Source organism: Pseudopodoces humilis, chromosome 28 (assembly GCF_049639895.1).
Source record: "Pseudopodoces humilis isolate 2021_Gansu_Grassland_sample_001 chromosome 28, ASM4963989v1, whole genome shotgun sequence".
NCBI classification, from domain to species: domain Eukaryota; kingdom Metazoa; phylum Chordata; class Aves; order Passeriformes; family Paridae; genus Pseudopodoces; species Pseudopodoces humilis.
Window position 1 is genome coordinate 3,174,677 of NC_142227.1, and position 64,340 is coordinate 3,239,016.

Sequence of the window (64,340 nt, forward strand, 5' to 3'; positions counted from 1 at the left end):
GGCTGCCAGAGCTCCAGGAGCGTTTGGACAGCGCTCTCAGGGATGCTCAGGGTGGGCTTGTTGGGGGGTCTGGGCAGGGCCAGGGGCTGCACTGATCATCCCTGAGGGTCCCTCCCAGCTCTGGATTTGTGTCCTGCCAGGCAGTGACTTTTTGCAGCCTGGGGTTCCTTCCTAGCAGCACCTTTGCCAGAGGTGAGGCACAGCCCAGGCCTGGCCCTGAGAATCCCACCCTGAACACAACCAGGGCTCGAGAGAAGAGGCTGATTCCAGTTCCCAACCCCACAAGCACATCTGCTACAGGTTAAAACAACACAACTGCAACCATGAAAATAACCCTCCACCCGCCTTTTCCTCAGCCTCCCCAAATTCCTGGGTAATAACATGTTTAACTGTGTTCCCTGTGAGCTCTGCACGACAAATGAATGAGTGGATTTTGCAAATTAAGCCGTAGTGATGTGACCCAGAGCTGATAGGAGTTTCCTTTACATCATCCCCAACACTTCCGTTGCCATAACAAAAGGCAGCTCTGCTCTCTGTGCAGCCCCGTGTTCGCTCACAGGGAAACAAACTGTTGTTCTCCCGGTAAAAATCCTCTGGTGCATCGATTGCGTGGAATAATTTGATTAAAATGGTGGTGGTGGGGTCTCAGAGGACACAGCCCACTTTGCACAAGTCTTGGCCCCTCTCACAAAGGGGATGTTCCCTGCACTTGAGGGGAGGGACAGCCAGATGTGACATGAGAGCACTTGGAGATCTCAGCCTGTGGACAACTCCGGCAACAGCAAACAGCTTAGAAACATCCTTCGGGTCTGCAGCATGGAATAGGTACAAATGGTTTGCACAATTAAACTCAGAGTCACTAAAGGGAGTACCTGAGTTCAGCATTTAACATTCCAGGACTTTTTTTAATGTATTTCCACATCACAGGGATGCACTGGGAGGCTCAGGGCTGTGAACCTGTGAGAGAATCTCGAACTATGTGTGCAAACATAAATTGAAGTTTTCTTCATGTTTTAGCCATTGCTCTGGATTAGAACTAATTCAATTTAAAGACTAAATTAATGTCTAGAAACTCCTAACCTGTGCTAAAGAATAAATCCAAAGATTTGGATTGTGCTGAAAAGGAATGACGATGATGATGATGATGATGATGATGATGATGGCTGTGTCAGACCAGGTAGCCCCCATCCCAGTGTCACTATCTTGCTGAGAAGGGCCTCCAAAGCTACCCCAGAACACTGAGTTGTAGGGGTGTTAATAAGCTCCAAACATTCTTGGAAAATGTCTTCACATGGACTTTTACGGTGTGAAGTGAAAACTGCCAGCAAGCAGAAGAGCAGCTCTGAAAAACCTCCCTAAGGAGTTCTGCAGCAGCGTGAGGCTGAGGAGAACCATGGGATCACCCAGGGCAGGTTGGGTGGGATCCCAGAGGAACAGGAGAGCTGTGGGACCAGCAGGAGGGAGAGGAGGGGACCTGAGAGTGCCTGAGGTTTAAGGGCACTTTATTCGTGCAGAGCCTGCAGAGGCAGCTCCGAGCTGCTGCTCAGGAACCCTCTGGAGCCGCTGGAATGGAGCAGCAGCGGTGAATCCCATCCTTTACCCACACTTTGCTCTTCCAAGCCTCCAAGATGTTTGGGGCAGGCCAGGTGGTGTCCGTCCCCTCCCTCTGAGCTCTGAAATCCCAGCCCGATTTCCAGCATTACATCGTTTGGGTTCAGAGCCCTGCTCCCAGGACATGATCTATTGCACAATGAATTACTTTAAAACCAAATTGTTACCCCACAGGGCAGGGATCACACGACTTAAAGAGATGTTAACAAGCCGTGACAAACCTCTGGCGTTAGAATTTTCAGGCAAGCTGTTCTGCATCTAAGGCAGTCACTAATGATCACACAGCATCTGAAAAATGAAGGATACAGCGATGAGTAACTCCTCTGCTCCACTCCAGAGACCTGCCCATAGGAAGCAGGGCTGTGATTTGCACACTATCTGAACCTGATTATGGCTAATTTTTTGCATACAGAGCATGGAAAGGATCCTGGCCGAGGCATGGAAAATATGTGGCCACATGAGTCATTCTGTAATGGTTCATAAATCCTGAGAGAATCGCAAAAACAAAACATCTAACATTGCATCTTCCCTCTCACTGCCAGTGGAACTCCACCTCTTGACATGCTCGGCACAAGGATGTGGGAATATGGCGAAAGCAAAGGAAATAGGATCATTTTCTCCTTGGAATAGAAGAATCTCATCAAACAGCAGCCAGGCTCAGATTTGCAACCTTGACAGAAGAAGCCATTCATGAGGCGAGGAGAAAGAAACGAGCTGCTCCTCAGGTTGCCAAACCAAATTTACAGTTCCTACTGCCTGGGCTCCAGCTCCTGTCCTTCCTTCCCTGCAGAGCCAGGCACGGACTGTGGAGAACAGCCCAAAGCCCAGCACCTTCTCCAGCCATGACCTCCTGTCCCACTGGCCTGTGCACGAGATGGCCAGGGCCACTCTGGGGCTCTGACACGGGAGGTGGGAGAGGATTTGGGAGCTTCCCAGAGCACAGAAGGGACCTGCTCTGGGGGTTAGAGCACAGGGACCCAGCAGCAAAGGATCTTAAGCTCAGTTAACCTCTGCCAGTCCCTGTTACAGCATTATCTGGGCTGTCCTCTGAGCACAACCAGCAGCTCCATGTGCTGCTCCAAGTTCTTATCCCAGAGTGGGGCTTTTGCAGGGTGGGACTGCTCAGCTCTGGGAAAAGGCAGCATTTTATGGGGCAGGGGTGGCTGGAATTTCCCATTATCTCCTCCAACAGTAGGGACTTCCTGCGTGCCCTTTTCAGGCCCCTTTCCTGCTGCAGGGAGCTGCTCTCCCGTTCCAGGGGTTTATCAGCGGAAGCAAAAGCGTCTCCCTCTCTTTGCCACTCGCCCTTGGTGCTCATGGTGCTCCTGCTGCTGCTTTCAAGTGCAAAGATCTCCAACCCATCCTCTGCAGTAAAATCACAAAGTGCAGGAGCCAGGAAACAGGAGAAGGAATAGACAGGAACTCTGAAGGGCCTGATGTGGAGGCTGCAAGGCTGACACTAAAAGCCTTCCACTGCCAGAACACGAATCCACAGGAGCCCTGTGCAATCACCAGAGATCTGTGTGGTCTGCAGCTCTGGTAGCTGGGAGAGCTCCCTGTTTGTAGTACCAGAAAATGCTCAGGCTTTAGGAAAAGACCTCAGCTCACCCACAGAACCACTCAGGTCTCTGCCGTGGGAGGATGCTCAGCATTTCCATGGGCAAAGGCGCACGGGCTCCGTTTACGTGCAGACTGCACCAAACACGACCACATTTGTTATTTCCAGGAATATTCCGGAAGGAGACCCAGATGAGTCATTTGAGCCATCATCTCACGCTGAGGCTGAAGTGCAGCCCTGAAACACTTTGGGCCTGGATAAACAAGCCCCTCCCAGCCCCAGCTCTGACGCTGGGGTTGTCCAGCCTGAGCTTGGGCAGCCCACGCTCGTGCCGGTGGTAACAGCCCCTCCATTCCCTCATCCTGCCGGGATCGGCCCCATTGCTTCCGAGAGTTAAGGACCAGCAGGAGGAAATGCGTGAGCAGGGTCCCTGATGCTGCTGCTCCCACGCAGCTCCAGCACTGTGGTGTGGCTGCAGACCCTGAGCTGCCATGGGGACCCTCGGGGACAGGCGGCTCCTGTTCTGCTGTGCCTTCTGGGGACTCTGCCTGGCCTCGGACTACGATGGTGAGTGCGTGCCTTTGGGTGCAAAGCTGCTGCCTGTTAAAGTGCTGGGTATTTGGGACCTTTGTAAGATCCCTGCAAATTCATTTTTTGATGAGTTCACATGGGAGGATGCTCTGATAGAGCTCTGTGTGGGCTCTTGTTGAAGCAGGAGGTTGACAGAGGTGATACAGCAGAGAAAGAAACTGGGCTGGAAGAAACTAGAAAGAGAAAGGAAAAATAGAGGAGCAGTAAAACAGAAAGGACTAAAAGCTAAATCTTTAGCTAATTATACTCCCAGAGACACAACTTTACACTGGAGCGGCTCCAGACCTTTGGATTTTTGTGAAAGCCCGGCAGAGGAATTGTTCTCTGGATTCCCAGGCCTGTTCATGGCTGTGCAGAGGAATTTCTCTCTGGATTCCCAGGCCTGTTCATGGCTGTGCAGAGGAATTTCTCTCTGGATTCCCAGGCCTGTTCATGGCTGTGCAGAGGAATTTCTCTCTGGATTCCCAGGCCTGTTCATGGCTGTGCAGAGGAATTTCTCTCTGGATTCCCAGGCCTGTTCATGGCTGTGCAGAGGAATTTCTCTCTGGATTCCCAGGCCTGTTCATGGCTGTGCAGAGGAATTTCTCTCTGGATTCCCAGGCCTGTTCATGGCTGTAGAGCATCACAGTCCATTGTGAGCTGTGGGAAACCACAGGGCAAAGGAAGCAGGGATGTTCTCAGAAAGGTGGCTGTGGGTGGCTCCTGCACACCTCTGCCAGCCAGCTTTTTCTGCCCATCACACCACAGCCTTTCCAGAACACCCCCAGTTGCAGGGACCCCAAGAGAGAAGATAAAGAGCAGCTTTGGGGTGAGCTGTGTGTGCAGCCTGCCCTGCTGAGTGAGTAACAGCCTGCCTTCCTCTCACAGATTACTCTCAGGACAGCACCAGCGAGCAGGCCACCACATCAGAGGTCACCCCGTGTCCCCGAGCCATCCCGGGGGACCAGGCCACGGTCAACAACATCACGTACCTGCTGATCCCCGAGGCCACCCGTGCCCAGCTGGCCAGCACCGTCACCGTCCGGCTCATCCCCAGCCTCTACAGCCTGGTGTTCGTGCTGGGGCTGCCGGCCAACGCGCTGGCCCTGTGGGTGCTGGCCACCAGGGCCGAGCGCCTCGCCTCCACCGTGTTCCTGATGAACCTGGCCACCGCCGACCTGCTGCTCGTCTCCGTGCTGCCCTTCAAGATCTCCTACTATTTCCTGGGCAACCACTGGCCCTTTGGGGAAGGGCTGTGCCGCCTCAGCACGGCTCTCTTCTACGGGAACATGTACTGCTCCGTGCTGCTGCTCACCTGCATCAGTGTCGATCGCTACCTGGCCGTGGCTCACCCCTTCTCGTCCCGTGCTTTCCGCACGCCGGGCCTGGCTGTGGGTACCTGCGCTGCCGTGTGGCTCTGCTCCGCCGCCCTGACCCTGCCCCTGACCCTGCAGCAGCAATCCTACCCCCTGCTCGGGGCAGGCCTCACGCTGTGCCACGATGTCCTGCCCCGCCACGAGAACGACGGCTTCTACTTTTATTATTTCGTGGTGCTGATCGCCTGCGCCTTCCTGCTGCCGCTGCTGCTGCTGGTGCTGAGCTCGGCCGCGCTGCTGCGGGTCCTCCTGCGTGGGGGCAGCCGCTACTCGCACGCCGCCAAGCTCACGGCCCTCGTGGTCATCACCCTCGTGGTTTTCTATGCCCCCAGCAACATCCTCCTGCTGCTCCACTACTCCAGCCCCTGCTCCAGGCTGCACGGCCGGCTGTACCTCAGCTACATGGTCAGCCTGGCCCTCAGCACCTGCAACAGCTGCGCCGACCCCTTTGTCTACTACTACGTGTCTGAGGATTTCCGGGAGAAGGTGAAGAGGAGTCTTCAGGGGCAGCAAAAAAATCAGCACTTCCCTAAAGACCTCCAAGGAAACGCTGCCCCGTTCCAAACATTTTCTGCTGTGAGCCTCCAGCCCGGCTCGCTGCTCCCGGGGCACTCGTCGTGCACACAGCGGGGATAAGATGAATTCAACACCGGAATTCCACAAGTTTCACCCAGAGCAGCATTTCCCAGGAGCCAAGTGCTTCTCCCTGTGTGCACAGAGAGGGCTGGATAAACCCAGGCTGTGAGATTCTTTGCCCAGACAAGATGCTGAATGCTGGACACATCCAGCCTTTCCTGGGACGCTGCCTGCAGCTTCTCAGCTGGTCACAGACCACCAGGGATGTTCCTGCCCATACACCTGGGTCTGGTGCTCCTATCCTGACTGCTCTCTGCCTGCTGATCCTGCTCCTGGCTTGCTCACTGTCCTTAAATGCACATTCCCTTCCCCTAAATCTGAAAAAGAGCTATCGTTGCAAAACCAAACTTCTAAATGTTTCAAAAATACTCTCCTGAACGAAACCAGTCTGTCAAAAGAGTGCAGAGCACTGGCTTGTGTAGCAAAAACATTCTTGGCTTGATTTGTAAGCAGCCCCTTGGTAATGTCAGCCCACTGTTGGTAAAGGGTGCAAAAATCCCGTTCACTCATCCCTATTTTTGCAAATCACCCTTGGCAGCCATCATTTCTTTGAGGTAAAGGTTGTATTAATGGATTTTGTAAAAAAATGATGTCTCATGAAGGGAAATAGTAAAGCAGGAATGGAGCAAACCCTCTGGTACTCCACATTTCCTTCATGTAATGTCACCAAAAGCTGTCTCTGATCAAAGAGGTGCTCGGGTTTGCTGCTTAGTGGCACCTGCTGCAAATCTGACAAAATGTAGCCAGCTCATCTCTCAGACATAACTGGGGCACAGCTCTGTGAGCAGCCAGGTAGAAAATGAGAAATAAACTTCTTTAGAGTTCCTTAATTCTTTAGTTTTAGTTAAGCACAGGCTTGACAACCTAAATCGTGAATAAGAGGCAGAGAGCATTGTCTTAAAATCGGTTTTTAATAAAATATTTATCAGAATCTAAAACAAACACTTTTCTGGACTCAGACTTGCTAAGATGTGTGTGAACAAACCAACAACTGGTCAGAGAGCTGTTTGTGTGTACCTGTGTGGGGGAGGCAAAAGGCAGGGGAAACACAAAGCTGGGCTCTGGGCACTCAGAAACAGCAGCCACTAAAAAAACCCCAAACCCAGGGTGGTAGAGGTTTTCTAAATAGTTGCTCTATTCACAATAATGAAAACCAGGTTATTGTTCATTAAATGTCAACAGTCAGCTGAGCAAAGCAATTGCTGGTGTGTTGGAGATGTTCCTCAAGCAAGCTGAACATTCTTCTGGTATTTGCTTTCTACTGAGGCTGATTAAGAGGGAGGGGAAGAGGCAAGACCAAAACACAGGACAAAAAAGAACAAGGGGAACTATTGCTTTAAAATAAATACCATGGTAATGATTACTCTGCATAATGTACAGTTACAAATATATAAATATTCATTTCCTTGAAAGGATTGCAAGCATCAATCACTGATAACTAGCACTGCTGCAGCTATTCAGTCACAGAACTCGATGGAAGAAGCGATTTCTGTGTCTTAAAAACCCACTGGCACTTTTCTTCTTTTGCAGTGAGGGACCATCAGGAAAAGGAAAGGAGAAGCATCTCTCTGACAGAGGGAGGCAAATGTCTCTAAGCCAGAAACAACCCAAAGCAGCAGCAGCTGGCCTTGCTGGCTTTGGCTTTCCAGCACCCAGCTGGTCTTTTCCTTGGTGGAAAAAAACTGAAAACCAATCCTTCTTCCTAAACTGACATGCTGAGGTGCACAAAGTGGAAGCCTGAGATGTCCTTGTGCTCTCAGGGACAGGAGGGAGACTGATCAGCTTCAGAGCCAGAACGGGGCCAAAGCCTGTGAACAGCTTTGAGTCTGCACAGCTGTGCTGTGTCCAGTGCTGCTCAGGGATCCAGACCTAAAGTTTCTGTATTCCAAGCAGGATGTTGAAGAATGGAGGAAAAATAATCTATGATGTTTTTTTCCCTAGATAAGAATTAATGATGGTTACTAGAAACATGAACAGCAAATGTGGGATAGGGGAAAGCTCTGGAACCTCAGCTAGAGTGGAGAAGAGAGCAGAGACCTTTATTCCTGTGATAGGGGGAAAAGGCAACCACAGTGGTGTAACTGTAGGTTCCTTGATTCAATTCCTTAAATAAAATCACCTTTTTTCTTTTTAGCTACAAAGAGGAGCTGGTTTGGTGTAGCAAAAGTGGGGAGAGGCAGAGGCTGCCAAGAGCAGATGGACTGGAAGTGCCAAGGCTGGGAAGAAGCACTGGGAGTGAAGTCAGGATCCAGAAATCCTGTCCCATGCCCTCCCACACACTGCCCTGCTCTGTCTGGCTCTCAGGACATTAAGGCTGCTTTCCCTTTGCTTTCTGAGGGTCCAGGGCTCTCTGGTTTTACTTTGAATTGCAAAACAGAAGCCAGACTCCTCTGCCTCAAGCACTGGCACAGAGACCCCTCAGACAAGGCTCTGATTGATGGGCTGGCACCACCAGCAGGAATTATTTACCTGGCAGGACCAGGGGGATGTCTGCATCTGGAATTAGGACAGTACATGTCCCAGAGCCTGAAGAAAGTGAAGAAAGGCAGGTTTAATTCTTGTCTGGAACTCCCCAACCTCATCTCCTCATCCCAGGGGAAGGTCTGAGTGCCCAAGGATCTGTTAGAGGACCAAGCAATTTAAAACAAATTCAAATATCTCTCCAGCAGCATTCACTGGGTGTACAGCGGGTGAGAGAGACCAGGAAAGGAAAACCAGAAAGGGACTGAGGACAGGAGAATGAGGAATCCAGAACAAAGGTCCCATCCCCTGGATGAAGCCAGTCACAGACATTACCAGGGTGACCAAATGCCTCATTCTCCCAACTCACAGCACTAAACAGCTGCAGCCTGAACCAGCAAACAGCAGGGTTTGTATTGTGCACTTCTGAGTTTTAAAAAAGGGGAAAAAAAAATAAAAAATCTTGTTGCAGCTCACACTAGGCCTGTTATTTACCCAGGGATAAATATTGACTCAGTCCTGTGTATGTACACAATAGCCAGTGCCTGCCAGGACAGTTGCTTGCAGGAGGTGGAATTTAGTTTAAAGGCATTTATTTACCTGCCAGGCAGGAATGCAGCTGCCAGGGTGAGGGCAGGATCTGTCCCTGCACACCCCAGACATGGGGAAGAACCCTCAGCCCACAGCAGGATCCTGGGAGCAGCCACAAGGGAAGGCTGGCAAAGCTGCCAATGAGGCAGCTCTGAAATTTCTGGGAACTTCAAGACGCAGACCTTCATCACGTCAACTGCATTCTGCAAATGTCTGGCCCCAGACAAAAAGGGCTGGAAACTACACATGCCCAACCTCTGGGATTACCTCCTGGTTGTCCCCATGTGGACATTTTTCTGGAATAAACTTGTCTTTATTCTGGAATGGAATGTCTATACTGGGATATATTCTTGTCATGGTTCCTGTGTAAACAAGCCTTAAAAATGAATGGAGCTGGGCTTTTTTTTTTCTGTTTCCATTCACCAATAAACACTCTCAAAAGGAGTTTCCACCCTGCTCTGGGTCCTGGTAACAATAGAAGTGGGAAGATAAAATATTAACACTATTTTGCAAGAGGCAATTGCATGTAACTCCTCCAAAGAGAACAATGCTGCTCCAGGCAGGAAGGGAAACTCAAAAATCTTGGCTCCTACACTTTTGGAAACACAAAGCTTTTCTTTTTAAGTTTTGCCACGTTGCTTGGGGCAGGTCAGACCGAGGGAGTCCAGCCTGTGACACCAGGGATTGGTACTGCCAGCAGAGCCAGGGCCTGGGCAGGGAGTACCAGGACCAGAACATGCTGTGCTAGATGCCAGTGGGAGCAAAATAAAAGGGGTTGGTGAAGTCAGGCAAACATTTAAAAGGGCTGTGCCTCAGCCAGGTTAATTTTCAGGCCAGGCTTTGAGGAGGAAAGGGGCTGAGAAGGCTGCGAGCAGCCCCTGTCAGCACATAGTGCAACACAAAGAGGGCTCCCCCACCTCATCCCTGCCTCTGCTGAGGCTGCAAACGCCCACCTGAGGACTGCAGACAGCAGCAGACATGAAGCCTTTCAAGCCTGGCAGTGGATTTCAGTTTTCTCAGGTAGAATGTACCTCCCAAGAGTTTCTCTGAATTGTGGAGCCACAGGGAAGTGTTCCTTTCCTGGGGGCAGCAGACTGATGGGCTGGGGAAGATGAGTAGCCTCTTGCTATGTCATAATTGGCAAAACACACTGACTTTTATTATTATAATTTGAGCAAAAAACTTCTCAGCCATCTTTCCTCAAACAGCAGTTCAGCTAAGCACAAGGCCTGGACTTAGCTTCTAAGTGTAGCTAGGAAATGGCATTTGCAGAATATCCTGATAGCAAACACTTGGAAATGCTCTATAGGTTTGAATTCCAGCCCCTATTTTTCTCACCTAGAGGGCACAGCATATTGGTCTCTCATCACTGGAAGGGCTCCAAAGAGGATGCACAGAAGGCAGGAAAACGGACAGAAAAATAATGCTGAGTGTCCCCCTTAGAGTTCCAGATCTGCCCCAAGGGGCAGCAAAGCCTACAGTTCTGAGGGCATCAGGAAGTAGTCATCATTCAGATTCTGTTCTGCAGCAGGTCATCTGGAGGAACAAACTCATACAGGAGTTGATTCTGAGCCTCTTCTCTTTATTTAAATTACGTATTTCTGTCAGAAAGAGAACACAAGGAAGAATCACCTGTGATGCACCTTTGTGAGATATTACTGAGCCTGGGCAGGGGAAAGCTGAAAATGTCACAGAGCTGGGAGGGACCCACCAGGATCAAATCCTGCCCAGACCCCCCAACAAGCCCACCCTGAGCATCCCTGAGAGCGCTGTCCAAACGCTCCTGGAGCTCTGGCAGCCTTGGGGCCGGGCCCATTCCCTGGGGAGCCTGGGCAGTGCCAGCAGCCTCGGGGGGAAGAACCTTGCCCTGAGATCCATCCCAAGCCCTGGCACAGCTCCAGCCCTTCCTGGGCTCCTGTCCCTGTCCCAGAGCAGAGATCCGAGTCCATCCCTCCTCTCCCCATCACGAGACTGATGAGCCTCCCCTCAGTCTCCACTCCAGCTGAACACGCCAAGTGAGAGGCCACTTCACTCCGCTGGGGCTGAAGCCACTGAGCTCACAGAGCCTTTTACAGCTGCCCCAGCAAGATCCCATTCCCAGTGATCCCTAAAGAGTTATAAAAACATCCCTTTGTGGCGCACTGAGCCAGGAGGAGGATGCCTCAGGCTGCCTCAGAGCAGGCCCCGCTCAGGGCTCACCATTCCGCCGGCGCGGCCTCGCCCTGGCCGCCGTCCCCGTCCCGCGAGCTGCCGGCCGTGCTCAGCTCCGCCACCACCTCGAACACGTCGGATTCCACGGCGAAGGCGTCGGGGTCGTACTCGTAGGAGTAGTAGGACAGGTCTGTGTGCAGGGGGGACCCCTCCTCGGCTGCCTGGGCGAGCAGGGCCGCGGGAGCTGCGGCCCAGCGCGGGAGAAGGAAGGGGTTTAGTCAGGGAGGCTGCGGGGCCTGCAGGTGTTTGTGGGGCCCACAGGGGAGGGGAGAAGCTGCTGCAATGGCAGAAATTACAATTTCCCAGTTTGAGACCTGGGCACTGGAATAAAATGAAAGGAAAGAGGGGGAACAAAGAGAGGGGTGAAGGGGAAACAAGGAGGAAAAGGGAGAACAAGGGGGGAAGGCAAATAAGGGTGGGAAAAGGAGGAAACGAGGGGAAATGAGAAAAAAAGGGGGAAAGAGGAGGAAATAAGGAGGGGAAATGAGAAAACAAGGGGGGAGAGAGGAGGAAACAAGACAAGGGGTAAAGAGGAGGAAACAAGACAAGGGGGAAAAAGAGGAGGAAAGAAGGGCAGAAAGGGTGATGTAGTTTAAAAAACATCTCCACGCCTCCTTTTCCAGCATGGAATTAACTGAGGTGCTGAAGTTCAGATCCACCACCCTGAGGGCTACACACAGTGAGATGAAAGTGTCATGCAGAGGGCAGATGGCACAGGGAACCCACTCTGCACCCTGAAAATCTCTCCTCTGACCAGGCACCTCAGGTAAGGAGAGCCCCATCCATACAGGGACGTGTTCTGTGTGCCCTCAGCTGTGCATCATTTCATAAAACAAGTGACAAAGCTGGAGGGAGACCCTGAGGGAACAGCTCACTTGGTGACTGACCAGTGGAGGCAGACAGCTTTCTTTTCAGCAAATGTGAAGATTTCGAGGCCAGGAGTCCACAGCAGAGCCATTGACTCCAGCCTGAATGAGGAGCTGAGGTGCCTCTGCCCCAGCACAGTCACACAGCACAAACTTCCATCATTTCATGTAGGGACAGACTCAGCAAGGCAGGAGCAAGAATTTCTCCTCTTCCCACTCCCTCCAGTGTGTGCTGACACTGGCAGGTCCCTCTCACAGCACACACCCCACTCACACCAGGCTCTGTGCTGGGTGACTGCTCCCTGTCCAGAGGGTAAACTGCAAGATAAAACTTCTAGGAATAGCAGCACATCCGTGTTTCCTAAACTGCTCCTTGAGCCAGCTCAGCTGTCCATCCTTTCTGTTTGCTCTCTGTGTACACTGCTCTAATCCAAACCAAAGCAAGCACTGAAGCAGAATTATTGCAGGGAGGAAAAGTCCCCCGCCTGCACAAAGCTGGCTCTATTTAAAGAGAACACTCATCAGGGTCTTTGAAAATGTTTGTTCTCTAGAAATTAAATATCTGAAGGATCTTCCCTGTTGCCTCCCACATCCTCCCAGCACTGGGCAGGGGAGTCAGGCTCTGTTCACTCCTTCTTGGCCTCCTCCCTGTGAGAACCTGCCAGATCATGAGCTCCTTCTATGAATGGGTGATTGCTGTCCACTGGGGATGGGATGAACATCACAGGCCTGACTCTTCCCAGGAATTCAGCGCTGGAGTCCAAGCAAAGAGCACAGGCCGACGTTTCCTGCACACAAACCACTCTCCCCAGCCCCAAATGTTTGTGCTGAGGCCAATGTTTGCTGAGCAGTGATGGGGGAGAGGAAAAACAGCCCTGTGCCAGTTCACTCAATCCTGAAAGAGCTGCAGCTCTGTGGGGAACATGCCAGTCAGGGATTTTTGGGGATGACTCCACCTGGAAGCAGAGCTCAGGTGGATGTTCCAGGTAGGAGCTGGTGCAGGTGATGGTGTTTAATCAGGAAAAAACCAACAATGCACAAATAAAAGACCATCACCAAACAAAAGTGTCATGGTTCAACCCAGAATTTTCTTCCAGTTCCAGCCATTGGCCCTTCTGATTGCTGGAGCAAAACTGTGCAAAGGACACGGCTGTGGGGAGAAGGCAGGGGGCCAGAGATGGAATGAAACAATGTTCAAGTGTGTGGGGCAGCAGTGCTGGGGATGTCAGTGCTGCTGTGAGCAGGAACCCACCCAGCACTGCTGCCCCACACACTTGGACATTGTTTTCCACCAAATCCATGCAGAATCACAGCACTGTGATGTCAACATATTGTCCTCCAACATCAGAGGCTGTGCCATGGCTGCATCTTGAGTGTCTTTGGCAGAGGAGATTTAGGCAGTTTCAGAAGAGAGTTAATGATCTGTGGAAGCAATCAAAGCACCATTTCATCAGAGAGACACTATCAGAGCTACTGGGGATCCCTCAGGCCCCAAAGTCCACCCAGATCCTCGTGGTCAAGGAGTGACAAGGACGTCAGAAATTCAGTGAGATTCCAGTTTGTAACTCAGCTCCTGCTCCAGGGTTTTCTATCCAAACAAATATTGCAGCAGGCTGTGAAGGCACACCAGCACACCCACAGCTGGGTCCATGCTACTTATCAAAATCCTGTTCCACCCTTTTGAGACTTAGTAATTCACCTGTGAGAAGGAACAGCTGAGGAAGGGGATTCACACAGGAGTTAATTCAGCTGAGTCCTGTCACTCCACAATCAGAGGATCTACAGATGCAAAGAGGATCCCACCCATCTATCTACAAAAAAATGCTGCAGTTTTAAGGTCAAACCTCAGCCATTCTGCTTCGCTGCAGACTTTGGGAAGGCATTTTAAAATATTCTGACAACAGCAACAGCACTTTGCATCCTGAACTTTCAGGGCCATCTATGTTCAATTGCTCATCTTTGAACAGCTGGAATTTATTCCAACAAATCCACTGGCGTGTGTGTAACTTCACTGTGGGTCTGTGTGTGACAGAGGGAGCCCCAACACATCCTGCAATTCCCACTGATTGTTCCCACTGCTGGGTAACATGGACAAGACCTCAATTAAAGCATCCATCAGCCCAAGCTGAGCTGCACCAGTCTCATGGCAAACACAGGAGGCTTCCAGACAACACAAACACCGCGTGCCTCTCTGAGAACGCGGCATTTCCTGCAGATTAACACACCCAGTCGGTTTTACACCAACCTGCCCTGAGCTTGATTCGGCTCCTGGAGTTTTGCATCCTTTTAGGAAGTCACAGATTTAGGCACGGCTCAGCAGAGCCCTTGCTGGAGCACCTGAGCCGACTTAACCCCATCACATGCTCCAGCAGCACCGAGCCCAGGAGAGCGTGGGTGAGGAGGGGCTCATTCATCTGCTGCACTTTGATTCATGTCCCGTGTGCTTGACCTGAGAGGAGCCCGGAGGATTAATGAAAATCACATGCTGGGCCCTTTTCCTGGTGAAGGATTTAGTCAGTTTGATTCCTGAATGCTCACTCTGCCATGGCTGCTCCCAGCCCAGCATCTTCCTGCCAGGAAATTTGGGCACTCCCAGATCCCAGGACAAAGGCAGCTCCAAGTGCTTGTGCTTTATCAAACACCCTTATGGCACTCAAGTTTGTCCACCTAAAATCTGCATAACCATGCCATACAAAATAATCAGGTTTTCCCCTTTTGCTCCTTCTGAGGCAGCTCTGTTTCTGTCAATTCAGAACAGGAACCACAGAGGGATTTTTCTTTGAATTCAATGCAGATTATATCAGAAATTCTGTTCTGAACATTTTTTGGATTGTGGATTACCATCAAGTTCCATCTTTTTTTTCCCCCAGGTAATCATATCGAATTTTGATTTGAAAATAATGCAATGGTAGCCCCATTTTTGTAGAACTCAGAGCGGCCTCACATTCCAGCAGTGCCTAAATGGAACAGTTTGGGAATGATGCTTGAAAGGGTTCAGACTGCATCATTTCCATGCTGAGCACATAACACATGCATGGAAGAAAAGGCAACAGGATATATAGATATATATATCAGGAAAAAAAAGGCGGGGAGGAAAATAGTAGAGACATTAAATACTAAGACTAAATGACCATTAGAAACTGTCATAATGGAATATTCATCACGTTTTTGCACCTTAATAAGAAAACTGTCCATCAGTTGCTGTCCAGAAGGGAAAGAACAGGATAGTATCTCATGGTGAACATGTGTTAATCTTACTCTGGTGCACAAGGAGGACACGAGGAGGCACAGAGGCTTCTCCTGAAGAAAACGGGTTTTACCACCAATTTATCAGGAGAGTTGGAGGCCAGAGGAAAATTAATGAGTGGAAAGCAGCCAGGAAAGATCTAGTCCAGTTTATTTACTAGAAACAGCACAAAACAAGCTATTCTATTGACCTCCATTGCTTCTTGGTGAGATATACTGTGAGCCATGAGTGAGTTCGACACGAGTCTTGGAAAAAAGTGCATGAACATAAGCACCAAATAAAATGAGCAGCCAAATTCCTGGCTACTCCATCCACTGACCTTAACATTTTTGCTCACTAAGGCTCTTTATTCCAAACAGCAGCTCTGAGACAACCAAGACTGCCAGCTCTATTTTTGCACAGAACTGCAGGGACAAAGTTAATCCACCTGGATTGGAGTCCTTGCAGTGGTTTGGGCTGTTGTCACGTCCTGCTCAGCTGTTTGTTGGAACACATTACATCAGCCTGGCTTTAAATGGGATCTTTCCAGCTTAATAGTGGAAGAAAAGATCACAGAGAGTGTGTTGTTCAAACAGAGCAAGGCTGAGAAAATAGGAGGGTCGGTTGTCCACTCCTACAAACAATTATCCAAATCCTGCAGGTGCTGAACTGAGCAGGATTCCTGCATGATTTCCTGAAAGGAAAAGGACTAGGAGAGCTGTCTGCTACTGAATACCTCTCATCCTCAGTTTCCTTGATATCTTCATTTTTTCCTGATTTCTGAATATTCTGTCTTTTCTATGAGATGGAGGAATTCAGTATCTTTACTTAAAATGTGCTTGAGAGCCACCTGTACTTAATGCAGGGATAGGACAAGCTTTAACCTTACTAAAGAGAAAGCCTTTGGATAAATGCAAAGGTATTGCATTACCTGCTGGAGTCTGGGGAACACTGGGCTGCTCAGCTGTGTGGGAGTGTGTCTCCCTTTCTTCTGGCAAGTTCTTGGCTGCAAATACAAAGAAAAATAAACTCATCTGTCACATAATTCGTTAATGCATCTTTAGAAAACGTTTGCATTTCCAGAGATGGCATCATCAGTTCCCTGATACACTACACACCTTGAAAGCCCATGCAGAATCTCCAAAGCATGTTACATTTCATGGATTTAATTTTTATCCAGGGGTATTCACTTCAGATCAAACAGTATCACTAATTTTCTCTTCAATTCATTCTGACTGGTAAAACCTGTATTCATGTTTTATAATCAGTTATTTCAAGCTGAAAAGCAGCTGCCCTTATAATTTAATCAGCTGTACTATGAACAGCAAAATAACACAGAGCAAGTCTGGAATTCTCCTCCTTCCCCTACCACAGGTACGGAATATTAACTTACTCAAATGAGGATTTACAACATTCTGCAACTGGACCATGACAGAAAAGGGAAGTAAATGAAAACCTACAGGCAGAACACTGAGACATGGGCATCTGCTCTATCCTGGTGTTGTTCCTGCACGATGCCACCTCCATCTGGCAGTGGTTGGGGTAGATGTGTCCGTCGGAGCCGCAGACGGGCTCCCCGTCATAGCCGCAGTCCCGTGAGCACAGGCACTGCTCGAAGTACTCGTCCTCCAGGCAGCCAAAGATGTTGTTGCAAGGGCCAGAGTGGACAAATCCTGGGAATGAGACAAAGCCAGTCAGTTTTGTATAGCACGGGGAAGGTGGAATGGAAATATTTCAAGTATATCAGTTTTTGTGTTGAATTCTCTAAGATTTCTAACAGGAATTTACAAACTTGATGGAATTAAAAGCTCTGGGAACAAAGTTGCCTTTTTTCAAAGAACACTGTGGTGCAACAGCTTTCTGAAAGGGGACAAAGCAACTGTTTTTTGGTCACACAGCACAGAAGGGAGCACACAGTTTCTGGGGAAAGTTATTCCTTCCATGGATGTATGAAATTGTTCAATCTTCCTGCAGTTAATTGTGGGACTCCATTGCAAAATACTGGAGAGAAAGAAAACCAAATTGCATGGTAAAGATTTTTTTACCTCTTTGTTTACTGACACGTCTCCCCTTGTGCAGGTTCTTCCAGAATCAGACATTTTATCTTGCCTCTGAAGCAAGTCACAGTCACTTTATTGCCTGAACAGCACCACTGGTCTGTTTGTCATGACTTTAGCACTGCAACCCCTCAAACCTTTGTGAAATTTCCACTAACACAGAGAGCAAAACACAAACATTTGTCTGAATACAATTTTGAGTTCAGAACACCTGTGGGTACTGTTTTTCCAAAAGATCTGGGTGGTTTTGGGTTAACTCACTGTGGTTGGTTTAGCACTGGCTAAAATCACTAGTGCACTTACTTATTTTTCGTTGTGAGATATGGATTAGGAGAAGGGTAAAACAGGCTTAAAATTTAAAAGGTATGAAGAAAATTTTATTAACAGGACTAAAAGAATAAGAAGTATTAGAATAAAATTTTTACAACTTTTTTCCTTCTCCTTGCTTGACTTTTTTTTTTCTTAACGGACAACATAGAGACAAAACTTGGGATTAGGCACTGAAGAAGCTCTTAACAGCTTTTCTCAGAAGAATAATTTTCATTGTATGGCTTTTTTTTTCTTACTAAATATTAATTAACGTGAAACCAGCACACTCACCAACCCACTGGCTGGCTGAGCTCTCCACCTCGTTGCAGGTTGGGCCATCGCAGAGCTCCCGGGCCAGGGGGCTGTTCTCACTCACGTTGTAGAAACGAGTGGCTTCAAAAGCTGCAGCAGGGAGGAGAAATCACAGCTGAGCCTCCTGCCTGGAGATGCGGTGTCAGCAGGGATCAAAGGGAAACAGGCACAAACCTGGCTCGTAGTAATCGTACACTTTGATAGGAACCGGGGCTGTTTTCCCAACTATGTGCTCTCTGAAAGCTTGGACCTTCACACAGGTCATGCACTGGCTGGGAATCTGTGTGAAATGGTGTAAAAGACTCAAAAATTACACTTGAAGAGAGAGATGAACACAGCATGTGCCCCAAAGTAACACACCAAGCACAAAGACAAGAGTCCAAGTACAGGGACAGGGATAACGAATAAAAACCAACCAGGATGAACTAAACCAGGATGCTTTGTTGACCTTTAAAACACATATTTGCCACAGAGCAATGGCAGACACTCCAGCTGTGATCCCTGGCTTGCCCACAGCCACCAGACAATTTCCTGCTGCTGACCAAGCCAAGAGAGATCTCACCTTCCACTCTCATGTCTGTGCTGTGAAATCTAAATTATTCTGTGTTTAGCACTGCTAGTTGTACCTGAAAGTGAGGTTATTCCAAGGCAAAAATCTAAGTGATATCTACCCAAAACCACTTCATGAGCTGAAGTGAATCACCTGCCTCTGTTATACTTTTGTTTTCAAGAAAAAACACAACACCCACCTGCAGCAAAAGAGGCTCAAGCAAGAGGCCAGTTAAAGCTGCAGAGTGATCCTCACCCCTGAGGGACCCCAACACTCTGCCTGTGCCTCATCCCCTGGTCATTTGCCTTTCATCAAAATCCAACAGAATTATAAGAAAAAAAGCCATTACCTCATCAAAATAAAATAGGACTTTTCTTCCATCCACTTCATATCTTTTTAATCCAATTTGCTTGTTCATCAATAACTGGGGGTAAAAAAAAAAATAATTTAAAAAAATCATCGTGTTTAGTTTAATCTCATTTTATAGAAAACAGGTAGAAGTGAGAGAATAAGTTGTTGGGTTGCTTAGAAAACTGATCAGACACTAAACTCCAGGGATTTCTTCTGCTGGAAAAGGGTGCTTCCATAAGAGAGGGAAAATGCAGAGAGGTTGAAGTTGCTGTCACACGACTGAGGGGGAAAAGCCACCTGTGTCCTTCCCTGTGTCCTGCTGAGGAATTCTGGCAAGGTGCTTTTATCCCTCTGGGACTCTGCTGATGCCTCATCCATAATCTCATTGAGCAGCTCCCAGATTGTTTTCAGTACCAAGGCTCCAGCAAGACCTCAGAGACCCCAAACCACTCAATGAAATCTCTTATTTCCACCCCTCAGACCACCAGGGAATCTCCTGGACCGCACTGGGGATTGGCAGCCCCCTCCTCCCACCAGCTGAAAAATCCAAAACATTCTTCTGCCAGGAAAATTAATCCTCACATTTGAAAAGAGCAGCCATTTGAAAGAGCCTCAGGCACCCTCCCTTTTGACAAATGGGGTCAGGCCAGGCCTCTGCTCCTCATCTTCTCTCCCTTCAAGGCTCAGGGATTTGGAATTTGGGGTTTGCATTGTACCAGGCAGGCCTACAGACCCAGCTCTTCTGCTTTTTAGCTGCACATCTAAGGAACCTTTTCCCCAACTATGTGCTCTCTGAAAGTTTGGACCTTCACACAGGTCGTGCACTGGCTGGGAATCTGTGTGAAATGGTGTAAAAGATGCAAAAATTACACTTGAAGTGGAGAGAGAGACAAATGAACAAAGCATGTGCCCCATCTAAGGGCACTTCCCACATCTCCAAACCTTTCTTTTCAATTTTCCAAAAGTTCCTCCTATGATTTCTGCACTTGGAACATCTCAATACCATGACTGTCTTGCCTGAACAAAAACTACTATTTTGATAATTTGTACTTAGAATGCATCTGTCACGTGGAAAATATCTAATACTGAGCTGGGGAGGATGAGGATTTGTGGAAAAGGACTTTTGTGTTTTAATCAAAGTTTGGGGAGCCAAGATAGGGCCAGAGCACTCTATTCTATAACTCTATTCTCCAAACTGTCCCGTGACTTCAATTTCTGTCAGACAATCCCATTTGTAACAGGGATATTCTTGTGGGGTTTTTTTGGTTTTTAATGTTACTTTGAGATCACAGGCTAAAACCTCTGTGGAAAGTGGAACAAATCATTATTATTATCATAATAATTATTATAATAATTATTACTACGATTATATACTACCATATTATAATACCATTATTATTTAAAATGACATGGAACAAGCAGCATTCCCACATTGCCCAAACCTGCCACCAGCAGCTTTAGCTGTGACTCTCCTCAGCAGAGATTTGTAAAACCCTGCTCCCCAGCTTCCTGCTATTCCTGTAACAAGCAAAGCAACATGTGTTTAAGTCCCACACAATATGGAAAGGGCCAATTTAATTTGTCCTTATAATTTTAGGGGCCTGGTGGTGGCTGTTATTACTCAGCAGTCCATGGCTGCAGACAGTCCTTTTATGAGGGCACAGAGACGCCGGCGCCACCGGGAACTGCTCAGCTCAGCTAAAGCTGCATTTTTTCTGGTGAGGTTTGATAGATCCCAGCCCGGGGTGACCTCCCGACCCTGTCGACATCCAGCATTATTAGGAGGATTTGTGGCCGGGCTGCCCGGGTGTGCACAGAGCGCTCATTAAGCGGAGCTGCCCCGGGGCTGCACGTGGGGCTGCTCCCACCCTGGGACCAGGGAAAATCCTGATTTACAGCCCAGCCCCTCCACAGCAGGCCAGGGAATGGGGAAAAGGCAGCAGGGGCAAGGATGGGACTTGTCTCTGCTCGAGGTGGTGCCCAAAGTATACGGTGGAACTTCAGTGGGTGAATTTCATGTTGGGCCCATGTTTGGTAGCCATGAAGAAATCACAGGTTTGGGTGGGAAGGGACTTTAAAGCTGATCCCATTCCACCCCTGCCATGGCAGGGACACCTCCCACCATCCCAGGCTGCTCCAAGCGCCATCCAAGCTGACCTTGGACACTTCCAGAGATCCAGGGGCAGCCACAGCTGCTTTGGGCATCCTGTGTTCCCCACCCTCACAGGGAACAATTCCTTCCCAATATCCCATCCAGCCCTGCCCTCTGCAACTGGGAGCCATTCCCTGTGTCCTGTCCCTCCAGGCCTTGTCCCCAGTCCCTCTCCAGCTCTCCTGGAGCCCCTTTAGGCCCAGCAAGAGGCTCTGAGGTCCCCCCAGCAGAGGTGGATCTACAGGTGGGGTTGTAGCTGCACTTTCACTGCCTGTCTATAGATCTGCTTGAGTTTTGCCACCACATTTCATTTTTAGAAATGCAACAGGGTCTCTGCAAAAAAAACCCATGGAATTCAGCTCTTCAAGGGAAACAGTCCCTCTTGAAGATGCAAAATCCTCCCCAGTTTAGGAAAATCTCCCTCTTTCCAAATGAAGCAATTCTGATCTGGCTATGGGAACAGCAGAGCCTCCTGGGCTCACACACTTCTGACAGAAATTCTTGGCTGTGGCTGCCCCTGGATCCCTGGAAGTGTCCAAGGCCAGGCTGGACGGGGCTTGGAGCAGCCTGGGATGGTGGAAGGTGTCCCTGCCATGGCAGGGGTGGCACTGGATGGGCTTTGAGGTCCCTCCCAACCCAAACCATTCTGTGATCTACTGCAAACAGAAGTGTTTTGTGATATCACACAGCCACCACAGTGTGGTACCACAGCAGTGTCCCTTGACATGAATCCCCTCACATTAATAATTTATTCCCAGTTATTCTCGGTGTTCCTCTGCTCAGAACACGCCCAGCACTCCCTGAGCACAGGCAAACCATCACACAGAGCACAGGAGGAGCTTGTGAGCAGTAACTCCACACAAACTGAGCCTGTCTGGTTCCCAAGCCCTTGGCTGGGACAGCTGTGTGTCAGCAGCCCCAGGGCAGAGCACAGCTGCCCTGGGAAAGGGGAAAGTGCTCAGGAACAGTAACACAAGGGCATGTGGGACTTTTTCTGGTTCCTCAGCCTAGAAACCCTCAGCTCTGTCCCCTGCTGACATCAGGAAGGGAGACATTCACCCAAATTTGTTATTTCTTCTTTGCACACTGCAGAGCATTAAAAAAAAAAACAAAAAAAACAACAGTACAGGGATATGTTCCTTAAGATCTTTCCTGTTCTTCTGCAGTGAAATCCCCTTTATGCTCTTTCTTTCAACCCTTTTCCTCTGCTCACAGAACATTCCATAGGTTTAACACCATAAAGATATCCTGCTCTTCTCCTCCTGGGACATTTTGAGCTCTCTCTGGTTCTAAGCCAGGTTCTCATCCATATTTTTTCTACTATTATTTACATGAATGACTAAGAAAGAGAATGTATTTGACAGCACTACACATGACTCTCACTCCAGCACCTTCAGCAGAGGAGGGAAAGCAGGAACCAAACCCACTGCAGGCCCCCTCACCTAATTTTCCTCCTTTCTCTTCCCATGGGGATGCTGGAGAACTCCTGCTCCTGGCCTTGCCCCTACCTGAACAGCCATATTCAGTTTGTTGCATGAGAGAGAATATCAGACTCTCAAGCAAAAAAAAAAACCCAATCCATTTTACATGCTTGGATTTGAAAAGAGATTTCTCCATGTGCAGGTTGTGAAGGGATATAAATAACTTCAGCTTTTCTCTTTATAGGAATAATTTCATATCTGATCCCCTGAAAGGATGCAATTGCTTCTCAGGGATTAATACAAAAATTTCTGTGGCTTCAGGGACACCCCAGAAGACATCTGACAGCAGCTCCTGATGTGGATTGTAAACCTCTCCAGAGAGCTTTTTCCTCCAAGAAAATGCAATAGTGTTTCAATTATAAATCAACAAAATCCAGTGAAATCCAAGAGAAGATAAAGCAATGTGCACTCCTCCTTGAATTATGATATCAAACTGAACTTCACAACGGTTCTATTTTAAAATTCTTTCTTCAGATCCCTTCCCCTCCCAATATAATGAGATAAAGTTATTAACAGAAGAGGTCTTTTAGAAGCAAAATATTTTTCAGCTCTTTACTAGCTCTCAAGGATGCAAAACTTTTACACCTCTTCAGTTAAACAATCTTTAAAAAAATCTTTGCAGCATAAGAACCCCACCAGTGAATGCAATGTTCTACAAAATGTAATGAGTTGTAATGAATGTAATGCTCCCACAAATATAAAGCAAAGCTCAAGATTACAGTTCATCTGCCCTGAAGGGCTGGCTGGGCACGAGGCACATTCTGTCCACCTCAGCTTGGCTGCAAGAAACACGATGTTCTCCCAGAGAGAAGGGGGAAAAAAAAAAGGGCAAAAAATTCCAAGACACAGAGCCTCCAAAGAAATGGGATCCAGATGTTGGAGATAACACAGCCCACTAAGCAGCCATAAACAGCTCCTGTTAGAGCACATTTGCACCTCAGCTTTTCCAAAGGGGCTCTGTTAATTACTGTGCACTGGCTCAGGAAAACCTTGGCTTGGCCTGGATTGGGTTTGCTCAGAAAGGCTGTTCCCTCATTTCAGAGAGAGATTTTTTGACAAGTGAAATCTCTTCCTCCCCCTTCCCTATTTTAATTGCATCTTTTCAGCAGTGCTCTGACACTCAGTGGCCTCCTCTTGTCCCTCGAGGGGGACCCCAGCCCTGCTCTCCCATCGCAGCCCCTTACCTGCTCCAGGCTCTCAATATCTGCCCGAAACCCCGAGAACAAAGGCACTTCCAGCACAGCCATGTTTGAGGATCCAGAGTGCAGCCATCTTCCCATGGGAACAAAAAGAGAGAAAATGGGAACAAACTCAAGATCCAAGACAACAAATGGACAACTCAGAATGGAAAACCAACTCCAGAAGCAAAAAAGAACCCCAAAACACCATATTAAAAGGCTCTCCTCGTTGAAGTGCTTGTGGAAAGACAGTTTGAAAAAATCCTCTTTTCTGCTCTTATTTAACAAAATTATGCTCAGTTCACAGTGGGTAGGAGATGTTCTGGAGCAGAGAGGCAGAAAAACAGAGGGATGCAGTCACCTGTGGGGCTGCTTGCTTTCTTTTTCAATTAATCACTGAGAAAATGCACTTGGTAAAAGGAAATAAACGCTTGGAGTAGAAGAAACTTCTATTCCACTGTGACAGGAAGGCTGTAGATGGAGTGTGGTGGGAGAGGGATGCTAATTCTCAACACCAGGTAAGGTCATTCAATCCTGGGCTTTCATAAATGGCTATTTCACCCCTGACACTGAGAAAAGGGCTTTTGCTAATGAGTCAGCAAAGCCACTGCCTCATTGGTGTTAAAGAGTTCATTGCCTAGATCATCCTCTGGAGCATAACTGAAAACTCAGAAAACCCTCTGAAACTGAGTTGTTGCTGTGTGTACTAAGAACCCACACACAGGAAGGTGTGGAGACAAAGTCTATCGGGACTATTGCAAAAGTCTCAGTTTTTGCAGCATGGCAGAGGAGTCTCCATCCTAACACAGCTCCTGGAATCCCAGAACAAGGCTCCTTTTCTCTGCTCTGCCAGCAGCTCCCAGCCCTCCCTCCTTGGCAGCTCACCTGTTTGCTGTGCACCACCTGAGCCTGGGCCCAGCAGGGCTCATCAGCTCATGGCCAGCACTGAGAAAACACAGTTCCACAGCTTCCAGCACCAAATTTGCCAGCTCTGAGCTGGCTCCTGCAGGGCCCCTCTCTCTGGAGCCCCCTCAGCTCAGGGGGTGGTGAACTGGCTGAGGCTGGGGTGCCCCACCCCAGCCCAAGGCTCACAGTAGCATGAGGTGGCCTGGGGACAGGGCCAGCTGGCTCTGGGTGAGGCACTTCAGGGCTCCCAGAGTCATTAAACCTCGTTAATTCCCATCTAACTCCATGCTCAACACTCCCTAATAAATCGTACAGGATCCCTTTGCCTGCATTTCCCCAATCTCTGTTATATATCACAGCTTTCTGTTTTCCACCCTGTGTTCTCCCTAACCCTTCAGAAGTGCCCCAGGGACGTCACTGGGCATGACAACACTTCATTACATCCCGAGAACACCCCCAGCTCAAAATATCTCAGCTGTCATCCCTAGCTGCACTCCTCTCTTCTCACTGCCCAAGCAAGATGATGATGGAGCTGAGAGCATCATTACAGGAAGAAGGGGAGGAAAGGAAGATTTCATTTGCTTTTGTTTCCTTTCCAAGCAATCCATCTCCCTGCACTGGGCTTCCTCTCAAATTTCTGTCTTAGCTCCAGCAATTCCCAGGACAGAAGTTTCAGAACTATCAGCAGAGGTTGTGCTGATGCAGGGCAGCCTCCTCAGCATCTGACAAGACTGTAGAATTTTATCCTCTCCCCTGAACAGGATGAGGGCTTGGGCAGGGGGAGAAGAGGTTGGCACAGTGACACTGTGGCCCCTGGGACAGTGCCTGTGCCACAACACAGCCCCGTGGGCCAGGGGCAAATGTGGGACTGGCAAAATGAGATCCCATCTTCTCCTGGGGCTCTGCAGGAAGGGGGGGGCAGAGTTTCCCATTGAACTCTGATGCAGCCACAGTTCTCCATTTCCATCTGAGTCACTCACATTTCTTCATTGGAGGTCAGTGCAGCAGCAGCCCCCCCAGCTGCCATGCTCCTGGTCACAAACATGCAACTTAGTTGTGAATTTCTTGGGAATGGTTTCTCCTGTTGCACAGCAGGATGTGTGAGCCCTCTTTATTTACTCTGGTTGTGGCTTTATCTCTCTTGCGTCAAATTTCCAAAACCCTTCCTAAAAATCCAAGTGCCTTATAAGATCAGCAACTCCTGATGACTGCAGTAGTACAAAGGTGTTTAAGCAAAAGTTTAAGTGGATTTAATACTGGTCAGAAACTATTCTTGCTGATGTTTGTCTATAGCCAAGCTGTTTTCTTACAATAACTTGAGTTTTCCAATCTATAAAATGAGACATAACTGTTCAGGTCTCTGTAAAGTGCTTTGAGAGCTAGAAATGAAACTTCTGGGTCATGCCACTTTTAAAAGTTATTTTACATTTCCTTATATGGAGGAAGGCGATAAGGAATTTGAGAGCTTATTAACAAATATCTGCATGTGTTGTACCTTTACCATAGATTCCAAACTCATACAATGGCAGCAAGTGTCTTCCGTTAGGTTTCTGGTATCCAAAACTGAACCACTAAGGAGCTCAAATAATTAAGTCAAGTCAGTAATATTTATAAAACTATTGACACAATTAAGATATTAGTTAACCAGTTGAATTTACCTTGCTCTTTGAGGTTTTTAAGAAAATAATCCAGAACTTTTTCTTTTCATCCTCACACAAGCAAATCGCATCACATTTGTAATTTTCAGGGTTTGGATAATAATGAAACTCAGTGATAAAACCTCAAGGTGTTGTTCTTATTTCTCTACCTTTGACACACTCTTAGCACTGAAATGATTGAGAATGACCTTGGAATAACTCTGTCCTACAACCCACAGAGGTGCCTGAAAGTTCTGCCTCACCCTGCTCGAGATCCAGATGGTGCAGCAAGAGAGAGCTGGGTGCTTTCCTGGCACAGAGGGGTTGAGCAGCAAATGGAACATTCTGTGGGGAGCAGGATTGGTGTTTCCTACCTCGTGCAGGTCTCCAGGATGACTTTGTACTCGCGGTGGTCCTGGTCCGAGGCCGGGTCCTCGTCGTCCCCCAGGGCCCTGTCCCTGTGCAGGGCTCCGGGGCGGTTCTGGGCAGCAGAGCCCGAGCGCAGCAGGGCTGGGGCTTGCAGGTGCTGCTCTGCCTTGGGCTCCTTCAGGTTCACCAGGAGCTGGAAGGCTGGTTTGGCAATAGGATCAGGTACATTGTAAGTGACATCGATCTGCAGCAGGAAGAAGGAGAAGCAAAGCACATCAGGGTGGTTTATTACAGCTCCAGTGTTTCAAAATGTCTACAAATGTCCCATAAAGGCCAGCACAGAGACAAGATCTCTTCAGAAGGGGGGAATGGCAGGCACAGAGTCTTTTCCACACAGTTATAGCTCTATATAAACTCTGCCAGAGCTGATACAGTCACATTCACTTCCTAAATTGAAGTAGCACCATATTTTAGAACTATTTTTAGAGAAATTCCAAGTGTAAGTCCTGCCTTGAAGCAAAGTGGGATTACAAAAGCAGCAAACAGGCTGTGAGGATAGAGAACATCTACTCCCATGCTTTCTCCAGCCCCATGAGAACCTTACCTGCATCAGACAGCAGCCTTCACCTTTGGCACTCACAAACAGGCCTGTTGGAATACTGGGGATCTGGGGAGAACACACAGGTGAGACATAGACAAGACATGGCACACAGAACGGAAATTAATATTAAATTTAACCCTATTGTGTACAAAATAACTTTATAAAAGACACTGCAGAAGTGAGGTGAGCATGGCTTAGTCTCTTCACCGCCTGCACTTAAAATGGCAGAGACAAACAGCAGCACAAAATAAACATCAGGCACTGGTTATGGTGAAAGATGCCTTTAATTAGGAGTGCTGTCTCCTTCATAGCAGTATCCAGCCACAAACTCACAGAAAGTCCCACAGGTCTCAGTGCTTAACTTTTGTTTTTACCATCACTGATCCAAGTCCTCATTCAGAACCCAGCTCACGTGGATTGCTTTAAAAATCTGCCTGCACAAAACCACCTACCACCGCAGTCTGAAGGACTTTTTTATTCATCTTGTTAAGCTCAAAGGTCTCCTGGTAGTCCAGGTTAGTAGAAGCCAAGGAAATGGTCAGGTTGACTCCTCCAACATAAGAAAGGATGGCATATTCAGCCAGAGCCTGCAGGGCCACACAGGTGTCCTGGGGGCCAGAAGAGGGAGAAATCAGAATAGTGAAGAACACAGGAGCACAGCAAACTTCCAAACAGCTCTGCTCAGCTCCAGGTGGCACAATCTTCCTGATTAATTCATATGGCAAAAGAAACACCAGGTTTTGCTCACTTTTCCTATCAAAGGCACCTGCCTTTGCTTTGAGGACAAAGTCTGTATTCCTTTCAAATTACCAGTCCAAGGAGGAAGCAGTAAAGAGAGCTGGGAAGTTTTTCTTCTCACCAGAACACAAATTTTGTCAGGAAGATGGAAACTCTGCATTCCTGAATCAATTGACAGTGCATGCATCCCAGCTACCTGTTCCAGAGGCAGCCCACCTGGGTAGATGAGAATCCTCCCAGTGCATTCCTCTGCTGTGAGAGCCACTTGACCACAGGGAGTGCAGAGGCCACGTCTCCCAGGAGTGTGTAGGTCAGAAGGGCATAAGATGTCATTTCCACTTCTGCAGAAACAACTGAAAGGGGAGTGAATTAAACAAAAAAAAAAAAAAAATCAAAATACCACCTAAAGGGCAAGAATCCAGGCAGGTCTAGAGACAGTTCTATGAATATTTTTTAACTGAAAAATAATTCTAAAAAGTTAAGTCTTCAGAAGTAACTGCATGAAAATGGAAGTTAAAATGCCTGCACCCAAGGTGCTCCACCTCCTAAGATATCTCTGCTTTCAACATAAGCCTCCCTTCACACAATAGATAACCAATAATAAAGATATTCACACAAGAGATCAACTCCTTCTCCTTGACTGTAATTCCTCTCCCACTCCAGTTCTACTCTGCTGCTGCCCACACTGTTGTCCTGCCCTGGAGATTTTCATACAACATCCAGTCAGATCCCTCTTGAACATTGCTGCACCTGCATCATATCCAAAGAGTCAATGGCTTTCAAGTGGCTTGAAAATTACAGCATCACTCACTGTTTCTGTGGCTTTGACAGCCAAAGTCTAGAAAAATCAGCTGAAGTGTCAGTGACCAGTGATAAAATCCTTAGGTCCATTTGAAAACACAAAGATAAATAGCTCTAAAATTAAATATACTTGAATTCACACAGATTTCCATTTTGAATTATTACACCCTGACAGAACAGTGAGAGCCACATGGGATTCTGTCTTTATAAACCTAGAGTGAAAGCTGATGAGACAGCTGGGGCTGAAAAACCTATCCTGTCTGAACCACATCTTGCTCTGTCTCTCACTTATTCTTTCAGCATAATGTTACCTGCCTTTTCTGAGCTCTCTTGTCTCTGGACCCTGCCCTGACTGACAGTTTTAGAATACCCTGTATTTTATAAACAATTCAGTGTAATCCATGCAGGCTGGTGTGGCAGCCCCTTCCCTTTTCTCTGCCTTCGCACTGCAGGTTCCCAATTACCTGATTGGGAGAGTCCATCATTAAAGCCCATGAAGGTGTCTTCATCAGTGACAAGGGTTCCTGTGAGACTCCAGTGTGTAAAGCCATCTAGGAGAAGAGGGCAGTGGGACATGGGTGTTACTAGAGCAGGAGTGCAGCTGAGCCTCTCTGCACGGGAAGAGCCAAATTCCACTTTTGCATTGGCTCTGTGCCCTGAGCTGCACTGTCCCTCCTTTTGGACACCCAGTCCCTGGGGCTCCCTTTGGAATGACAAAGATGATTCAGTGTGACAAATGGGATCATTCTTGGATTTTGGATTAAATACACCTTCAGGGAATGTGAGGTGTTACAGGGCAAACTGCGAGGGGAGCACTGCAGAGCCTCTGAACAGCCTGACATCACTCTGCTGGGTAGAGAACGCTGCTGCTGAACACCAGGGCTGTGGCTCTGACCTGTGTGGGCCATTCACTTACGAGCTGATCCCTTGCAATTCAGAATATTCTGTGATCCTGCTGCACTTGCCTTCCTTCAGCACCAGCCACACATGTGGAGCCCTCTACAAAGACAGCCCCCTTGCCTTACAAAGCCAAACTGCCGTGAGGAATCCCTCATCTCCCAGGCCCCGTCCTCTCCAGCAGCTCAGCATCCAGGCTGTGCTGGGCTGCTGCTGTGAGGGGCAGAGCTCAGGGCTGGCTCATACCCTGGGTGATGGCCATGCTGTTCATCCTGCGCAGCATGGCAGCCGCGGAGGGGCTGTGCAGCAGGGTCAGGGCGTAGGCGCTCAGGGCCGTCGTGTAGGGGTCCTCTGCTGAGTACAGGTTGGACTCCAGGAAATGTTTTGCTTTGTCAACAGCTGTTCTTTCTTCCTACATTCAAAGGGGAAAGAGCCCAGAACAGATGTACCAGTCTCAGAAGTTAGAATGGCTTTATTACTCGTTACATCGTGCCCATTAAAAAAACCAACCAAAGAAAAACCAACAAAAAAAATCCAAACAAAAACAACAACAAAAAAAACAAACTCAGAAAGATACATTTTGCTCCCTGCAGCGTTGACACTTTCCCTAAGAAAAACAATGCATCAAAAATTCAAGAAAAGGTGCAAACAGCAAAGCAAGAATGATTTAGGCTAACACTGAGATACACTTTTTCCCCCCCTAAAGGTGAAGAAATTCCATGTCCCTGCAAGGCAGCAGATGAACAGGGCAGGGGCGAGCTCTGTACTGTAGGTTTGATTGTGTTCCTGACACTCTGGAGCGTCTGGCAGACGCCAGAGGATAATAAAGGCCAAGGTTCCCAGGGGTCCCTGCAGCCAACAAACATGTTTTATTAACTCCCCCAATGACCTCACCATGCAGGAACGTGGCTCTGATAATTTATAGAAACAATTTAATTGGACTTGATGTAATTTGGTTTCCTTTGATTTCCCTGTGGCACTAACCTTCCCCTTCCTCATTTCCTAGCTAAGATCATTAGGAACACTCACAAATCTCCTCTAGGAAAACCATTAGAATCCACAGAAACTGCACTGCTGGGGCTGCCTTGACACACAGCAGCCCAGAGAGAGCATCACGTCACTGCTCAGAGGGGGACACTGCTGACAGGGAGGCAGGAAGTTACTCTGTGAGCTCTGCAGGGTTTTCTGAATTTTTAATAAGGTGGAAAACCTTCCACTCCAACGAGGACAGGGGGTTAGGGGGCATCTGCCTGCAACAGCAGCCTGGTCTCACTCTTCAGGCTCCACAAGGATGGATGAGGAGTGCTGAGGTTATCAGAGCTCCTGAGTGGGCACTGGCTGTTCTGACACCTCCACAAACTCACAGGGCTGTGCCTGAACAGACCCTTTTGTCTGAGGGCAGATCACCAGGAGATGCTGCAACATCCACTACACCTCTTTTCATCTTCCAGGCAGCTCTGCCTGTGCACAGCCACTACTGCCCTCTCCCTTGGCTGAAGGGCAAGGGAAATCTTCCCAGTCCTAGTTAGTGGGGATGTGTCACTATGATCTTATCTAAACATCTCCATTCTAGTGCAGCTGCATGCTGGCAGAAACACATAAGGGGGTGGGAGAACTGTTTTACCAGGAGTTTTAAGAAGGAATCCCTAAGCCACCAGTTGTACTGGGAGTTTGGGGTTTTTTCCAGAGGAATTGGCCATTCCTACATAGCTGCTTCTCTTTCCTGCAGTGTTCCTGCTCTGTCTCATTGCAAAGAAGAGAAACTTTTCTCTCCAGAGCCCTCAGTCCAGCCCGTTGCAGGAGCTCAGCTCTCTGAAAGCACTGTAATCTAACAGCAGTAGCATTTTGGCCACTGCAGCCAAGCCAGACCACAAGAGTTCTCTGGATCCCCAAGTTAAACTGCTTTTAGCACCAAGCCAGGATTTCTGAGTCTCTACAGGCAAGAGACCAGGATCTGCACAGGCTGCACTCACAGCTTAAGCTAAGAGGCAGAAAACTCTTTCTGCAGTAATTTCTTGGAGTGGTTGAGGGATGGGGCTGCAGGGAAGTGTTTTGCTCTGGTGGAATAATCATGAGCTGATGGCTGAAGGGTGGGAGACCACCTTGAACAACTTCAAATTCCTTAACTTCAGAACAATCCCAAGGCTTTCCAGCAGCCTCTCTTCCCTGGATGCTGTCAGTCATTCTAGAGAGCACAGAACTGAAGGCAAACAGCAGCAAAATGAAGTTTAAAAATAAGAGAACAGAGAGAATTTTTGAAGCTGTTTTAACTGAGCTTTTGTTACCTCAGAAGTGACACCTGTTTCCAGAAGAGATGCAACCACATAAGCTGTCAGGGAGATCTTCCCATGGATCCCACCCTGGAAGGACAAACAACACAAACCACTGGGTGAAAACTAGAGAAAAGGACACTGGAGGAAGAAAAAGAGACTTTGAAACAATACAAAGGATGTGTTGGAACTAGAGGAGAAGCTGAAGCGTCACCAAATTTCTTTTCTTTGCACACAAGGAGTATAAAATTTAGGAACCCAAGCCCACTGTGGTTGGGGCCAGGTCTCAGCTGTCCCTGGCCTGAGGACACATTTAATACAGTATTTTGTAAGAATTCACACCTTGCTTTCCATCCTCTGGGGACACCCCACAGACACATTCTGACAGACAGTTTTTAACTGAAATTCCCCTGGTTCTACTTGTAGCATTCCAGCCATTCAAGTGCAAAATTATATTCAAACTGCATCACTTCATGCTCTGATAACAACTCTAAAAATGTCCTTGCTGATCCTGTGTGGTTTTTACCTGAATGTCCTTGTTTAGAATCCTGCCCATAGCAGGGAAAGAACCATCTTCTTTCTGGTGCTGGATGATCCAGTCTTTGGCAGCTGTGAGTTCTTTGGGGTCAATGAAAATAAACCCACGAGACTGAGCAAAGGACTTGAGCACAAAAGCTGTTAACCTGTAAAAATGAATTAACCATCTTTACTGAGAAAACAAATTCAGAATACAAAGTACTTGAAAGGAAAATACTATGTTCTTGGAAAGCACAAATTGAAAAAAATCTTGTTGAGAAACACTAAATATTGTTGATAAAACGTTTATGGGACATAAAAGCACCTAAACACTGTCCAGGCTTTGGATAAGAAAAGGTTTAAAGGTCAACAAACTAAATTGAAAAGTAGAATTCAATGGTATTTGTCAAAATTATGACACACTCTAAAATATAGTTATTTTTTATCCCAAATTATTGAAGTTTTTAAGATCAGACTCAATATTTTAAAATTAAGAATCAATATATTTCACATAAGAAATCCAGATCCTTTCCTCAAGCCTGAAAGCTATGTTACACTTTATACAGAATTAAGACTTAAGAAAGCACCAGAAGTGATTTTGGAATTCTAAACCTCTGACAACAAGTGTGAGCACTGGCCAGCTTCAGGGGATTGAGTCATTGCATTGACAAGCCCCTGAGGAATGGGAGGGTAGCAAACACTGCTGCCTGGCAGGGGATTTTTTGAGTGTTGAGTAATTCTGTGTCACTGTATCTCACATCCAGGGGCTGGGATGGAAGATCCCTGTCTCAGGAAGAGCAGGGCAGCGGTGGTGCTGCAATCAGAGAAAACCCAAGCATGGATGGAGCAGAGGGATGGAGCCCTGGATGTCCAGAGCTGAGCCCTGGGACTGATGCCACACAAACCTCTTTGTCTTTGAGGGGTTTTGAGCTGGTTTTGGTCATTTTTTTACCTACCCTGGTAAAAGCTTCTCCCACTTACAGAGACAGCACATTTCCCTGTACCTGCTTCAGGTAAAACTCCATTCCCTAATGGAATCAGGTGCTTAAATGCCCCATAATTGCTACTCCTATTGCAGATATGATCCTTAACTACAGCTTTGTGCCTGAAACCTGGACTAATTAGCAGATTTAACTCTCTAAACTGCTCCTGAGTCCTGAATCATCTACAACACATCACCTAATGTAGTCAGAGCACTCAGCAGCACTGTACAGCAATTCTGTAGCCACTGAATATTCTTGCATTATTTCTGTTTTCCACTGTCTGTGATACCATGAGAGAAGCTGGAAAGTTACTCCTCTTTCCCAGCCAATTGTATATTTTTCCTGTTTAGCAAGCACTTAGCACTTCTCCAGCTCAGTTTCAAATAGTTACTCACCACATGCTCCCTGATGAGTCCCTCTCCCCAAAAGCACTGTAGGAGCCGTCCTGCCTCTTGTAGGTCAGCTGGCGCTGGTAGCCTGGAAGCCACAAAAGAATTGGGGGAGTCCAAAATCTCCTCACACAGAGAAAAACAAGTATTTAAAGTGAATGAAGACTCAGAACATCTGGAACATGTGTAAGGGATTCTGCTGCCCAAGGCAGCTTCTTATTCTGCTGTGAGTGAGAGCCAGCTCTGTGTGCAGTTCATCCAGAAATCTGCTCAGGATAACATCTGGGACACTGCAGCTCCTGCCTTTTGGACACTGGAAATGCTAAAAAGCTGATACTTCTCTGAAAAAAAAAATGCATTATCAAAAGGTTTTGACTTAAGCATAAAGCCATTCTCCTTCCATTTTACTTCCATTTACAAATGAAAAGGTTTTGCCTGTGACATTACAGCTGGATTCAGACTTTCCCCAAAGCTGTTGCTTGGAACGAGTTCACATAACAACAACAGCTGTGATCTCTGTGCACGTGAACAGCTGCAAGGGCTGTCCCAAGGCTTGTTTTAGACATCACTATTAACAAGGTGAATGCTGAAGATAAGAACTCTCTCCTGGAATGTCTTCTGAGGTTGAAAATGACAGAAGAGTAGAAATGCTCTTTTTCTGCCAGGAAAATGATTTACTTCTCAAACCTGTTTGTCTACACCCATGTCCATCCTAGCAAATCCTCCACAGGGATGAATACACAATCCACACTTAAAATAAAGATAAAGCTCTGAAACACCCATTGGAGTCAAACCCCCCAGAATGGATATTTCTGATAAGGAAAACTCCAATCTGCAAGAAGATTGTGTCAAAAGACTTTTCATGCCTGCTGAGTTCTGCAGCAGGGGAGGAGGTGTTTTATTCCACTCCACATGATGTTTTTATGGGAGAGGATTATTGTTTCATTTCCGGAGGTGAAGTTTCTCTGCTGACCTCTGCAGATACAGGCAGCTCCTCAGTGCCTGAGGAGGGGCTGCCCATGACTCCCACACTTCCCAGTTGCTCTGTAGCCCCCCAGTGCTCACTGGGAATGGCCTGAAAAATGGGAGGAATGAAGACCTAGAGAATGATGATGCTCTTGGAGCCACCACATCTTTATCAGGGGGTGGTGGGATAGGTACAGATACCTGGCAGAAAGCCTAAGTAATGGTATTGGTTTTTTCTTCTTCCAAAAAATAGGTGTTAAATTAAATTGCTTTTTTGCCCCCTGCAGCCCTCAGGTATGATTTACTACTGAGCACTTCCTGCTTAAACAGCTCCTCAGTGCTCATTTCCAGTGTGCAAATGGACACATTCAATTCTTATATTTTATATCCCTCTCCTCATTGTTTCTGTTCCTCTCTTTTTCAATGTTCATGGTGCCAGTACTGCCAAGGCTGTGGGTTTGACCCCTGCATGGGCCATTCATTCCAGAGCTGGACTTGATGATCACAGTGGATCCCTTCCAGCTCAGGATATTCTGTGATTCTGTGATTTTGAGCTGGATTATGCTTCATTGCTCTTGCTGTTGTTCTTTGGTTGTTGGTTGTGAGTGGCACAGCACAGACTTTATGTCTTGCTTGCTCTTCTGAACCCTCCTCTTTTCTGAACACTCTTCTGGATGCTGGGGCTCACTGGAGAGGTTCCCCTCTCCAGTTTTCCCCTGCCCACCTGCTTTTTTTTGTGGGGAAGTAGAAAAAATACTGATTGGTTTCTCCCAGGCCACTTCTAAAGAAGAGGGAATACACGGGAATTGTTGGGTATCAGCATTTTCCATGATGGATGATTAAGGGATGAAGTTTTCTGGCTTGGTAAATCACAAAAGCCTTCTAGAGTGAGCATTTCCCATCTAAACCTTGTACTTGGCAAGGCTCCAGTAAACACAGAATGGTTTAAAACTCTTGGGGGTTTCTTCTGTAAGGGTTAATTAGCAAACAGAGTTTGGAGCCAAAAACCTGGAAGGTTTGCAGATTCATAAAAAGAAACAAAAGCAAATGATGTTGCAAAGGAAACACTGACTCGGGCCATTAACAAATTCCCTTTGCCTCACTGCTCCCAGCAAGCACAGAAAATTACAAGTGAAATGACTGGAGCCAGGCAGAGGAAGCAGCACTGGGCTTTTGCTGCTGAACACAAGAAATATCTCACATATTACATTTTATATTTATATTTTCAGAGGAGAACCACCTAACCCTGTCACCTCTGATTTCATGACATGACTATTGTCTGACTCATACACAAGAGAGCTTTGTCCCTTTGGGTCACTCTTGTTTTTAATGATCTCTGAATTCTTACTTGTCCTGAGAATTGCACTTAGTTATAAAATTATTTTGCACGTGGCTCTCCCCAAAACAAATGCTGAGAAAAGCAGTGGGGAAAAAAAAAAAAAAAGGTTGTTTTGAGCTGCTTAGTAAAGTAGGACAGGACATTGAAAGGACAGATAACCTAGAGCCATGTAATGAAGGCTTTTAACTACTTTGGATACTAAATTTTGATTTTTGGTATACTGCTACTAAGAAAACACTGTTGAAAAAAAAAAGTCCAGAGAAGAGCTATAACTCTAGTAACTAAAGGCTTGGAAAGACAAATTATGAATAAGGCAAAACCCCCTAAATATACAGATTTTTGCTAAATTTAATTTCCTTCACTTTCTAAAATGTTTAAACGTAGAAATCAGCTAAGGAAGAAAAGATGAAGATAAATCAATAAACATCTGAACTAGGAGTTACTGAAGGGAAACACAGGTTACATATCAAGGGAAAGTGTCTTGCCATCAAAATCTGTCAGACTGTGAGATTATCCTGCAAGAAATGATGAATCCTCATCACCTGGGCTATTCTTGATTAGAAAAAGCAACATGTAAGGTAAAACTATTAATTCAAAGCCTTTTCTCCATCTGTAAATTTAACTGCAATGGGTTACCTTGAACAAGGTAATCGGTAGCTTCAACCTCCACCTCGTGGCTGAGCTGCTTGGTTTTCTGCAGGTATTTCAGGACAAAGACATTGGGAGCAAAATGGATCATGTTCTGCTCCCCACAGCCAAAGGGCAACCTCAGCAGGTTGTCCAGGTTGTTCAGAGTAGGACCCATCACATCTCCTGTTTGAGAAAGATGGGAATTGCTCAGGATCAGGCAATTAAAGTTTCCTTTTGGTGTTTGATGATTAACCCCCACTGACTGCACTGATATCTCCTGGCTACCCCAGAGTCAGCTCAAATAAACTGTGACATAAGTGGGAAGTCCTTCAGCTGATAAGTCCTAGCCCTTCAATCTCTTGTTGGATTAAAGAAATTCTGCATTTCAGCCTTTGATTATCCACGACTTCCCTTTGATTATCCATAGCTTCCCAGTTTAGACCAGTTTAGGACATGGCGCAATTTGTGATGAGGATGACAATGCAATAAATACCATGAACTATAACAGACAGTGCCCCTGCAAAGCCCCTCACGTGGCGTCAACTTGAAGCCACTGTCAACCCCAACAGGCTTCAAACAAATGACAAAGAAACCCCAAGGAATTATCTGCCCCAGAATTAAGCAGTAATAAACATTTCTAAGTGCCTGTGACTGTTTTATCTGGTGTGCATAACTCAAGTACTGGTCAGAAGTAACAGCTGGAGCATCTGTTCACATTTGATAAAGGGTACCTAAGTGATACCTCCTGATAATTGATACCTATTATTGAAGCCGTAGCTCTTTCTGATCCTGGAATTATGTTGTGGGGAACTCCAAGAGTAAATGCTTCATTGTGATTTTCATCAGTCTCTTCTTTTCTCCAAATTTTAAACTCTCCCATTGACCCCCAGCCTGTGGAAAAGCCAATGTACTTCACCTCAAGCTGTTTGGGGACTGTCCACTCCACAATAATAGATTCGTTTAGCACCCGAGTACCGTGGCCAACCTGGAAGGGACAAGAGACCATGGAGTTCCAAGAGCCCACACACGTGGAGTTGCTCTGCCTCGTGTGCTGGGACACCTCCCAGCTCAGATGTGCACTACAGATGCAGCAACACCTCTCTCTTTCCCACCCACAAAACAATCCAAGGCAGTTCAATGAGAATTCCAGAGGCTTGGCCTTCAAGGCTTTCATCAATAAAAATATTGAGGATTGAGGTCCTGAGAACATAACGGTGACAAAAGCAGATTTGTTCTGATCACAACAGCTTCAGAGGGAAAAGGTAACAGGAATGAAGTCCCACCTTCTACACCAAGGAAAAACTGCTCTCTGTGTGCTCAAACTCTGCTTAAAAAGAGACTTCCAGACCATCACACAGAAGAATTCAGTACCTGGATAACTCCATTTTTCCAGCTGATCCAGAAGCTGCGGAATTCATCCCAGGAGAGGATGCCAGGCGTGTCCCTGCTGGCCACTGGCTCTCCCATTTTGCTGGTGGAAATCCAAGTTTTGGTGTTTTGCTGTCCCCCGATGACGATCTCTGTCATCTCTGCCATGTCGTGGGGGCCAGAGGACAGGGCCAGGTGGGCATCGTTGTGGGCCTTCACAGCAATGTCAAAGTGCCTCATCTGGGCTGGTTTCTGCATGTACTGGTACTCATATTTGTTAGGTGTGGAAATGTGTATTTTCTCTAGTCAGAAAAACAAGGGAATGTTGTAAGAATTAGAGCTCATCTTACAGACATCAAAAAAAAACCCTGGCTGATAACTGAAATTCAAACAGACCTTTAGTAAGTACATGGGGGTTGTTTCCAGCTTCTTTAAAAGTATTAAAATACACATGGATGTTTTTTCTCATCTTTTATTTTTACCTCCTTCAAGGCAGAAAATCCTTCAAACTGCTCAGCTGAATTTCTTATGAACTCAGCAAGTGATTTTTCAGTTCTAATCTAGTGGTCAAAAGCATCTCTGTTTAGCTACTGAAGCCAACTCTGAGCTATCCAAATCTCTGGCAGAAAACACAGACTGATTCCAGAGCTGAATCTTAAAACACCAGCTGAAAATAAAGTACAGTCCCAGTTACTGTCCACAGTGCTGAATACTTAAACTGTTCCATAAAGTAAAGGAATTTAATGGCCATTTCCAGAAATCATTTGGGCAGTTAGAGCAAATTCATAATTAGCCAGCCAGGTAAGAAAGACTCTTTATTTACAAGTTGTTCCTACACACCATAACTCATCAATCACAGAGAAATGGAAACAAAGATTTTTTTTAATTTATTTTTCTTTTTTAAATGAGATGAAGCCAAATGTTTCTTTTTAAAACTGATTCAAACAAACTGAATATATTTCATTCAAATCATGAACTTACCATTTGGGCAGAAGAACACACTGTAGGTGTATTCTCTGGACAGTCCCTCTGGCTGTAGAAAGACAGAAATCCACACATAAACCACAGGGCTTGGATTAGCAGGAACAGATTCCAGTTTTACTTGGAAAATATCGCAATTATTTTTGCTGCTGTGCAGTGGTTTACATCCTTTATAGAAAAGTGATGGCACTGTGTTCTGTTAGCCAGAGCAGTGCTAACCACTGCCAGAGAGCCTTCCATTTTATCATATTTCTTAGATTAACAGGGCAAGCTTTTCCCATAAAATTGCCATTGCTTTTTATCTGTGTTGAAGATTCACCAGAGAAGCTCAAATGGGCTTTTTCTGTACAAGTACCACTAAAGCTGATTATTTCCAATCTCCTTAACACACTGTAAATCAACTTGAGGATCTTTATAAACCTATTCACCTTTGATTTCACCATTTGCCCAAGCAATTTTTTTTCCCTGAATTATCATAAATTCGTGTTTTCTCACCTCAATAATGACACTGCTGCGAACATAATCCACCCCCACAGGGGTGCTTTTGTCCATGTAAGAGTCCTCTGAGTGTTTGCTGTTCTTCAGGGTCTGCATCCCCTCCTGACAGCAGTTGGTCCCACCATAGGCAAAAGCTTTTGCTAAGAAACAGAAGGGAAAAGCAGCCAAGATTTTGAGATAGGAAGATCTCTAGAAATTAAAGAGATCCAAATTAATTAGAAGTAGCTCATTAACAGCACATCAAGTGCTGTAATTTCCTCTCTCTCATATTCTCTTTATCTATATTTGAGTGATCACATCTAAAACTAGGCAATATTTGAACAATCATGGGGCAACAGAGAAACTCTTCCCTACTTTTCAGTGTTGCTAACAGTTTTTACTGGGATTATTTGCACAGAATTTGTTGTTATTCTCTTGTTTAAAAATTTCCACTGATCTCTTCAGGGAAATGTAACAGGCCCAACCTTGCACAAGCAAATATCACAGCAGGAAAACTGATGACCAGAGAATGTCCTGATGTTTGTGCATTCAGTGCATCACAATTTGTTCCTATGATAAATGAGGCTGAAAAGCCAAGCTGGCAGCAAGTGGAATGAAAGAACTAGGGCAATAGGGAAATAAGAATTTTCTCTGAGAGAGGAATAAGAAGAAACACTTTTAACACTTTTTAAAACCCCTCCAAGCACCAAGAAGCTGTTTGAGTTCTGTGTACCAGTGATGTTGCTCAGGCCCAGCTCACTGAAGGACAGAACGATGGAGGTGGGTTTGGCTTCCCCAGGGGCCACACACTTCTTCCTGGTCAGGTGGTGCTTCCCAGGGTGCCCAACAAACTTTATACCTTTTGGGACAGAAATCTTCACGTGGACCTGTGAAAGTTTTGGAAATGTAATTTATTGGAAATATCAGCCACAAAGCCTAACTGATCTATGTGAACCCCACAGAATTCTTCATAAAAATCACAGAATGCAGATTGTTCATTCTTCAAAGTTTCTAGCCATGGATTTGACTGAGAGCAGTACTTTCAGCTCAGCAATTCTACAAGTATTTCTGGGAGAGGCTACTGGAGCTGGGCAGATGAGGAGCATGAGAAGAAAACATCAAGGGAGATGGAATTTCTTAGGGAAAAAAATCCTTCAAAATAAACTATTTTTGTCAGCTTTTTGATTATGAAGGAAATTCTTCTTTGTGGTTCAGCACGAGATTCCAAATTGTCTTCTCAGTCTTTTTCAACATTTGCTTTTCTGAAGTGCTGCAAGACACTTCAGTCTACCACAATAAATAAAGAGATGACATTTATTTGAGTAGAAAAAAAGCAATATTTATCTTCTCAAAGCATCTCTGCTGAGCTTACCTCTCTGCTAGCCTGACACCTTATCTACTGTGGCTCATGGACCACTCACCAGCTGTGGTGGTAACCCAGAGCTGAGCCAGGGGCAGGGCTGAGCTGTTACCTCTGCACACACGGCCAGGTAATTGTAGACAGTGAGGGGGATCTTGGTCTGCTCGCCCCTGATGACGTGGTAGGGCAGCGTGAAGTCGATGAAAAAAGGTTTGAACGTCTTCAGCTCTGTCTGGCTGGCAATGCCCAGCCCCTTCTCCTCAGACAGAGCCACGGCCTCCGTGATCCACGTGGTGATGGAGTCGGGCACCTCCACTCGCAGCTGGGCTTCCCCTGAGCTGTTACTGCCAAAGGAACACACAATAACTCGGCTTGATCACATGGATTAAATGATTTCTAATGAAGTCCCCAAGCATTTTGGGAAATTCCCTCCAGATCCAGATTCATAAGATAGCATCCTCTGCTTTGAACTTTAAAGAAGGCTCTGTATTTTCTATCAGTTTTTTAGGACCCGCAAATATTTATAAAGCAGCAGAAAAGCAGTTACTTCTGCAAAACAAATTCTTCCTCAATTAAAAACTTCATTTGCAACCTCATTTCTAAGTCACTTTTCTTAGAGGCAAATATCTGCACTAATTAAAAAAAAAAATCTAAACAAAACTCTGAAACAAACCCCAAAAAAGAAAATCTAATCTAAATCTAAAAAGAAAATCTAATCAAAATCTAAAAAGAAAGACAAAAAATAATCCCAGATTGAAGTCCTGGATAAAAACAGTTCAACAATAATTGATTTAATTGCTGGTGAAATAAAAGTGGTTTTTGTTGGAACTCATTGTCCCTGTGTCCTTTGCCACACTGTGGACTCTGCTTGAACACAAAGACAAATGAGAAACTTTCTAAACATCCAGTTCAGCAACTGCGTGTTTTGATTCAGAAACATTCTGGTTTGCTTGGTTTTGGAATGACTGACTTAGAAAATTTCCAAACCTATCATTTTATTTCAATGAGGACTGAAATTAACTATTAAAAATCAAATCTCTGAGTATTCAGCTTTCCTGTGCATAGCACAGTGAGATATCATAAACCTGGTAGCCTCTTCCACGCTTTATAATAATAGAAATTCAGTTTTGTTCTTCAGACTTTGCTATTTCCCTCCTGCAAAGCATTCTTGGACCTGCCTGGAACAGAAAACATTTCATCTAACACAAGAACAAAAGCTATTTCATGGCTCAGCTGGCAGGATGATTGGTGTAGTTGTGAGTACACTCTAAGGTTGTTTTTTCTCAAGTTCTTATTTATTCCCCAGAGCTTGACACACATGCTGCCAGCTCTGTAGGCTTTTGGGGGCATGGAAAATGAGAATGAGAGGTCTTCAGAAGAAGCTCTGCAAGTGTCCAGGACAACAGGCTATCCTCATCTGCAGAGGTGCCTTTTGCACAACCTGAACACACCCAAGGGCTGCACTTCCAATGCTTTTCAGATGAAGTTTGTTCACACTTGAAGCACCTTTGCTTTGCTCCTCTAAATGAAATCTCAGTGAGCCTGAAGTTGTTGTTCCTGTCAGGAGCCAGGCAGCTCATCAGGGACTCAGCTCTGTGTTTGTATTACAAAGGGAAAGGGTTGAAACAATAAAAAGAGGAGATCACTGTGCTTTTTATAAGCTCTGTCAGACTCCAAGCACTGGCTGGTGAATGTGGTTCCCCCAGCTCAAACTCCAGGGGGAAAAGCCTTGGGAGATGCACTTGTATCATAGAAACATGGGATGGTTTGGGTGGGAAGGGACCTCAAAGCCCATCCAGTGCCACTCCTGCCATGGCAGGGACACCTCCCACCATCCCAGGCTGCTCCAAGCCCCGTCCAGCCTGGCCTTGGGCACTGCCAGGGATCCAGGGGCAGCCACAGCTGCTCTGGGCACCCTGTGCCAGGGCTCCATCCCCCTTAGAGAAAGATTTCTTCCCAATATCCAATCTAAACCTACTTAAAGGTTGAAGTTATTTTATCTCCTTTTAAGCAGACTGGTTCCCTAACCCTTAGGTTAGAGATACCTGCACTGATGTCCAGCCCCCAGGACCAGGCAGCAGGGTGTCCTGGCTCCAGGGCTGGCAATATTCCAGCCTGTTTAACCGGACAATTTGTTGCAGCTGATGTTCTTTCCACTGGGATTTCAGCCCATAACCAGCATTAACATTATTTTCACACATGAGGGCACTTACTCTTCTGGGCACAGGGCCAAAGTACACACTCATTTCCAGCCATTAGACCCTCCAGCCAGGCTCTAGGAATTTTTAGAATTGGTTTGGGAAGTTGACATTAGGATTTTGTTTCTTTTTTTTCTTTCTTTTTTTTTTCTTTTTTTTTTTTTTTAGGATTGTATATTATGATTATAAATGGTAGAAGAAAAAAAATAAATTCTTCCTGTTCAGGAGAGTGGAAATTAAGGAATGCTCCAACTCAGTTGTTTCTAATGAAATGAAGTGGAGAAAATGCAATCTGCAACTTTTTATTCCACACTCTCCCACTTATAATTAACTGCCCCAGCTTGCTGAGGCCCAAACGGGCACTTCTGGAATTCTTTGTGTATTTCTACAAAGCATATTTCATGCTCAATTGAACAGATTTGAATACACTTGCTCCAAGTTCCTGTCAAATTTAATTTAGAATCATTTATTAAGAATGAAGTTTACTTGCAAACCTGGAGAAGCCTTTTAATAATTGATTCAAATTATCCTAGATGTGCTGTTGTGGGACAGATTAGTTATCTCTTTAGGAATTTTTTTTTTTTTTTTAAGTTCCAACTGTACCCAGAGGAAACCAGGATTTATGAGGCAGCAGACTGAGGTCTGGGGGAGATGTTCTTGCAGGAGATGACAGAGAAAGAAGGGCTCTGTGAAATTTGAAAAGGAGTCAATAGAGAATCAATGTGGACAAAACTGACAGGTTCAGCTTGAAGCAAGGGAACACTTCAGGACCAGAGGAAATGTTGCAAAGATTGAAGTGGTAATGAAGAGAAACACCAACAATGGGGGAAAAATAATAATTTTTTTTAAAAAAATCAGAAAATGCCAGGGTAACTCATTAGATTTTAAAGAGCTTGGTTTTCTGTAGCTGAAGAGAACATTGGATATAATTAATGCCAATACCTGACATTGAGGCAGTGCCAAATCCACGTCTCAGGGAAGAAGGTTCTTTTCCTCTTCTCTGCTCTGCCAGAACAAGAAACAAATCCTTGCAAATCGATTCTTTTAATAAGATATTTTCAGGAGTCACTGATAAATCAGAGTTATCACCTGACTCTGGCTCACATGACCAAAACTCTGGCTGGTGCAGACTCATTAAGGAGTGAGTGGGTGATAACTCATAACACAAATTGCATGGTCTTTTGAAACAACCTCTTTGTGTGCACACACACTCTGCAGACAGAAACAAGAATCTAAAAAAATAGTACAAGTAAGATAACCTTGAAATCAGGAGAAATAATGTAGTCTAAAATAAAATTGGTTTGTGATCCAAATTCTTTCACCAAATGGAATCAAGGGGAACAAAACACAACACATGACTTCCAGCAGATACTACAGTCATTACTTGGTCTCCTCCATCCCCTCTTTTTGATTTCTCTTGATTTCTAATACTTTAAAAATTTAAATCAGCTTTTCTATGCCTGTTATGCTTCATTATCTATTTCTTAACTAACCCCAGAATTTCCTCTGCTAAAAGAGGCTTCCAGGAAGTTCAGGAGCAGAGGGAAGGCTCATCCTCAGGTGCAGCATCACTTGTAGTACCTCACAACCTTTCCTTCTTGCAGACCCTCATTCTATTGATTTTGACCACCAGGTGAATGGTCCAAATCATGAACAATGAGTGACTGCAAAAACAGCCATAGCTTGCAAATATTCCAAGAAATTCAAAGCAAATTGCAAAGAAATATTCTTCAAAACTATAATTTAGGACTTTTGCGTATGTCATTTTTCCAGAATTCAATTAAATTTAACAAAGCAGTGTCAGATAAATTTCTTTTTTACATCTACCAAGCTGTTGGAAAAATTTCACCATCACTGCCCTGTCTAAACCTGAGGGCATGGAGGTGGAAAATAGCTGAGAACAGAGAACAAAACCAGCCAGGAGTAGAACAGACAATAGATATTAAACCCCAGACGTTACCTTGGTGCTATTTTGGAATGCATGGTGGCCACCAAGGTGCCAGTGTGTGGCTGGAAGGCTGGGACAGCCTCATCTGTGTACATCCCTCCATTCTGCCTGTGGTTCAGGCTGACTATGTCAGTCATCACCACCAAGCCAGTTTCCTAGACAATGAAAAATCAACACCACAAAACAAAAGCCAGCAGGGGAAAAAAATAAAAATAAAAGAATTAAAGAAAAATAATTAAATGTGCACTGATTTTTTTTTTTTTTAATAGAATCCCTCTATCCTATTTCAATATCTAGGGGGAATCTCAATTGAATCTTGAGGATTTTTTTAAAGCTTTGTGTAAAAATGACTGTTAATGTGAAGGTGCATAGGAAGAGGCTTTAGGAGAAAGCTCTTGTCTGCTTGGAAAATGCATTTAAATCAGTATCTACCATCACTTAGGGCAAGTGTGACAGGTGAAAAATCATTACATACATTTTTTCCCCTAGAATACAACCTTACAGCTTTTTACCCTTGCTAAGAGTTTCCAGTGTGCTCTGCTGCAGTGAGCAGGCAGCTCTCCCATCAGGCATCCCCAGCTCTGCCCTGCCAGGGATGCCAAGCAAAATGGAAAGTGTCCACACAGGGGAAACACAGAGCTCCTGAGGAAGCTGCCAGCTCTGTCCCCTAAATGCTCTTATTCATGAGGCAGCAGCTCCCAGCTCCTGGAGAATGAGCTTTGTTCTCTGCACACACCCCAGCCTTGCACCAGGTGTGCATAGGTGATTGAGGATATAAAGGTCTTTCATGCAGGTGGCAACAGAAGCTGGGAGAACCAGGGCAGGAAAGAAACTAAAATGATTTCCAAAGGACAGTCCAAAAGGCTACAAGGAAAGATCCCCATTCCACCCTCCTTCCCCACTGGAGTAGCTGCAGAAGAGATCTCACCCATGCCTGGAGGAACCTTCTGGTCCCTGTCTGATCCTCCAGAGCATCAGCATGAATTCCTTCACCCAGCAGGATTCCTTCACCCAGGCCCTCCCAAGACTGGCCAAAGTTAAACCATGTTTCTCAAATATCTTTGCAGAGCACTCTCTTCTCAAAAATTACCTTTCATCCTACCCACCCTGGAGAAACAGCTCTGATGTGGGGAAAACCCCTGGCCTGTGGAACTGAAACCCCCTTGCAAACACGAAAACACTAAAGAGACACTGCAGAGGGAAGGGAGGATGGTTCTTCCTACTGTAAAGGCGAAACGCGCGTCCTTGGTGATGTCCCAGTGCCAGGGGAACACGGAGGATCTGCGGCGTCTACGTGAGGACATGCCTGGCCACCAGAAGTGCCCTTCTTCCTTTGGAGCTCCAAAAGCATCAGACACATCATACTCTGCAAGCTCCTGGAACACCTGCAGGGAAAGGGCACAGGCTGCTGTCCTTGGCTGCTTCCTCGAGGGGGTTGAAGACCACAGGAGTGAGAAAAGGACTCCAGTGCCTGAAGCTCCCTCTACCTGGCTGGCTGTCAGCTGGAAGCCTGTCTTGAGCAGGTAGACACTCTTGTCCACCGTGGCGAGGCAGACACAGCTTCCTTTTGCAGCTCTGACCTTGATGTTCACCATGTCACCGGGCCTGGTCTCGTTGGCCGACAGCGCCACGGCAACCTGGGAAGGGAAATCCTGTTAAATCCCGTGACTAGCCCAAAAACCAAAGAGCAATGAGGGTTACCAGCCCTTCCTCTCCACTACCTGGTTCTCAAAGGAGGAGTTGACAGTGAACTGCAGGCTGTCTGTGACCCCCTCTCCGTTCTCCCTGACGTAGTACACGAGCAGCCGGCCCAGGGGAGCCATGGAGTGAATGACTGAGAACCTCAGGAAGGTCACACACACCTCCACCTCTGCTGCAGGTGTGCTGGGAGGTGCTGAAACAGGAATTGTGGAGAAAAATAGCTTTATTTATCCCAGTCACTCCCTTCCTGCCCTCTCCTAATGCTGACAGGCACAGAACTCTCTATTCAGAACTTGCATTCTTCCCTTGCTCCTGTTGCACACCTTCTCAAGTTCAGAATATTTTCCCTTTTCCTCTTCTTTGTGAGAGGTAATTAGCACTCATAATTTAATGAGCAGCATGGAGAAGGTGGGTACTCTATGTTTCTCTAGCCATGAAATCAAGGTAACACACAGTTAAGTTACCCAGCTGCTGAAAATAAAGAGAAAACGTTATCTATTGCTGGAGAATGCTAATGAGAGAAAAGGACTAAGTCTGAAAAAGGATTATGCAATTTATAGAGCAGAGAATCACTGGAGCTGTTAAATAGGATCACAGAATGGTTTAGGTTGAAGGGACATTTAAAGATCCTTTACTTTCAGCCCCCTGATGTGGACAAGGATGGCTTTCACCAGATCAGGTTGCCCAAAGTCCCACACAACCTGGCCTTGAATTCTTCCAATGACAGCAACCACAAAGCCTCTGAGCAAACTATAAATGCAACAGCTCAGAACAAACCTTCAGTGCAGAAAATCATCACAAATCCTAAATTACTGACTGCCAAAGCTTGGTGGGTACACAGAGGGAGGCTGTTACTCTTTCCCCAGCTCCCTAAGTGGTCACCAGGACAGCCAGACTTTTCCTTTTGCAGCTGTTATATCCATCTTTCCAATCCCACCATTTTTTATCTTCCTGCTCCCCAAATCCACGAGACCTGTGTCGTTCTGTTACACCTTGTGCAAACCAGGATTTCATTTCCCTTCCCCCTGTGGGCTGTGTGATCTCCTTTATCAGTCTATTTAATTTTCTCTTTCCATCTAACATCCTCTTCTCAGTTTAAGCTCAACCAATTTAACCAACTGCCCCAGCCCTGCCCTAAACTTCCCTGCCACTCCATTCCAAGCAAAAAAAATTACTTTTCTCAACTGAGGAAGACTGCAGAAAGACCAAAGGAAACTTTCCAAGAGTTACCCCTCTTGGAGAATTTTTTTTTACATGACTGAGGGCAACGGATTTCGCTATTTTTCTTGTGAAACTTATCTATATTCTTTAAGGAGCATCACATTAACAAAAAGGTTGTGAAAAAGTTGTTTTTCACTAAAAATAGGGGTGAGTTGCATTTCTGGTGCTGGCTACCTGTTCCTGGGAAGCGTGTGAGGTCAATGTTCTTCTCAAAGGCTGAGGTGGCTCTTTTGCTCCTCTGCTGGGTGACATTGCTGGGCTGCAGCCCCGACAGGACAATGTTCCCTCGTGATGCCACTTCGTAATGGAGAGTGAAGTTGCAAGGACATGTGGACTTCACTGCAATCCAGGCTTCCTCTCCCACCTGCAGGCAGGGACAGAAAAGCCAAAGATCTGCTCTGTTATGAGCTTTTGGGTGATGAAGCACAGAAAGCTGCTTGGGTTCCAGGCCACAGGAGGTGTGAGCCCTCTCCTAACAAATGGATGCATTGAAAAGTGTATTATTACATTAGCACCATTCTCAGGGACTTTCTCCACAGTAAAAAGGGGCCTGTGTTCAGCTCTCCACTCGCTGCAAATCTACAGGAGAATGAGCTGGGGGTTGCATGCATTAATGAAACAATAAAGGAATCTCTGGAATCCTGAAAGTTCAGCCTTTTGGCACAGAGCAGCTGTCAGAATTGGTTGAATTTTAGACAACCCTACAGTAGCCGAGCCCAAAAAAGGAAAGAGTTGGGTTGGGGGTGGGAAGAGATATGTGTTTGATAGTCTTTACTTTAATTGTGGTTACATTCATGTGGCAAATACCAATTCAAACATAGCCATGAAATGACTGGGAAGAGATCCGAGGGAAAATGTTTTCAAATTACACAAAGTCTCAATAACAATTTGTGAATTGAGCACTCAGGAAGGTGTCAAACATACAAATAAATGAGAATAAAGCTTCTTTTTTTTTTGTCTGGGTAACTCATCTGATGCCTGCAACAGGCTCCAGAGCAGCACACCTGGGCACTGAAACCCTGCACCCAGAGGGGCTCAGTGAGTACTGAACACCCCCAGACAAACCCCCCTAAATCCCAACAGAACACACATCAGACATGGGATTAGCTCGTGTCTGGCTGAGTTATAGTCACTCTGGGGAACAGCAGACTTTCCTAGGAACACCAACTCCTTCCTTCTGGGATCTGAGGAGTGGCTGACACTTGTGTTCAGCAGGATTTCTTCAGCACCTTTGCCTCCTCACCCTCTTGCCATTTAAAGCACAGCAGCTCCCAAATAAAACCATTCAGGCCTGACAGAAAATCCCAAAGAAATGTTTTGAAAAACCTCTCATTTTCCAGGACCAAGTGTTCTCCTTGCAGAATGCACACATGGCACAAACCAAAAGGGCAGAACTGGGATGCAAGGAGCTGCTGATGGTTAAACACAGTGAGAATGCCACAGAGTCCAAGAGGTGCCTCGTGACATCAAATATTTGAAGTATTAAGAATTCCCCAGTGCAAATGATGAAACAATTCATTAAAAAATGAATGTAGCTAATTGGAACACCCAGTAAGAGCTGGCAATGCATGGAAACAGTTCCCACATCAGCTGGTCATCCAGCTCCAAGCTTTCCCACAGAAGAATTAGTTTTAATCAGGTTATAATAAGAACAATGTGTTCAGATTAGCAGTGTATAATCCCCTTTCCATACCTCAGGAAACTTGTAAAAGATTAATTAGCCATTAAACTTCCATGAAATGCAATGATAAAAAAAATGCTTTTATTTGGATAAAAAGAGTCTGAAACCAACCTGTCGGACCTGCTGATAACAAATCTCAGTGTGCTTTTTACCAAAACCCTTTTTTTTTTCCACTGAGCTGACCTTCAGAACATTTTCTTGGGTAAGAAGAAACCCTGAGCAACTCTCAGAAAACATTATGCAACAGGAATCATGGCTAAATCAGACCTTTTCTCTAGGAGAGAAATCACAACTTTTATAGGGCAGGATTGCATCTTTAGAGAGGCTCCTACAAAACCTACCAAAGAAGACAAGGCAATCATGGTTATATACTTCAATAACTGGAAGAATAACAGATTCAGCTGAGATTCAAACTGGAAGCTCCAGTGAGACTACACAGCCTTAATTTTGGTCTTTAGCCATTCACAGCCACTCCCACTATCATCACTTCCAATCATTTTCAGCAAACAATCCATGTCTGAGCCTTACTGGAGGCACACAGAACACACATTCAAACATGAAAACCTGAAGTGTTTTCTGTGCCTACACCCACCCTGTCTCTGAAAAGAAGGGGATGGAAATGAGGTGCTGCACAGAGCACCAAGGGAGTTTCTCTTAGCACCTTGTGCAGCCCACAGTTAGCAATTATTTGGTGTCTCAAGTGCAGCTACTTCATCCTTTGTGGGGGAAACAGTAACAGTTCACGATCCCAGAATCAGGAACGTCCAGAAATATTTAATTAGAACAAAGTACTTTAAGCCAAGCAGTGCAGTGGTTTCCATAATGGAATGTGAAGCCAATGTACCTGGAAAGGTTTATCTGGTGCCTGGAGCTGGATGTGACATTTGCTGGGCGAGTACCAGCTGCTGATGGACAAGTAGTTGGGCAGATATTGATCCCCAGAGGGTTTCCCATCAATTGCTGTCACTTTGGTCTTAAAAAAAGAAAAAGGAAAAAGTTACATCTTAATGCTATGCATAGAAAGTTCATTTTGTTCTTTCTTAATCTCTACTATTTTCTCCCATTTTATACCTTCCACCTTTCATCTCTTGACATCTTTACTCCCCAAATATTGGACTCCTACTACAATGTTAAGCTGTATTTGGAGAAGCATCTTTTCATGGTGGTTATCAACATCAATTCTTCTGGCAGCAAGAAACAAACCAGTGTCTGCTATGTTGAAATCCAGAAGCTGAAGCTAAAAGGCACTGATTTCCTGTTTGTAGCACTGATTTATAAAGTGCAGGTTTGACAAGATTAGTTACATTAAAGCCTGCTAATCCTATAAGGAGCTTTTACCCACCTCCAGCCAGACATATTGGGCAGCTGTGGGGATGGAGGGGATTTCAAACTCCACCAGGCCATTCCTTGAGACCAGTTCACTTGTATAAACATTGTCCTTTGGTGTGAGCTCAGCTTTAACTCGGATGGTGATTCTGTCAGCTGGACTTCCATCGGGGTAAGTGACTTCTACCTGTACATGGGGCATTTATAGAACAATTTCCTTTAAATTATCAGCAATTCCTCTCAATGACAGGTGGGGAAAATCACTGGCATCAAGTCAGTACAACTTTAAATTAGCCACATGTCCATGGGCTCTACTTTTAATCTCACCTTGCCTTTGTAAGGCAGCCCAGGTTTGAACTGTTTTCTGGTGTCCTTGGAGTACTTGATATCAATCAGCTGTTTCTGGACAGGTGTGGAGTCATCAAAGGTCACCTGCTTGCTGCCATCAGAGCTGATCACCGTGGCCCAGATGTTGACTGTGCCTCGGAAGTGCTCTGGGACATCCGCTGGCATCATGTCCTTGACACACACATCAAACACGGCAGAGCCATCGATCTGGGGCGGAGGGGGGGGAACAAAGGGAAGATGCATTTCACACCCTGATAGGGCCCAGAAGCCAAATCTAAAGCACAGGCACCTGATGGGAGCTTACAGCAGTGTTTTGGAGGAAATTAACTGGGGAGGCAGGGGAGGCAGGGGAGGCAGGGGAGGCAGGGAAGGCAGGGAAGGCAGGGAAGGCAGGGAAGGCAGGGAAGGCAGGGAAGGCAGGGAAGGCAGGGAAGGCAGTTCGTTTCATTTTCCTCCCTTACCCATGGTCTGGACTAACTCTGTCACCTCAGTCTCCTGCTCTCCTCAGCCCCATATGCTCTCAAGACAGATTAAAACTATGCCAACAAATTCTCATCCCACCTCAGAAATCCTGAGCTGGATCCCTCAGGGATCATCCATCCAGCCCCTGGCCCTGCCCAGACCCCCCAACAAGCCCACCCTGAGCATCCCTGAGAGCGCTGTCCAAACGCTCCTGGAGCTCTGGCAGCCTTGGGGCCGGGCCCATTCCCTGGGGAGCCTGGGCAGTGCCAGCACCCTCTGGGAAAAGAGCCTCTTCCTAATATCTAAAATCATAAACATACCATGTAAAAATAAGCAATATTTTTATTACGGTGACCCCAGTTATAATCTTTACTCCTTAATTTTCTGATCTCCCATCAGCAACAAAACAGAACTGTGAGATAAATGTTAAAGATGACAGATAAGGCATTTTATCACAGGTGAGTCCATGGTCTCCCTCACCTGGGTGGTCTTGAGGACAGGGTGTCCCACTTCATGTCTGTAGTACCCAACACCATTTATAGTCATATTGACAATTAACTTCCCTGTCACTGGTTTTCCAAATGTGTATCTGAAATGGAAAGAAGATGATTAATAACCTCCAGCTGGTTTCTGTTCTTCTGGTTACATGAAGACAATTACCACGTTATCTGCACATCTAGAAAATAGTACCACAGGAATTTCTCCAGATTTTTTAAAAATCACGTTTTTGAAGGCTCTTACATCAGAAAGCTTCTGATGATGATTAGAAATCATCTGAAAAGTCTGCAGCAGGTGGGATCCATGCTCCAGTGACTGCTCAACAATCAACAGCAATAAAACTTGTTTTGGGACATGTTCCTACCTGGCACGGACAGTTCCTTTTTCACACAGTGAAAGGTCACGAATGTAGCGAGGAGGGTCAATCAGCAACTCAAACTTTGGCAACACTACAATGAGAAGAAATAGAGCAGAATCTTTTCAAGCAGATCTCATTGCCCAGGTTAGAGCAAAAGTCCCCACAGCTCTGACAGGATCCTGGTTCTGATTTATCAGGGTAACACCCAGTAGAGGGTCAACCAACAACAGCAGCAAACCAAAACCACCTTGGCAAGGTGACCTTAGTAAAGCTCCCAGTTTGCGGTGTCTGCACCCCTGAAATACAAGGCTCTAAAGATTTTTTCCTGGTGGCATTTTAAATGCACTATTTCAGGGGTTTCATCTCAAGTGAAAGCATTTCAGTGTTCTGTTCTGCCAAATGCAGCTGGGTTAGGGTCAACTCACCATATTTCTGCACCTCAAAGGATTTGTTGTAAGTGTGTCCCTGCATCTCAGCAAAGATGAGCCATTCCCCAAACACTGGCTGATCAGACAGAGGAAAAGTCATATTGACAATGCCTGAAAAAGGAGAAAACACTCTGAACTCTGTCACTCTCCAGCCCTTGCCAAGCCTTACTGAAACCAACTCAGTGGAAGCAGAAGCAAAGGCAAATCACAGTACACAGAGAGAAAAATAAATAATCTGGAACTTACCACAACAAAATGGCTTCAAGTTATTCCATTCTATCATCCGAGACCCACGAGGATCCTGCAGGGTGGTTCAGGGATGAGAAACATGGCAGTGAAAATGAGTATCACTCACACATCAGTTTGCAACAAAGAACTTCCTTTTGTAACATACACACCTCACTGACAGCTCAAACGTAACCAATACCTGACCAAAATGTTCCAAAAATACCTTACCGGGGGTATTTGCTTTCAGGAATTATTTAAGAGCTCTGGTCCTGTAAGCAATGCACACAAGTCAATGCTGTCATGCAGATTTTCCCTCTGCCTTAAGACACCAGTTCTATGAAATTAATCCTGCTGGTTTTGTCAACAGTAAATCTTCAACAAGAGTGAATCCTTCTGCTTTCTGTCAGGTAAACATGTGGTTTAAAAAAATAAAAGAAAAAATAAGACTAAACACAGAAGGAACCTCTATTCACCTCATAAGGAGGGAGACAGGAGAAGCCTTTCCTTTCCATGAATTTCTACTGTCCATTATCTCTGTTTGGGTGCAGAATGAGGGTGGCCCCGCTCTGTCAGCCCAGCACATGAAGGACAGGAGTGGGAGGGCTTTGAAAAGAAGAGAGAAGGAGTGGGGCTGTCACAGTTACAAATCCCAATGAATCAAGCCAATCCTTTTCAGGCTGAAAAATAGGAATGTATCTCTGAAACTGAAGTAGAAAACAAGGATATTTGCTGGTGGTAGCAAAAAAACCAAGGCATAGCGATCAGATAATGACACAGGGATAGAGAGTTGCATAGGTTAGGGGTGGGAATGGCCATAATGGACAGGAAAAGCACAAATTTGTTCCTTTAAAGGCTGCACAAACCTTGTACCTCTACAGGACACCGGCTGGATGGGCACACAGATACTCACCACCACATAAGCTTCAATCTGAAAGAAAAAAGGAAAATAAAAGGCTTTATGAAACAACTTTTCTGCTTTTTGTGATAAAGTGTTGAGTCAACATAAACAAGGTGTGAGACCCAAAGTGACAGAGTTTGAACATCTCTTCTTTGCAAAGAGTAGCCTGAGAAACACACTTTTAATTCAGACACCTAACTGGAAAAGTGATAATTTACATATCTGTGCACTACCTAAATAAGGTGCAAGTCTCTGAAAAATTCTTATCTCTGCTCTGGCAGAGCTGCCTCCTATTTGCCAGCACCCCAGAAGTTTGTATTCTCCTCCAATAGGAACATGACCAAGTGAAAAAAGCTAAATTACAAATAAAACAAGCTATCACAAGCTGTCACAAGATATGCCTAAATAGGTTAAAAATCCTGTTTCTGTAAGAGTACATTTGAATAAAATGCAGGCTAAAATGCAGGAACCAAGTATTCCATCATATTGCACAGTGTGAAAGAAAACTGTTTTTCTTACCCTGTCGTTGACTGGCCTCAGGTCAGAAGTCACCATAAAGAGGTTTATCAACACTAAAAAAAGGAACAGAGGGAATTTGTCAGCCACCAGAGCTGAGACTGAACAGCCCTAGCATCTGGCAAATTGTCCAAGGTGACTTTACCTTTCTGCTTGGGTTTGTAGACAGGTTTGTCAGTCTGGATGAACACTGAGGAGCCCTTGCTGTCAATGGTGACTGTGGTGTAGTTGTGGAAAATGTAACCTTCCTCTGCCAGGTGCCTGTTGCCCCAAACCTTCAGGTGTGCTTGTCCACGAAGCCCTGAAGGCACCTAAAAAACACACCAGGAGGTGAGGAACACACAGAAAAGCCTTTGAGATTTTGGGGAATGTAACTGACACTGAAATGAGCAAGAAGAGCCACCTGCTGCTTTTTGATGTAAATCTGTGTTAGTAGAGAAAAGAAAATTAAGGATATACTAGATTTTCTACAATATATAAACTTCAAAGGAGATAAATTCATGGTGAAAACATGGCAGAAAACTTTCTTCTGCCCTTATCACTCAAGCAAAGTGATGGTTGATCCATGATCTACATATGCAGCTTCCCGTAGAGAAGGTGTGGGGAAATCAACCCACAGCTCTGCCAGCAGAGGGGAAAACCCCAGTGACAACACAAAAAAGTCCTCAAAACAAAAAGGGTGTGTGTGTGCATGTTCAACCAGTTGCTCAGAGAAATAATTACTTTAAAACTACTTCAGATTAAAAGTGACAAAGTAAAAAATCTGGTACCATTCCAGATGCAGATCACAATTGAATATTTTGTTCCACCACCCCCCTTTAATGTCCCAAAGATGACAAGCCCAAATTAAGTCCTAAGTTAAGAAACCAAACACTTTTAAGGGCTTGTTCTTCTAGTCCAGCTCCATTTTGCCAACATTTGAACTCATAACCCCCACAGAATTCTGCACTGCCATTCTTATAAAATAACCCAAACACAGAAATTTATGTGGAGCCACGAGCCACTGATTTTCTTTAGAGGTGTAAGGGCCTGGCAGGTGAGGTGTGATGGATTGAGCTTTTTTGTTTTCACTCTCCATTTTCCCTCTGGTGAAGGCTGTACCCTCCTCAGTGTGTGCCCCAGAATGTAACATTTATTTGTGCCAGAGAGCAATGCTTGATATGGCTGAGGGAAAGTCCCTTATATGTTCACCAAAAACTTCTTAAAATAATTGACACTCACCTTCAGCTTAATTGTTCCTTTATCTAAAATATGAGAGAGAGAGCAAGAGTTATTCTCAAGGTAAGGCATTAAGATTTTAGATATTTGCAGCTGAGTGAAGGAAGACCCCACACCACAGAGCTGCTCCCTGAAGTGTCCCTTTGTTATGATTTCACCTGAAGTAATTTTCCTGCACTGTGTAAAACAGACTGCAGGGTAAGTCAGACCCAGCAGAGTTCTTCAAAATAAACCTGGTCCACATTTATTTACAACGTTTGCCCAAGGTAAACTGCAAAGTGCTCTGTGACTGGAGAGCACCCCCAAGGCTGAGGTTCCAGCACAGGGCAGCCTGTGTCTACACAAGTGTTTTGATGTCAAAAGGACCTGGCCTCTTTTGGGACTTCAACAATTCTCAAAACAAACACTCATGGGATCTGTTTGGGTTGCTGGATACAGCCATACCTAGGAGTTCTCTTGAGCATTTGCTGTCCACATGTGTCAGCATCACTCCCTTTGAATTGCTTTGCAATTGTCAGCCACTTTCAAAGACATCAAGGGGAGGACACAACCAGAGACAATCTGTTCCAAGAAACGGAATGGCTTTCATAAAACTCCCAGTTTTAACAGAAGGGTTAAAACATGAGGGTTAAAGAGCCTGATTGCCTTAACCATGCTACAGCTTCCACCACTACTGACAGGGGTACAACAGGGCTGCTGGACCTCACTTTCACCAGTGTAAATTCACTCAGTGCTAAGTTGGATATTATCAAATCACATTGATTTTACTCATAGGACACAGATATCTGGCCTGGATTTTAAAGACTTATCCAACTACACAAACATTACCACCTCTCTCAGTAGCACCCAGTCCTGAAGATGGGGAGATTGTGTTCCCAGCACTCATTTTGGAGAGAAGAAATTGATGATGATGATGTAGATTTTACATTTTTCTTTAAAATAAACTTATCTTATTCCTTATATAGCCCCCCACTGATAAATATTTAGGCATCAAAAGGAGGTATAATCAATATAAAACTCTAGAGTATCAGTTATACTGGGTCTCTGTATGTCTTGGTGTTCCAGTTATCAGCCTGACATGTTTGAGATCACACACTGCAAAATCACATTGGCACAAACAGCTGAGAAGGTGCAGCAGTAGCAAATCAATTAGCTTGATTCCATTTTCACCTAAAGCAATTCTTTAGGAGGTATCAACGTGCTCCCACAGCACCCCAACTGATAAATCAGCTCTCAAGTTCAGAACTCCAGGAGCTCACCCAGGACTGTTCCGTGGCCCCGTGACACCGTCTCTCCTTTGACCACCAGCTGGATCTGCACTGTGGTCTCCTTGACAGAGTTGAAGATGGTCACACTTATGGCTTCCTCCACCCCAGAGCGAAAAACAGAAGGTGCTGCAATCAAATAACCCCTGAGGAGCACAGTTGGGAGTGGTCAGTCAAGACACAGCCACAAGAATGTTACCTTCATTTGTGAGACACCTTTTGTGTAGCAAAAGAACAAATACTCTGTGGTATATTTGCCCCTGTAGGGTCACATTTGTTGTCACCAGCAGTCTAAGCCTGTATCTAATATGTATAAATGAACAAATAGAGCCTAAGTGGCTACAAATGGCTTACAGATCCTTAGGATTTAAATAAAACCAGTAATATATCAATGTTTATTGCATCTATAATAATAAATACATTAATTTATTTATTACACGTAACAAACTAAACCTAATCATAAAAGAGCTAAAGTTCATGAAGGAATAAGGAGGTACCTGAACCTCTCGTAGAGCTTTGTAGCCAATGCTTTCTTTGAAACAACTTAGGTATTTTTGACTCAATCATATGGCTCCATTTTCATGGCTCAGTTTTCATATAGGAGAAGTGAAGAGACTCAAAGCTGACTTTTGGAGCTTTCTGAATGTCAGACTCGGTGCACATAACACACCTGAACTTTCCATTTATACAGAAGCAGCCTAGAAACTGCAGCCACAAAACTGGGCTGAAATTCCCAGTTCTACTACCACATTCTTGTTGGAACAATTAGATCCTGCAAGTTTACAAAAGGCATTATTTTAGGAGGCACACAGAGAGCTTTAAAGCCACCCAAAACGACCTCCCATAGATGCTGCAATGCGAGAGTTTCTGAATGGAATCTGCACCACTCCTCTGTGAATGGCACCGTGCCACAAACTTGTCAGCTAAAAGCATTGCAGGCTCTGAGCTCTTTGATGCACTGGGCTGGAAGCAACACATTTATATTCTCTTCATGACACACCTTTCTGGGTTTTTTTCCCTACCCAAAAGGATTTTTTTTAACACGAGGCAATTCCTCAGATGCCTTTTCAAGCCAAATTTCTCAGCCCATGCCTTTCTACAGTCCCATGAGCCAGGGTGTTTTAGCTCATGATTAATTATCACTTTGGGATGAGGATGATGGTGTTTTACAGCCCCCAAGTAATCTTTTATCAAATTCCAAGCCCATGTTCCTCTCTCAGCAGGCCTCATTGCCATGGAGATCCCATTACCCCCAAAGGAAGTTCAGAACTCTGTGGCATTTGAGTTAAATTGCAAGGGGTACTTACAGATCCCAAACCTTATGGCTGCCAGGTTTCAAAATTCATCAGAATGGTAATAAATAACAATAAAAAGTTACTACTGAGCCTGCAAATCCTTGCTAAGAGAGATAGCTGATTTAGCTGCAGAGGGAGAAAGAGTACCAGCTGCATTCAGGATGAAATGATCAGATTTAAACTGTCATAAGCCCAGCAGTGCAGTGCCATATGTGAAGCACATGTACTCACATTGTTCTGATTTGCTGAAACTCTTTCTGAAGTATCAGTCCCTTGATAACAACTATCTAAATCACTCAATAAGTGGCATTTGAAAATTAAATGTTTAACTGGGCAAACAAAGAGTTAACTTGACAGGGACCGGACAGATCCTTTAAGCACATTTAACTAACAGCTCTGTCAGGTTGCACCAAAACTTGGCAGAACGTGAAATATTTTCTAGTAAGCAAGTGAGAATAAGTTCTCCATGGCACTCAGTTAATACATCTATTCACTGGTATAATACAGCTATATGACGGGTTATAATAAGCCAGGGATAAAGAACAAAGCAAACCTTAATCAAAATTAGCCTAAACATGCTGGAAAAGAGCTGCGGATTCGAGTTCTGAAAGTCAGAGAACTTTCCCCGCACTTTCTCCCAGGCCGGTCTTCTCCACAAAAAAAAAAAAAATCTTCACACGCTGCTCAGGAGCGCCCAACGCTACCTTCAACCACCCCCAGCACCGCAGCAGCCGGATTCCTTACATAATTGCTGGCAGATAAAAGCTCCGGAGCAGCTGGAGGCAGGTATCGCACGGGAGCTTTCTCCTCTGATCCCCCTTTCCCCGCACTTCACCACCGGCGGGGACGGACGGGGAGCGCCGCGCTCCATCCGCGCCCCCTCCGGGCTTTGTTCCGCGGCCGGTGAAGCCCCCCCGGAGCCGTGGCCGAGCAGAGCCGCTTCTCCCCCCGCCGCCCTGCCCAGGGATGCTGCCGCGGGTCCCCGGGCTGGCCCCGGTACTTACTGGCGCTGGCGGGGCTGGGCAGCGCTCAGGCTGCAGAGGGCGAGCAGCAGCAGCAGCAGCAGCGGCAGCAGCGCCCGGGCGCGGCGGGGCTCGCAGCCGGCCATGGTGCCGGGGAGCCCGGGCCACGGCGCTGTGCGCGGGCAGCAGCTGCCTTTTGTTCCCGGCGAGCGCAGCCCGAGGCTCCGCCGCCCCGCGCCCGGGCGCGGCCCCCGGGTGCCTCTGGCCGCCGCCCCCGCCGCGTCCCCGCCCCCCGGCCGCCCCCTCCTGGCCCCGGTGCCCGCTCGGCTCCGGCCCCGGCTCTTTGTCTGCGGCTCCCCGCCCGCTCCTGACAGCGCGCACCGGGGAGGGGACAAGGGCAGGGGGCCGCGCCCCGCCCGGTCCCAGGTGCGCTGAGCCCGGCCCCGCCGGCTCCTCACCTCTGCCCGGCTCTGCTCGCCTTCCCCAGCGCTGCCGAGCCCCAAGAGCCCCGGGAGAGCCGCTTGAGCTCCTCGCCTTCCTCCTGAGCCCCACAGGTGGGAGAGCTGCGAAAGCCAAGGTCCCACGGAGCAGGAGCGGGGCACGGCATCCCCGGCGCGGACCAGTCCCGGTAACCGAGCCTCTGTGCGCTCAGGGAAGCACAACACACTCCAAGGAGCGCTGCCCGGGAACTGCTTTCCAACCCAAAATCCAGTGCCAGCACTGATGCTCCTCCATCCTCCTCGCTCCCTTGGCCCTCATCTGTCCCGCTCCATCCCTCTGTCCCACGGTTCCAGGGACTTGGGACAGGAGAGGGAGCTCTCACTGCACCAGCCCGAGGAAGAGCTGCAGCCCAAGAGCAGAGCTCACACAAACCGGGAAAAGCAAACCCAAGGCGACAGCAGAGAGCCGAGGTGACAGAACAAATGCCGTCTCCCACCGCGTAGAGATATCAAGGAATGATTCCTCTGATCCCTGCTGGAGAAAACCCGGGCACACCAGGATCCCAGATGTGCTTCAGAGGGGAATTCTTGCCCCAGCAATAAATGAAAACCCTCAATGTAGGTAGTTGGAATCATATTTTCCCCCCAACACACCTGGCTTACACACATAAATAATGCTTAGATTTTTATCTTGTGTGAAACTGACACTCATTTTGATGTCTTCTCTTAAAAATAAAGTCATTCACTCAGTAGCTTTTCGACAAATTCAGATTATCTTTAACAATGGATAACACTGTGAGATGTGGCTATATTTTCCTACTTAAACCTATCCTAAACCAGCACTGTCTCATTTTTGTGGAGAGGCAGAACAAACCTAGAAAAAGAACAAATACTTTTCAACGAATTAGACAACATGAGATTCTAGAAGGACAGGGGTCACTTCCCAAGGAAATGATGAGCTAGGAACTATGAGAATGAACTTATTAGAAAGTACATTAAAGTGGAATGCTTTCAGTTTTGTTTGCTTGTTTGGGTTTTTTTTTGAGACAAACTGAAACAGGCAAAGAGAAAAATCTCATAACTCCAAATTGTTTTCCAGTTTCTTCCTATTCTCAGCTACAAACACAGAACCCTGCCTTTCCCTGTCTGCAGAGCAGCCGTTCTGACCCAGCCTCTCCTCAGGGTGACACTTCAGGGAATCTTGGGATCCTTTAATTAAAGATTAAAGGAGGCAAAATGAAAATGAAGCACCTTCACTGTCCCCATGGCATGGCAGAGATCAGGTGTGTTTGGGCTGAAGCTGCATCATTATTAAAAATATTAATTCATTAATTACCTTTACACTCAATCTGTAGCTTTCTAGAGCAAACCACAAATGGTTCATTACAGACTTGTACATGGGAGCTATGGGGAATGTAGCAAAAAAACCACAAAATGCCACTAAACACCCATCCTGTCAACCACAGGAAAAAGCTTTGGAAAAGCTCTGGGTAAGGGCTTTGAACAAACAACAGGATTCAGCAATGCATTGATGAATGCAGCAAAGTGCTGTTCTAAAATGGAGCTCCATCATTTTCAGAATAAGACACAAATGTGTATTTCTACATCTCAAAAAGCACAGATAGAAATCACCCGTATGTGGAGTACAGCCTTTTTGAATAGCTCACTCTTTTCAAGGAGAGATTTCTCCTAAACTGAAGATTTTCCATTTGATATTTACGGACTGCAAGAAATCTCAGGCAATCACAGCCTCTGAAGACTGCAAACCATCTTCTAATTATGAAGGTATGTGCAATCCTGTAAATAAGGCTGGAATCAACTTAGTCAGAAAAAAAAAAAGGAGGCTTTAGATATAATTTCAAACTATTTACTTACTGAAATGGAATTTTCTGTGCTTGCCAAAATGAATCCCATTCAGTGTGATGCAACAGGTGTTGGAATTCCAGCAGCCGCCTGCAACCCACATCTGGTAATGGTTAGGAGTTAAAAGGAAGTTCTGTAAGAACTGCTCATGTATAAAAACTATTCATCAGTCAGATCTATGGGCCATATTCACCCACCCGCTTGCACTGTGCATAGTTCAGATTTTTATTTTGTTTACAGAAAACGTAATTCTGCTCCTCATAAAGTCTTAGGAATTTCAGGCACTTGAGAGCATCTGGGGGATTGATGCTGGCCATGCTGGTGGCAGAAAGGTGAGAGAGGGACAGGGGTTTAGAGAACAAGGTGTGAATATATCTGTATTGGTTCTGACCAGATCTAATTCACATCCTGATCACTTCTACGGCCTCATCATCACTCTGCAGGAGAAGGAATCCTCTCCCATGTCCCAAACACCTCATCAAAAACTGTGCAGTGTGAAAATTATCACACAGGGATTTGTCAAGCAAAAAATAATAATTCTCAAGTACCGCTACTCTCAGCTGGGAATCCTCCTGCTTTTCCCCCCCATCTCAATCACCAGATTGAAATCAGTAAGACAACTCCCAGGAAACAAGTGGTAGGACCATGCCATCAATAATTAGCCCTTGCTAACTGCCTCAGCATGAGTGGTGTCACTATCTTGTCACTCAGATGATCAGATCCAAAGGTATAAAAGGTAATTCTCACTTTTTAAAAGATTTTAATATGTATAATCTGTGCACATAAAAGATACTGTACTAAACCCAAGGCTATTAATCACTGAGTTTTCTGTTAAGTCCTGTACACACTAGATTTCAGTAGGTGGGTGAATAAAAGTCATCAATTTCCAGAATAATTTCTCCCCCTTTCCCAATGGAAAAACATTCATTTCCGTCATTACACACCACCAGACAAGAACAAGGCCTTAGTTAATTTTTACAGCATTATATTCATGGTAAAAAAGCCACACCTATTCTTTAACTCTGAGTTTTGTTCTCTCTTCATGTTTCTGTGACAGCCAAATAGAGATAGCAAAAGCAGAAACTGATAACTGCAAAATAAGTGTGCCAGGCTTTGCCACACTCCTGCACCTCACCATCACTGAGGAAAATGGTTTAACAGAAACTACATCAGTCCAGACAGTGGCAGAAGCCAGACTGATCCTGCTCCCCGGAATACAAACATCTCTAGAAGAAATTATAAGGAAAGGATAATTAAAGAGCACTTTTCAACTAAGACTGTAATCTAAGTAGCATGTAACAGGATAATGATATTGAGAATATAATTATTAAATAATTCTGTCAAAAATGGTTATTATTCATCTATAGAACAGGAGAGTCTGATCTTTCACAGTAATATAACATTTTAATTCCTGACAAAGTGACTGAAATAGTAGTAGGAAAGCATTCAAATGGAGGATTTAGAATGATTTAGAAGGAAGAGCACTGTGCTTATCAGAAGGGGCTGACATTCAGATGTTCAGTCAGAAATAATTTCCCAATTCTCTTCTCAGCTCCTACATGTCTGGTGAAATACAACTTGTGCATAGTCTGACTGAACAGTACAGCAACCTCCCATATGTAAGAGATATTAAACAAAGGAATAAGTTTTTATATCCTACAGGCCATCTCCAAAAATATATTGTCTATATAAACTAAAAAATTAGTTATATCTGAAAGGGCAACCATAACATAGAAAATTTAAGATCTGGAATTAGCAGGAAACTCAGTTTTTGCATATACATTATCACAGAAATATTTTAAAAGAAACTGATCAGAAGCATTTGAGCCCACTCTGCAAACCTCGTGTTTGCTATGCAGACCACACACAAATGCAGCGGAAGAAACAACCTAAAATAATTTCTGTGAGTTGAACAGGAATGCTCACATAATCACTGGAAATGCTCTTAATTGGTGTGGCTCAGTGGTGCATTTCAGAGCTGTTAGATCTTCTGCTGCTCTGGAACTCTTTTCATGTCCTGGCAATCCCAGTCCAACCAGCAGTTTGTTTATCATATTCAGTATGAATTTCCGGATCTCCAACAAAGTGGTATTTACTCCGAGGCAGGGAAGACTGCAGTAATCCAATAAGTTCTCATTAGCCTAAAATGCAGAAACATCTGCTGGGGTCATGAGCTGCTTTGCTGGCTGTTGATGAGCACAGACTCAGCTCCGTTTGCAGCTCGTGTGAACAAAGAGTTGGGGGTTTGGGGTTTGGGGAGGGGACAAACAAACCTCAATGATTTCCAGAGCTGCAGCTCCACCCCAGAGCACCCCGGGCAGGATGCATCTTGCCTCACCTTGACCCCAGAGCCTCCACTGCAGGGAACACAGGAATTACAGCAAAAAATGCCTTGACTCAGCCCTCCTGAGCTGGTCAGTGTCTGACACTGAGGAGAATGTGGGCACAGCTCCCCCAGACACACCAGCACCAAGGCAGGGCAAGCTGCAGGGCAAACCCAGTCTAAAAGCTTTGCCAATCTCTTCTTAAAATAACCAAGACTTTTGCAAGGGACAAATACTTATATTTCTGGGCTCCCCCTTCCTTCCAGGCTCTCACCCACCTGCTCAATTCACAACTGCTTTCAGTTTTTGGATGAAGGGAACAAAAAAATCCCTTCCTCCAGAAAAGCAGCTTAACACACATGAATGTTAACAACTGGTCAAGAAGAACTTCTGGCCTAAAAGATGAATAAATTGGTAGTAAGTACTGCACGAGTTCAGA

The 64,340-nt window shown here is 45.8% G+C and overlaps 2 protein-coding genes across 3 annotated transcripts; one reads left to right on the forward strand and one right to left on the reverse strand.

Moving 5' to 3' along the window:
• The first annotated feature begins 3,540 nt into the window (after positions 1 to 3,540).
• F2RL3 (F2R like thrombin or trypsin receptor 3) lies at positions 3,541 to 8,687 on the forward strand. The gene is given in 3 exon segments (XM_005531234.3): positions 3,541 to 3,736; positions 4,628 to 5,609; positions 5,611 to 8,687. Coding segments are annotated over 3 exon segments (1,143 nt in total). The 5' UTR covers positions 3,541 to 3,660; the 3' UTR covers positions 5,696 to 8,687.
• On the reverse strand, positions 6,644 to 59,490 carry CPAMD8 (C3 and PZP like alpha-2-macroglobulin domain containing 8). Of its 2 annotated transcripts, XM_014259973.2 has the most exons (43): positions 59,317 to 59,490; positions 57,012 to 57,163; positions 55,756 to 55,778; positions 54,680 to 54,845; positions 54,538 to 54,590; positions 54,031 to 54,048; positions 53,139 to 53,193; positions 52,890 to 53,003; positions 52,471 to 52,555; positions 52,089 to 52,197; positions 51,126 to 51,353; positions 50,815 to 50,985; positions 50,317 to 50,445; positions 47,966 to 48,155; positions 46,591 to 46,763; positions 46,357 to 46,506; positions 46,093 to 46,254; positions 44,882 to 45,024; positions 43,864 to 43,926; positions 40,836 to 41,067; positions 40,097 to 40,250; positions 39,382 to 39,524; positions 38,887 to 38,938; positions 37,909 to 38,207; positions 37,297 to 37,522; positions 36,544 to 36,720; positions 33,609 to 33,690; positions 32,241 to 32,397; positions 31,730 to 31,804; positions 29,691 to 29,856; positions 29,012 to 29,098; positions 27,963 to 28,099; positions 27,461 to 27,616; positions 27,012 to 27,074; positions 26,413 to 26,651; positions 23,502 to 23,589; positions 18,683 to 18,757; positions 17,958 to 18,063; positions 17,763 to 17,873; positions 16,566 to 16,778; positions 16,037 to 16,111; positions 11,002 to 11,197; positions 6,644 to 10,403 (listed from the first exon to the last, which is right to left on the reverse strand). In XM_014259973.2, coding segments are annotated over exons 1-43 (5,598 nt in total). In that variant the 5' UTR covers positions 59,421 to 59,490; the 3' UTR covers positions 6,644 to 10,402. The 2 variants fall into 2 exon arrangements, with proteins under 2 accessions (XP_014115448.2, XP_087923797.1); XM_088067671.1 differs by lacking the exons at positions 54,031 to 54,048; positions 54,538 to 54,590; positions 54,680 to 54,845; ... (1 more) ...; positions 57,012 to 57,163; positions 59,317 to 59,490 and adding an exon at positions 53,594 to 53,706.
• Positions 59,491 to 64,340: the final 4,850 nt, after the last annotated feature.

Coding starts and splice junctions, on each gene's coding strand:
- CPAMD8 (XM_014259973.2), bottom strand. CDS start 59,420: ATGGCCGGCTGCGAGCCCCGCCGCGCCCGGGCGCTGCTGCCGCTGCTG. Junction 46,507..46,590: donor ACTCCTCCTTTGAGAACCAG/GTAGTGGAGAGG, acceptor TTCCCTTCCCAG/GTTGCCGTGGCGCTGTCGGC. Junction 27,075..27,460: donor AAGTCCTTCAGACTGCGGTG/GTAGGTGGTTTT, acceptor TGTTCTCCCCAG/ATCCCCAGTATTCCAACAGG.